A 72,089-nucleotide genomic window follows, 5' to 3' on the forward strand; every position below is an offset into this window, starting at 1 on the left:
TGGCAGCAGCGGTGACAGGCTCCGGACTCACTCCTTAATCGACTCAATTTGCTTTCCTAGCACGCACGGTTCGAGGATTTGCTATAGTATCAAAACTGTGCATCACGCTGGTCGCTTCCCCGTCAACGCCTTCATCTTTCCGGCCCCCCGTCATGCACCGATGACGGGAATTGTTTCACGGTTGAGGAGCTCAAAAGTCCCGCAGTGCACCAAGCATGCGCATCGCGTAAAAATCGCTTGCACAAGTGAAACCTCCGGCGCCACAATTTGGCAGCAGCGGTGACAGGCTCCGGAATCACTCCTTAATCGACTCAATTTGCTTTCCTAGGACGCACGGTTCGAGGATTTTGCTGTAGCATCAAAACTGTGCATCACGCTAGTCGCTTCCCCGTCAACGCCTTCATCTTTCCCGCCACCCGTCATGCACCGATGACGGGAATAGTTTCATGGTTGAGGAGCTCAAATGTCCCGATGTGCACCAAGCATGCGCATCGCGTGAGAATCGCTTGCAGAAGTGAAACCTCCGATGCCACAGTTTGGCAGCAGCGGTGACAGGCTCCGGAGGCACTCGTTAATCGTCCCAATTTGCTTTCCTAGGAGGCACTGGTGGATGATTTGCTGAAGTATAAAAAAGTGTGCATCACACTGGTCGCATCCCCGTTAACGCCTTCTTCTTTCCCGTCCCCTGTCATCCCCGATGACGGGAATAGCTTTACGGCTGAGTAGCTGAAATGTCCTGCAGTGCAGTAAGCATGCGCATCGCGTGAGAATCGCTTGCAGAAGCGAAACCTCCGGCGCCACAATTTGGCAGCAGCGGTGACAGGCTCCGGACTCACTCCTTAATCGACTCAATTTGCTTTCCTAGGACGCACGGTTCGAGGATTTTGCTGTAGTATCAAAACTGTGCATCACGCCGGTCGCTTCCCCGTCAACGCCTTCATCTTTCCCGCCCCCCGTCATGCACCGATGACGGGAATAGTTTCACGGTTGAGGAGCTCAAAAGTCCCGATGTGCGCCAAGCATGCGCATCGCGTAAAAATCGCTTGCAGAAGTGAAACCTCCGGCGCCACAGTTTGGCAGCAGCGGTGACAGGCTTCGGACGCACTCTTTAAACGTCCCAATTTGCTTTCCTAGGACGCACTGGTGGAGGATTTGCTGTAGTATCAAAATTGTGCATCACGCCGGTCGCTTCCCCGCCAACGACTTCATCTTTTCCGCCCCACATCCTGCCCGATGACGGGAATAGTTTCACGGCTGAGGAGCTGAAACGTCCTGTAGTGCACCAAGCATGCGCATCGCGTAAAAATCGCTTGTAGAAGTGAAACCTCCGGCGCCACAATATGGCAGCAGCGGTGACAGTCTCCGGACTCACTCCTTAATCGACCCAATTTGCTTTCCTTGGACGCACTGGTCGATGATTTCCTAAGTATAAAAAATGTGCATCACACTGGTCGCATGCCCGTTAACACCGTCTTTTTTCCCGCCCCCTGTCATGCCCCGATGACGGGAATAGCTTTACGGCTGAGCAGCTGAAATGTCCTGCAGTGCACTAAGCATGCGCATCGCGTGAGAATCGCTTGCAGAAGTGAAACCTCCGGCGCCACAATTTGGCAGCAGCGGTGACAGGCTCCGGACTCACTCCTTAATCGACTCAATTTGCTTTCCTAGCACGCACGGTTCGAGGATTTGCTATAGTATCAAAACTGTGCATCACGCTGCTCGCTTCCCCGTCAACGCCTTCATCTTTCCGGCCCCCCGTCATGCACCGATGACGGGAATTGTTTCACGGTTGAGGAGCTCAAAAGTCCCGCAGTGCACCAAGCATGCGCATCGCGTAAAAATCGCTTGCACAAGTGAAACCTCCGGCGCCACAATTTGGCAGCAGCGGTGACAGGCTCCGGAATCACTCCTTAATCGACTCAATTTGCTTTCCTAGGACGCACGGTTCGAGGATTTTGCTGTAGTATCAAAACTGTGCATCACGCTGGTCGCTTCCCCGTCAACGCCTTCATCTTTCCCGCCACCCGTCATGCACCGATGACGGGAATAGTTTCATGGTTGAGGAGCTCAAATGTCCCGATGTGCACCAAGCATGCGCATCGCGTGAGAATCGCTTGCAGAAGTGAAACCTCCGATGCCACAGTTTGGCAGCAGCGGTGACAGGCTCCGGAGGCACTCGTTAATCGTCCCAATTTGCTTTCCTAGGAGGCACTGGTGGATGATTTGCTGAAGTATAAAAAATTGTGCATCACACTGGTCGCATCCCCGTTAACGCCTTCTTCTTTCCCGTCCCCTGTCATCCCCGATGACGGGAATAGCTTTACGGCTGAGTAGCTGAAATGTCCTGCAGTGCAGTAAGCATGCGCATCGCGTGAGAATCGCTTGCAGAAGCGAAACCTCCGGCGCCACAATTTGGCAGCAGCGGTGACAGGCTCCGGTCTCACTCCATAATCGACTCAATTTGCTTTCCTAGGACGCACGGTTCGAGGATTTTGCTGTAGTATCAAAACTGTGCATCACGCCGGTCGCTTCCCCGTCAACGCCTTCATCTTTCCCGCCCCCCGTCATGCACCGATGACGGGAATAGTTTCACGGTTGAGGAGCTCAAAAGTCCCGATGTGCACCAAGCATGCGCATCGCGTAAAAATCGCTTGCAGAAGTGAAACCTCCGGCGCCACAGTTTGGCAGCAGCGGTGACAGGCTTCGGACGCACTCGTTAATCGTCCCAATTTGCTTTCCTAGGACGCACTTGTCGATGATTTGCTGAAGTATAAAAAATTGTGCATCACACTGGTCGCATCCCCGTTAACGCCTTCTTCTTTCCCGCCCCCTGTCATGTCCCGATGACGGGAATAGCTTTACGGCTTAGCAGCCGAACAGTCCTGCAGCGCACTAGGCATGCGCATCGCGTGAGAATCGCTTACAGAAGTGAAACCTCCGGCGCCACAGTTTGGCAGCAGCGGTGACAGGTTTCGGACGCACTCGTTAATCGTCCCAATTTGCTTTCCTAGGACGCACTGGTCGATGATTTGCTGAAGTATAAAAAATTGTGCATCACACTGGTCGCATCCCCGTTAACGCCTTCTTCTTTCCCGCCCCCTGTCATGCCCCGATGACGGGAATAGCTTTACGGCTGAGCAGCTGAAAAGTCCTGCAGCGCACTAAGCATGCGCATCGCGTGAGAATCGCTTGCAGAAGTGAAACCTCCGGGGCCACAATTTGGCAGCAGCGGTGACAGGCTCCGGAATCACTCCTTAATCGACTCAATTTGCTTTCCTAGGACGCACGGTTCGAGGATTTGCTGTAGTATCAAAACTGTGCATCACGCTGGTCGCTTCCCCGTCAACGCCTTCATCTTTCCCGCCCCCCGTCATGCACCGGTGACGGGAATAGTTTCACGGATGAGGAGCTGAAATGTCCCGCAGTGCACCAAGCATGCGCGTCGCGTAAAAATCGCTTGCGGAAGTGAAACCTCCGGCGCCACAGTTTGGCAGCAGCGGTGACAGGTGCCGGACGCACTCTTTAATCGTCCCAATTTGCTTTCCTAGGACGTACTGGTGGAGGATTTGCTGTAGTATCAAAATTGTGCATCACGCTGGTCGCTTCCCCGCCAACGCCGTCATCTTTCCCGCCCCCGTCATGCCCCGATGACGGGAATAGTTTCACGGATGACGAGCTCAAAAGTGCTGCAGTGCACCAAGCATGCGCATCGCGTAAAAATCGCTTGCAGAAATGAAACCTCCGGTGCCACAGTTTGGCAGCAGCGGTGACAGTCTCCGGACTCACTTCTTAATCGACCCACTTCGCTTTCCTTGGACGCACTGGTCGATGATTTGCAGAAGTATAAAAAAATGTGCATCACACTGGTCGCATCCCCGTTAACACCTTCTTCTTTCCCGCCCCCTGTCATGCCCCGATGACGGGAATAGCTTTACGGCTGAGCAGCTGAAATGTCCTGCAGTGCACTAAGCATGCGCATCGCGTGAGAATCGCTTGCAGAAGTGAAACCTCCGGCGCCACAATTTGGCAGCAGCGGTGACAGGCTCCGGACTCACTCCTTAATCGACTCAATTTGCTTTCCTAGGACGCACGGTTCGAGGATTTTGCTGTAGTATCAAAACTGTGCATCACACTGGTCGTTTCCCCCCAAAGCCTTCATCCTTCCCGCCCCACATCTTCCCCGATGACGGGAATAGTTTCACGGCCGAGGAGCTGAAACGTCCTGCAGTGCACCAAGCATGCGCATCGCGTGAGAATCGCTTGCAGAAGGGAAACCTCCGGCGCCACAGTTTGGCAGCAGCGGTGACAGGCTCCGGACGCACTCGTTAATCGTCCTAATTTGCTTTCCTAGGACGCACTGGTCGATGATTTGCTGAAGTATCAAAAATTGTGCATCACACTGGTCGCATCTTCGTTCACGCCTTCATCTTTCCCGCTACCCGTCATGCCCCGAGGACGGGAATACTTTTATGGCTGAGGAGCTGAAAAGTCCTGTAGTGCACCAAGCATGCGCATCGCGTGAGAATCGCTTGCAGAAGTGAAACCTCCGGCGCCACAATATGGCAGCAGCGGTGACAGGCTCCGGACTCACTCCTTAATCGACTCAATTTGCTTTCCTAGGACGCACGGTTCGAGGATTTGCTGTAGTATCAAAACTGTGCATCACGCTGGTCGCTTCCCCGTCAACGCCTTCATCTTTCCCGCCCCCCGTCATGCACCGGTGACGGGAATAGTTTCACGGATGAGGAGCTCAAAAGTCCCGCAGTGCACCAAGCATGCGCATCGCGTAAAAATCGCTTGCAGAAGTGAAACCTCCGGCGCCACAGTTTGGCAGCAGCGGTGACAGGCTCCGGACTCACTCCTTAATCGACCCAACTTGCTTTCCTAGGACACACTGGTCGAGGATTTCCTGTAGTATCAAAACTGTGCATCAAGCTGGTCGCTTCCCCGCCAACGCCGTCATCTTTCCCGCCCCCGTCATGCCCCGATGACGGGAATAGTTTCACGGATGACGAGCTCAAAAGTGCTGCAGTGCACCATGCATGCGCATTGCGTAAATATCGCTTGCAGGAGTGAAACCTCCGGCGCCACAATTTGGCAGCAGCGGTGACAGGCTCCGGAATCACTCCTTAATAGACTCAATTTGCTTTCCTAGGACGCACGGTTCGAGGATTTGCTGTAGTATCAAAACTGTGCATCACTCCGGTCGCTTCCCCGCCAACGACTTCTTCTTTCCCGCCCCCTGTCATGCCCCGATGACGGGAATAGCTTTACGGCTGAGCAGCTGAAAAGTCCTGCAGTGCACTAAGCATGCGCATCGCTTGAGAATCGCTTGCAGAAGTGAAACCTCCGGCGCCACAATTTGGCACCAGCAGTGACAGGATCCGGACGCTCTTTAATTGACCCAATTTCCTTTCCTAGAACACACTGGTCGAGGATTTGCTGTACTATCAAAAATTGTGCATCACACTGGTCGCTTCCGCGTTAACGCCTTCATCTTTTCCGCCCCCCGTCATCCCCCAAGGACGAGAATAGTTTCATGGCTGAAGAGCTGAAATGTCCTGCAGTGCACCAAGCATGCGCATCGCGTGAGAATCGCTTGCAGAAGTGAAACCTCCGGTGCCACAGTTTTGCAGCAGCGGTGACAGTCTCCGGACTCACTCCTTAATCGACCCAATTTGCTTTCCTAGTACGCACTGGTCAAGGATTTGCTGTAGTATCAAAACTGTGCATCAAGCTGGTCGCTTCCCCGCCAACGCCGTCATCTTTCCCGCCCCCGTCATGCCCCGATGACGGGAATAGTTTCACGGATGACGAGCTCAAAAGTGCTGCAGTGCACCATGCATGCGCATCGCGTAAAAATCGCTTGCAGAAGGGAAACCTCCGGTGCCACAGTTTGGCAGCAGCGGTGACAGTCTCCGGACTCGCTCCTTAATCGACACAATTTGCTTTCCTAGGACGCACTGGTCGATGATTTGCTGAAGTATAAAAAATTGTGCATCACACTGGTCGCATCCCCGTTAACACCTTCTTCTTTCCCGCCCCCTGTCATGTCCAAAGAGGGGAATAGCTTTACGGCTGAGCAGCTGAAATGTCCTGCAGTGCACTAAGCATGCGCATCGCGTGAGAATCGCTTGCAGAAGTGAAACCTCCGGCGCCACAATTTGGGAGCAGCGGTGACAGGCTCCGGACTCACTCCTTAATCGACTCAATTTGCTTTCCTAGGACGCACGGTTCGAGGATTTTGCTGTAGTATCAAAACTGTGCATCACGCTGGTCGCTTCCCCGTCAACGCCTTCATCTTTCCCGCCCCCCGTCATGCACCGATGACGGGAATAGTTTCACGGTTGAGGAGCTCAAAAGTCCCGATGTGCACCAAGCATGCGCATCGCGTAAAAATCGCTTGCAGAAGTGAAACCTCCGGCGCCACAATTTGGCAGCAGCGGTGACAGGCTTCGGACGCGCTCGTTAATCGTCCCAATTTCCTTTCCTAGGACGCACTGGTCGATGATTTGCTGAAGTATAAAAAATTGTGCATCACACTGGTCGCATCCCCGTTAACGCCTTCTTCTTTCCCGCCCCCTGTCATGCCCCGATGACGGGAATAGCTTTACGGCTGAGCAGCTGAAAAGTCCTGCAGCGCACTAAGCATGCGCATCGCGTGAGAATCGCTTGCAGAAGTGAAACCACCGGCGCCACAATTTGGCAGCAGCGGTGACAGGCTCCGGAATCACTCCTCAATCGACTCAATTTGCTTTCCTAGGACGCACGGTTCGAGGATTTGCTGTAGTATCAAAACTGTGCATCACGCTGGTCGCTTCCCCGTCAACGCCTTCATCTTTCCCGCCCCCCGTCATGCACCGATGACGGGAATAGTTTCACGGATGAGGAGCTCAAAAGTCCCGCAGTGCACCAAGCATGCGCATCGCGTAAAAATCGCTTGCAGAAGTGAAACCTCCGGCGCCACAGTTTGGCAGCAGCGGTGACAGGTGCCGGACTCACTCCTTAATCGACTCAATTTGCTTTCCTAGGACGCACGGGTCGAGGATTTGATGCAGTATCAAAACTGTGCATCATGCTGGTCGCTTCCCCCCCAACGCCTTCATGTTTGCCGTCCCATGTCATGCCCCGATGTCGGGAATAGTTTTACGGCTTAGGAGCTGAAAAGTCCTGCACTGCACCAAGCATGCGCATCGCGTGAGAATCGCTTGCAGAAGTGAAACCTCCGGCGCCACAGTTTGCCAGCAGCGGTGACAAGCTCCGGACGCACTCTTTAATCGACCCAATTTGCTTCCCTAGGACGCACTTGACTAGGACTTCCTGTAGTATGAAACCTGTGCATCACGCAGGTTGCTCCCCCCCCCCAACGCCTTCGTCTTTCCCGCCCCCGCCATGTCTCGATGACGGGAATAGTTTCACGGCTGAGGAGCTGAAATGTCCTGAAGTGCACCAAGCATGCGCATGGCGTGAGAATCGCTCGCAGAAGTGAAACCTCCGGCGCCACATTTTAGCAGCAGCGGTGACAGGCTCCGGACGCACTCTTTAATCATCCCAATTTGCTTTCCTAGGACGTACTGGTGGAGGATTTGCTGTAGTATCAAAACTGTGCATCACGCCGGTCGTTTCCCCGCCAACGACTTCTTCTTTCCCGCCCCCTGTCATGCCCCGATGACGGGAATAGCTTTACGGCTGAGCAGCTGAAAAGTCCTGCAGTGCACTAAGCATGCGCATCGCTTGAGAATCGCTTGCAGAAGTGAAACCTCCGGCGCCACAATTTGGCACCAGCAGTGACAGGATCCGGACACTCTTTAATTGACCCAATTTCCTTTCCTAGAACGAACTGGTCGAGGATTTGCTGTAGTATCAAAAATTGTGCATCACACTGGTCGCTTCCGCGTTAACGCCTTCATCTTTTCCGCCCGCCGTCATCCCCCAAGGACGAGAATAGTTTCACGGCTGAAGGGCTGAAATGTCCTGCAGTGCACCAAGCATGCGCATCGCGTGAGAATCGCTTGCAGAAGTGAAACCTCCGGTGCCACAGTTTTGCAGCAGCAGTGACAGGCTCCGGACTCACTCCTTAATCGACTCAATTTGCTTTCCTAGGACGCACGGTTCGAGGATTTTGCTGTAGTATCAAAACTGTGCATGACGCTGGTCGCTTCCCCGTCAACGCCTTCATCTTTCCCGCCACCCGTCATGCACCGATGACGGGAATAGTTTCATGGTTGAGGAGCTCAAATGTCCCGATGTGCACCAAGCATGCGCATCGCGTGAGAATCGCTTGCAGAAGTGAAACCTCCGATGCCACAGTTTGGCAGCAGCGGTGACAGGCTCCGGAGGCACTCGTTAATCGTCCCAATTTGCTTTCCTAGGAGGCCCTGGTGGATGATTTGCTGAAGTATAAAAAATTGTGCATCACACTGGTCGCATCCCCGTTAACGCCTTCTTCTTTCCCGTCCCCTGTCATCCCCGACGACGGGAATAGCTTTACGGCTGAGTAGCTGAAATGTCCTGCAGTGCAGTAAGCATGCTCATCGCGTGAGAATCGCTTGCAGAAGCGAAACCTCCGGCGCCACAATTTGGCAGCAGCGGTGACAGGCTCCGGACTCACTCCTTAATCGACTCAATTTGCTTTCCTAGGACGCACGGTTCGAGGATTTTGCTGTAGTATCAAAACTGTGCATCACGCCGGTCGCTTCCCCGTCAACGCCTTCATCTTTCCCGCCCCCCGTCATGCACCGATGACGGGAATAGTTTCACGGTTGAGGAGCTCAAAAGTCCCGATGTGCACCAAGCATGCGCATCGCGTAAAAATCGCTTGCAGAAGTGAAACCTCCGGCGCCACAGTTTGGCAGCAGCGGTGACAGGCTTCGGACGCACTCGTTAATCGTCCCAATTTGCTTTCCTAGGACGCACTTGTCGATGATTTGCTGAAGTATAAAAAATTGTGCATCACACTGGTCGCATCCCCGTTAACGCCTTCTTCTTTCCCGCCCCCTGTCATGCCCCGATGACGGGAATAGCTTTACGGCTTAGCAGCCGAACAGTACTGCAGCGCACTAGGCATGCGCATCGCGTGAGAATCGCTTACAGAAGTGAAACCTCCGGCGCCACAGTTTGGCAGCAGCGGTGACAGGCTTCGGACGCACTCGTTAATCGTCCCAATTTGCTTTCCTAGGACGCACTGGTCGATGATTTGCTGAAGTATAAAAAATTGTGCATCACACTGGTCGCATCCCCGTTAACGCCTTCTTCTTTCCCGCCCCCTGTCATGCCCCGATGACGGGAATAGCTTTACGGCTGAGCAGCTGAAAAGTCCTGCAGCGCACTAAGCATGCGCATCGCGTGAGAATCGCTTGCAGAAGTGAAACCTCCGGGGCCACAATTTGGCAGCAACGGTGACAGGCTCCGGACTCACTCCTTAATCGACTCAATTTGCTTTCCTAGGACGCACGGTTCGAGGATTTGCTATAGTATCAAAACTGTGCATCACGCTGGTCGCTTCCCCGTCAACGCCTTCATCTTTCCGGCCCCCCGTCATGCACCGATGACGGGAATAGTTTCACGGTTGAGGAGCTCAAAAGTCCCGCAGTGCATCAAGCATGCGCATCGTGTAAAAATCGCTTGCAGAAGTGAAACCTGCGGCGCCACAGTTTGGCAGCAGCGGTGACAGGCTCCGGACTCACTTCTTAATCGACTCAATTTGCTTTCCTAGGACGCACGGTTCGAGGATCTTGCTGTAGTATCAAAACTGTGCATCACGCTGGTCGCTTCCCCGTCAACGCCTTCATCTTTCCCGCCCCCTGTCATGCACCGATGACGGGAATAGTTTCACGGTTGAGGAGCTCAAAAGTCCCGATGTGCACCAAGCATGCGCATCGCGTAAAAATCGCTTGCAGAAGTGAAACCTCCGGCGCCACAGTTTGGCAGCAGCGGTGTCAGGCTTCGGACGCACTCGTTAATCGTCCCAATTTTCTTTCCTAGGACGCACTGGTCGATGATTTGCTGAAGTATAAAAAATTGTGCATCACACTGGTCGCATCCCCGTTAACGGCTTCTTCTTTCCCGCCCCCTGTCATGCCCCGATGACGGGAATAGCTTTACGGCTAAGCAGCTGAAAAGTCCTGCAGCGCACTAAGCATGCGCATCGCGTGAGAATCGCTTGCAGAAGTGAAACCTCCGGCGCCACAATTTGGCAGCGGCGGTGACAGGCTCCGCACTCACTCCTTAATCGACTCAATTTCCTTTCCTAGGATGCATGGTTCGAGGATTTGCTGGAGTATCAAAACTGTGCATCACGCTGGTCGCTTCCCCGTCAACGCCTTCATCTTTCCCGCCCCCCGTCAGGCACGGATGACGGGAATAGTTTCACGGGTGAGGAGCTCAAAAGTCCCGCAGTGGACCAAGCATGTGCATCGCGTAAAAATCGCTTGCAGAAGTGAAACCTCCGGCGCCACAGTTTGGCAGCAGCGGTGACAGGCGCAGGGCGCACTGTTTAATCGTCCCAATTTGCTTTCCTAGGACGCATTGGTGGAGGATTTGCTGTAGTATCAAAGCTGTGCATCACGCCGATCGCTTCCCCGCCAACGACTTCATCTTTCCCGCCCCACATCTTCCCCAATGACGGGAATAGTTTCACGGCTGAGGAGCTGAAACGTCCTGTAGTGCACCAAGCATGCGCATCGCGTAAAAATCGCTTGTAGAAGTGAAACCTCCGGCGCCACAATATGGCAGCAGCGGTGACAGGCTCCGGACTCACTCCTTAATCGACACAATTTGCTTTCCTAGGACGCACAGTTCGAGGATTTGCTGTAGTATCAAAACTGTGCATCACGCTGGTCGCTTCCCCGTCAACGCCTTCATCTTTCCCGCCCCCCGTCATGCACCGGTGACGGGAATAGTTTCACGGATGAGGAGCTCAAAAGTCCCGCAGTGCACCAAGCATGCGCATCGCGTAAAAATCGCTTGCAGAAGTGAAACCTCCGGCGCCACAGTTTGGCAGCAGCGGTGACAGGCTCCGGACTCACTCCTTAATCGACCCAACTTGCTTTCCTAGGACACACTGGTCGAGGATTTCCTGTAGTATCAAACTGTGCATCAAGCTGGTCGCTTCCCCGCCAACGCCGTCATCTTTCCCGCCCCCGTCATGCCCCGATGACGGGAATAGTTTCACGGATGACGAGCTCAAAAGTGCTGCAGTGCACCAAGCATGCGCATTGCGTAAATATCGCTTGCAGAAGTGAAACCTCCGGCGCCACAATTTGGCAGCAGCGGTGACAGGCTCCGGAATCACTCCTTAATCGACTCAATTTGCTTTCCTAGGACGCACGGTTCGAGGATTTGCTGTAGTATCAAAACTGTGCATCACGCTGGTCGCTTCCCCGTCAACGCCTTCATCTTTCCCGCCCCCCGTCATGCACCGGTGACGGGAATAGTTTCACGGATGAGGAGCTCAAAAGTCCCGCAGTGCACCAAGCATGCGCATCGCGTAAAAATCGCTTGCAGAAGTGAAACCTCCGGCGCCACAGTTTGGCAGCAGCGGTGACAGTCTCCGGACTCACTTCTTAATCGACCCAATTTGCTTTCCTTGGACGCACTGGTCGATGATTTGCTGTAGTATCAAAACTGTGCATCACGCCGGTCGCTTCCCCGTCAACGACTTCTTCTTTCCCGCCCCCTGTCATGCCCCGATGACGGGAATAGCTTTACGGCTGAGCAGCTGAAAAGTCCTGCAGTGCACTAAGCATGCGCATCGCTTGAGAATCGCTTGCAGAAGTGAAACCTCCGGCGCCACAATTTGGCACCAGCAGTGACAGGATCCGGACACTCTTTAATTGACCCAATTTCCTTTCCTAGAACGCACTGGTCGAGGATTTGCTGTAGTATCAAAAATTGTGCATCACACTGGTCGCTTCCGCGTTAACGCCTTCATCTTTTCCGCCCGCCGTCATCCCCCAAGGACGAGAATAGTTTCACGGCTGAAGAGCTGAAATGTCCTGCAGTGCACCAAGCATGCGCATCGCGTGAGAATCGCTTGCAGAAGTGAAACCTCCGGTGCCACAGTTTTGCAGCAGCGTGACAGCCTCCGGACTCACTCCTTAATCGACCCAATTTGCTTTCCTAGGACGCACTGGTCAAGGATTTGCTGTAGTATCAAAACTGTGCATCACGCTGGTCGCTTCCCCGCCAACGCCGTCATCTTTCCCGCCCCCGTCATGCCCCGATGACGGGAATAGTTTCACGGATGACGAGCTCAAAAGTGCTGCAGTGCACCAAGCATGCGCATCGCGTAAAAATCGCTTGCAGAAGTGAAACCTCCGGTGCCACAGTTTGGCAGCAGCGGTGACAGTCTCCGGACTCACTTCTTAATCGACCCAATTTGCTTTCCTTGGACGCACTGGTCAATGATTTGCTGAAGTATACAAAAATGTGCATCACACTGGTCGCATCCCCGTTAACACCTTCTTCTTTCCCGCCCCCTGTCATGCCCCGATGACGGGAATAGCTTTACGGCTGAGCAGCTGAAATGTCCTGCAGTGCACTAAGCATGCGCATGGCGTGAGATTTGCTTGCAGAAGTGAAACCTCCGGCGCCACAATTTGGCAGCAGCGGTGACAGGCTCCGGACTCACTCCTTAATCGACTCAATTTGCTTTCCTAGCACGCACGGTTCGAGGATTTGCTATAGTATCAAAACTGTGCATCACGCTGGTCGCTTCCCCGTCAACGCCTTCATCTTTCCGGCCCCCCGTCATGCACCGATGACGGGAATAGTTTCACGGTTGAGGAGCTCAAAAGTCCCGCAGTGCACCAAGCATGCGCATCGCGTAAAAATCGCTTGCACAAGTGAAACCTCCGGCGCCACAGTTTGGCAGCAGCGGTGACAGGCTCCGGACTCACTTCTTAATCGACTCAATTTGCTTTCCTAGGACGCACGGTTCGAGGACATTGCTGTAGTATCAAAACTGTGCATCACGCTGGTCGCTTCCCCGTCAACGCCTTCATCTTTCCCGCCCCCCGTCATGCACCGATGACGGGAATAGTTTCACGGTTGAGGAGCTCAAAGGTCCTGCAGCGCACTAATCATGCGCATCGCGTGAGAATCGCTTGCAGAAGTGAAACCTCCGGCGCCACAATTTGGCAGCAGCGGTGACAGGCTCCGGAATCACTCCTTAATCGACTCAATTTGCTTTCCTAGGACGCACGGTTCGAGGATTTTGCTGTAGTATCAAAACTGTGCATCACGCTGGTCGCTTCCCCGTCAACGCCTTCATCTTTCCCGCCACCCGTCATGCACCGATGACGGGAATAGTTTCATGGTTGAGGAGCTCAAATGTCCCGATGTGCACCAAGCATGCGCATCGCGTGAGAATCGCTTGCAGAAGTGAAACCTCCGATGCCACAGTTTGGCAGCAGCGGTGACAGGCTCCGGAGGCACTCTTTATTTGACCCAATTTGCTTTCCTACGACGCACTGGTCGAGGACTTGCTGTAGTATCAAAACTGTGCGTCACGCTGGTCGCTTCAGCGCCAACGCCTTCATCTTTTCCGCCCCCCGTCATGCCGCGATGACGGCAATAGTTTCACGGCTGAGGAGCTGAAAAGTCCTGCAGTGCTCCGAGCATGCGCATCCCGTGAGAATCGCTTGCAGAAGTGAATCCTCCTTCGCCAGAGTTTGGCAGCAGTGTTGACAGGATCCGGAGACACTCTTTATTTGACCCAATTTGCTTTCCTACGACGCACTGGTCGAGGACTTGCTGTAGTATCAAAACTGTGCGTCACGCTGGTCGCTTCAGCGCCAACGCCTTCATCTTTTCCGCCCCCCGTCATGCCGCGATGACGGCAATAGTTTCACGGCTGAGGAGCTGGAAAGTCCTGCAGTGCACCAAGCATGCGCAGTGTGTGAGAATCGCTCTCAGAAGTGACACCTCCCGAGCCACAGTTTGGCAGCAGCGGTGACAGGCTCCGGACTCACTCCTTAATACTCTATTTGCTTTCCTACGAGGCAGTGGTCGAGGATTTGCTGTAGTATCAAAACTGTGCGTCACGCTGGTCGCTTCCCCGCCAACGCCTTCATCTTTTCCGCCCCCTGTCATGCCCCGATGACGGCAATAGTTTCACGGCTGAGGAGCTGAAAAGTCCTGCAGTGCTCCGAGCATGCGCATCGTGTGAGAATCGCTTGCAGAAGTGTAACCTCCGGCGCCACAGTTTGGCAGCAGTGGTGACACGATCCGGACACACTCTTTATTTGACCCAATTTGCTTTCATAGTACGCACTGGTCGAGGATTTGCTGTAGTATCGAAAATTGTGCATCACACTGGTCGCTTCCGCGTTAACGCCTTCATCTTTCACGCCCCCTGTCATGCCCCGATGACGGCAATAGTTTCGCGGCTGAGGAGCTGAAAAGTCCTGCAGTGCACCAAGCATGCGCAGTGCTTGAAAATCGCTTGCAGAAGTGAAACCTCCGGCGCCACACTTTGGCAGCAGTGGTGACAGGATCCGGACACACTCTTTATTTGACCCAATTTGCTTTCCTAGGACGCACGGTTCGAGGATTTGCTGTAGTATCAAAACTGTGCATCACGCCGGTCGCTTCCCCGCCAACGCCGTCATCTTTCCCACCCCGTCATGCCCCGATGACGGGAATAGTTTCACGGATGACGAGCTCAAAAATGCTGCAGTGCACCAAGCATGCGCATTGCGTAAATATCGCTTGCAGAAGTGAAACCTCCGGCGCCACAATTTGGCAGGAGCGGTGACAGGCTCCGGAATCACTCCTTAATCGACTCAATTTGCTTTCCTAGGACGCACGGTTCGAGGATTTGCTGTAGTATCAAAACTGTGCATCACGCTGGTCGCTTCCCCGTCAACGCCTTCATCTTTCCCGCCCCCCGTCATGCACCGATGACGGGAATAGTTTCACGGATGAGGAGCTCAAAAGTCTCGCAGTGCACCAAGCATGCGCATCGCGCAAAAATCGCTTGCAGAAGTGAAACCTCCGGCGCCACAGTTTGGCAGCAGCGGTGACAGGTGCCGGACGCACTCTTTAATCATCCCAATTTGCTTTCCTAGGACGTACTGGTGGAGGATTTGCTGTAGTATCAAAACTGTGCATCACGCCGGTCGCTTCCCCGCCAACGACTTCTTCTTTCCCGCCCCCTGTCATGCCCCGATGACGGGAATAGCTTTACGGCTGAGCAGCTGAAAAGTCCTGCAGTGCACTAAGCATGCGCATCGCTTGAGAATCGCTTGCAGAAGTGAAACCTCCGGCGCCACAATTTGGCACCAGCAGTGACAGGATCCGGACACTCTTCAATTGACCCAATTTCCTTTCCTAGAACGCACTGGTCGAGGATTTGCTGTAGTATCAAAAATTGTGCATCACACTGGTCGCTTCCGCGTTAACGCCTTCATCTTTTCCGCCCGCCGTCATCCCCCAAGGACGAGAATAGTTTCACGGCTGAAGAGCTGAAATGTCCTGCAGTGCACCAAGCATGCGCATCGCGTGAGAATCGCTTGCAGAAGTGAAACCTCCGGTGCCACAGTTTTGCAGCAGCGTGACAGCCTCCGGACTCACTCCTTAATCGACCCAATTTGCTTTCCTAGGACGCACTGGTCAAGGATTTGCTGTAGTATCAAAACTGTGCATCACGCTGGTCGCTTCCCCGCCAACGCCGTCATCTTTCCCGCCCCCGTCATGCCCCGATGACGGGAATAGTTTCACGGATGACGAGCTCAAAAGTGCTGCAGTGCACCAAGCATGCGCATCGCGTAAAAATCGCTTGCAGAAGTGAAAGCTCCGGTGCCACAGTTTGGCAGCAGCGGTGACAGTCTCCGGACTCACTTCTTAATCGACCCAATTTGCTTTCCTTGGACGCACTGGTCGATGATTTGCTGAAGTATAAAAAAATGTGCATCACACTGGTCGCATCCCCGTTAACACCTTCTTCTTTCCCGCCCCCTGTCATGCCCCGATGACGGGAATAGCTTTACGGCTGATAGCTGAAATGTCCTGCAGTGCACTAAGCATGCGCATCGCGTGAGAATCGCTTGCAGAAGTGAAACCTCCGGCGCCACAATTTGGCAGCAGCGGTGACAGGCTCCGGACTCACTCCTTAATCGACTCAATTTGCTTTCCTAGCACGCACGGTTCGAGGATTTGCTATAGTATCAAAACTGTGCATCACGCTGGTCGCTTCCCCGTCAACGCCTTCATCTTTCCGGCCCCGCGTCATGCACCGATGACGGGAATAGTTTCACGGTTGAGGAGCTCAAAAGTCCCGCAGTGCACCAAGCATGCGCATCGCGTAAAAATCGCTTGCACAAGTGAAACCTCCGGCGCCACAGTTTGGCAGCAGCGGTGACAGGCTCCGGACTCACTTCTTAATCGACTCAATTTGCTTTCCTAGGACGCACGGTTCGAGGACATTGCTGTAGTATCAAAACTGTGCATCACGCTGGTCGCTTCCCCGTCAACGCCTTCATCTTTCCCGCCCCCCGTCATGCACCGATGACGGGAATAGTTTCACGGTTGAGGAGCTCAAAGGTCCTGCAGCGCACTAATCATGCGCATCGCGTGAGAATCGCTTGCAGAAGTGAAACCTCCGGTGCCACAATTTGGCAGCAGCGGTGACAGGCTCCGGAATCACTCCTTAATCGACTCAACTTGCTTTCCTAGGACGCACGGTTCGAGGAGTTTGCTGTAGTATCAAAACTGTGCATCACGCTGGTCGCTTCCCCGTCAACGCCTTCATCTTTCCCGCCACCCGTCATGCACCGATGACGGGAATAGTTTCATGGTTGAGGAGCTCAAATGTCCCGATGTGCACCAAGCATGCGCATCGCGTGAGAATCGCTTGCAGAAGTGAAACCTCCGATGCCACAGTTTGGCAGCAGCGGTGACAGGCTCCGGAGGCACTCTTTATTTGACCCAATTTGCTTTCCTACGACGCACTGGTCGAGGACTTGCTGTAGTATCAAAACTGTGCGTCACGCTGGTCGCTTCAGCGGCAACGCCTTCATCTTTTCCGCCCCCCGTCATGCCGCGATGACGGCAATAGTTTCACGGCTGAGGAGCTGAAAAGTCCTGCAGTGCTCCGAGCATGCGCATCCCGTGAGAATCGCTTGCAGAAGTGAATCCTCCTTCGCCACAGTTTGGCAGCAGTGGTGACAGGATCCGGACACACTCTTAATTTGACCCAATTTGCTTTCCTAGTACGCACTGGTCGAGGATTTGCTGTAGTATCAAAATTGTGCATCACACTGGTCGCTTCCGCGTTAACGCCTTCATCTTTCTCGCCGCCCGTCATGCCCCGATGACGGCAATAGTTTCACGGCTGAGGAGCTGAAAAGTCCTGCAGTGCTCCGAGCATGAGCATCGCGTGAGAATCGCTTGCAGAAGTGAATCCTCCGTCGCCAGAGTTTGGCAGCAGTGTTGAAAGGATCCGGAGACACTCTTTATTTGACCCAATTTGCTTTCCTACGACGCACTGGTCGAGGATTTGCTGTAGTATCAAAACTGTGCGTCACGCTGGTCGCTTCCCCGCCAACGCCTTCATCTTTTCCGCCCCCTGTCATGCCCCGATGACGGCAATAGTTTCACGGCTGAGGAGCTGAAAAGTCCTGCAGTGCTCCGAGCATGCGAATCGTGTGAGAATCGCTTGCAGAAGTGTAACCTCCGGCGCCACAGTTTGGCAGCAGTGGTGACACGATCCGGACACACTCTTTATTTGACCCAATTTGCTTTCATAGTACGCACTGGTCGAGGATTTGCTGTAGTATCGAAAATTGTGCATCACACTGGTCGCTTCCGCGTTAACGCCTTCATCTTTCACGCCCCCTGTCATGCCCCGATGACGGCAATAGTTTCGCGGCTGAGGAGCTGAAAAGTCCTGCAGTGCACCAAGCATGCGCAGTGCGTGAAAATCGCTTGCAGAAGTGAAACCTCCGGCGCCACACTTTGGCAGCAGTGGTGACAGGATCCGGACACACTCTTTATTTGACCCAATTTGCTTTCCTAGGACGCACGGTTCGAGGATTTGCTGTAGTATCAAAACTGTGCATCACGCTGGCCGCTTCCCCGTCAACGCCTTCATCGTTCCCGCCCCCCGTCATGCACCGATGACGGGAGTAGTTTCACGGATGAGGAGCTCAAAAGTCCCGCAGTGGACCAAGCATGTGCATCGCGTAAAAATCGCTTGCAGAAGTGAAACCTCCGGCGCCACAGTTTGGCAGCAGCGGTGACAGGCGCCGGACGCACTGTTTAATCGTCCCAATTTGCTTTCCTAGGACGCACTGGTGGAGGATTTGCTGTAGTATCAAAACTGTGCATCACGCCGGTCGCTTCCCCGCCAACGCCGTCATCTTTCCCACCCCGTCATGCCCCGATGACGGGAATAGTTTCACGGATGACGAGCTCAAAAGTCTCGCAGTGCACCAAGCATGCGCATCGCGCAAAAATCGCTTGCAGAAGTGAAACCTCCGGCGCCACAGTTTGGCAGCAGCGGTGACAGGTGCCGGACGCACTCTTTAATCATCCCAATTTGCTTTCCTAGGACGTACTGGTGGAGGATTTGCTGTAGTATCAAAACTGTGCATCACGCCGGTCGCTTCCCCGCCAACGACTTCTTCTTTCCCGCCCCCTGTCATGCCCCGATGACGGGAATAGCTTTACGGCTGAGCAGCTGAAAAGTCCTGCAGTGCACTAAGCATGCGCATCGCTTGAGAATCGCTTGCAGAAGTGAAACCTCCGGCGCCACAATTTGGCACCAGCAGTGACAGGATCCGGACACTCTTCAATTGACCCAATTTCCTTTCCTAGAACGCACTGGTCGAGGATTTGCTGTAGTATCAAAAATTGTGCATCACACTGGTCGCTTCCGCGTTAACGCCTTCATCTTTTCCGCCCGCCGTCATCCCCCAAGGACGAGAATAGTTTCACGGCTGAAGAGCTGAAATGTCCTGCAGTGCACCAAGCATGCGCATCGCGTGAGAATCGCTTGCAGAAGTGAAACCTCCGATGCCACAGTTTGGCAGCAGCGGTGACAGGCTCCGGAGGCACTCTTTATTTGACCCAATTTGCTTTCCTACGACGCACTGGTCGAGGACTTGCTGTAGTATCAAAACTGTGCGTCACGCTGGTCGCTTCAGCGCCAACGCCTTCATCTTTTCCGCCCCCCGTCATGCCGCGATGACGGCAATAGTTTCACGGCTGAGGAGCTGAAAAGTCCTGCAGTGCTCCGAGCATGCGCATCCCGTGAGAATCGCTTGCAGAAGTGAATCCTCCTTCGCCAGAGTTTGGCAGCAGTGTTGACAGGATCCGGAGACACTCTTTATTTGACCCAATTTGCTTTCCTACGAGGCACTGGTCGAGGATTTGCTGTAGTATCAAAACTGCGCGTCACGCTGGTCGCTTCCCCGCCAACGCCTTCATCTTTTCCGCCCCCTGTCATGCCCCGATGACGGCAATAGTTTCACGGCTGAGGAGCTGAAAAGTCCTGCAGTGCTCCGAGCATGCGCATCGTGTGAGAATCGCTTGCAGAAGTGTAACCTCCGGCGCCACAGTTTGGCACCAGCAGTGACAGGATCCGGACACTCTTCAATTGACCCAATTTCCTTTCCTAGAACGCACTGGTCGAGGATTTGCTGTAGTATCAAAAATTGTGCATCACACTGGTCGCTTCCGCGTTAACGCCTTCATCTTTTCCGCCCGCCGTCATCCCCCAAGGACGAGAATAGTTTCACGGCTGAAGAGCTGAAATGTCCTGCAGTGCACCAAGCATGCGCATCGCGTGAGAATCGCTTGCAGAAGTGAAACCTCCGATGCCACAGTTTGGCAGCAGCGGTGACAGGCTCCGGAGGCACTCTTTATTTGACCCAATTTGCTTTCCTACGACGCACTGGTCGAGGACTTGCTGTAGTATCAAAACTGTGCGTCACGCTGGTCGCTTCAGCGCCAACGCCTTCATCTTTTCCGCCCCCCGTCATGCCGCGATGACGGCAATAGTTTCACGGCTGAGGAGCTGAAAAGTCCTGCAGTGCTCCGAGCATGCGCATCCCGTGAGAATCGCTTGCAGAAGTGAATCCTCCTTCGCCAGAGTTTGGCAGCAGTGTTGACAGGATCCGGAGACACTCTTTATTTGACCCAATTTGCTTTCCTACGACGCACTGGTCGAGGACTTGCTGTAGTATCAAAACTGTGCGTCACGCTGGTCGCTTCAGCGCCAACGCCTTCATCTTTTCCGCCCCCCGTCATGCCGCGATGACGGCAATAGTTTCACGGCTGAGGAGCTGGAAAGTCCTGCAGTGCACCAAGCATGCGCAGTGTGTGAGAATCGCTCTCAGAAGTGACACCTCCCGAGCCACAGTTTGGCAGCAGTGGTGACAGGATCCGGACACACTCTTTATTTGACCCAATTTGCTTTCCTAGGACGCACGGTTCGAGGATTTGCTGTAGTATCAAAACTGTGCATCACGCTGGCCGCTTCCCCGTCAACGCCTTCATCTTTCCCGCCCCCCGTCATGCACCGATGACGGGAATAGTTTCACGGATGAGGAGCTCAAAAGTCCCGCAGTGGACCAAGCATGTGCATCGCGTAAAAATCGCTTGCAGAAGTGAAACCTCCGGCGCCACAATTTGGCAGCAGCGGTGACAGGCTCCGGAATCACTCCTTAATCGACTCAATTTGCTTTCCTAGGACGCACGGTTCGAGGATTTGCTGTAGTATCAAAACTGTGCATCACGCTGGTCGCTTCCCCGTCAACGCCTTCATCTTTCCCGCCCCCCGTCATCCCCCAAGGACGAGAATAGTTTCACGGCTGAAGAGCTGAAATGTCCTGCAGTGCACCAAGCATGCGCATCGCGTGAGAATCGCTTGCAGAAGTGAAACCTCCGATGCCACAGTTTGGCAGCAGCGGTGACAGGCTCCGGAGGCACTCTTTATTTGACCCAATTTGCTTTCCTACGAGGCAGTGGTCGAGGATTTGCTGTAGTATCAAAACTGCGCGTCACGCTGGTCGCTTCCCCGCCAACGCCTTCATCTTTTCCGCCCCCTGTCATGCCCCGATCACGGCAATAGTTTCACGGCTGAGGAGCTGAAAAGTCCTGCAGTGCTCCGAGCATGCGCATCGTGTGAGAATCGCTTGCAGAAGTGTAACCTCCGGCGCCACAGTTTGGCAGCAGTGGTGACACGATCCGGACACACTCTTTATTTGACCCAATTTGCTTTCATAGTACGCACTGGTCGAGGATTTGCTGTAGTATCGAAAATTGTGCATCACACTGGTCGCTTCCGCGTTAACGCCTTCATCTTTCACGCCCCCTGTCATGCCCCGATGACGGCAATAGTTTCGCGGCTGAGGAGCTGAAAAGTCCTGCAGTGCACCAAGCATGCGCAGTGCGTGAAAATCGCTTGCAGAAGTGAAACCTCCGGCGCCACACTTTGGCAGCAGTGGTGACAGGATCCGGACACACTCTTTATTTGACCCAATTTGCTTTCCTAGGACGCACGGTTCGAGGATTTGCTGTAGTATCAAAACTGTGCATCACGCTGGCCGCTTCCCCGTCAACGCCTTCATCTTTCCCGCCCCCCGTCATGCACCGATGACGGGAATAGTTTCACGGATGAGGAGCTCAAAAGTCCCGCAGTGGACCAAGCATGTGCATCGCGTAAAAATCGCTTGCAGAAGTGAAACCTCCGGCGCCACAGTTTGGCAGCAGCGGTGACAGGCGCCGGACGCACTGTTTAATCGTCCCAATTTGCTTTCCTAGGACGCACTGGTGGAGGATTTGCTGTAGTATCAAAACTGTGCATCACGCCGGTCGCTTCCCCGCCAACGCCGTCATCTTTCCCACCCCGTCATGCCCCGATGACGGGAATAGTTTCACGGATGACGAGCTCAAAAATGCTGCAGTGCACCAAGCATGCGCATTGCGTAAATATCGCTTGCAGAAGTGAAACCTCCGGCGCCACAATTTGGCAGCAGCGGTGACAGGCTCCGGAATCACTCCTTAATCGACTCAATTTGCTTTCCTAGGACGCACGGTTCGAGGATTTGCTGTAGTATCAAAACTGTGCATCACGCTGGTCGCTTCCCCGTCAACGCCTTCATCTTTCCCGCCCCCCGTCATGCACCGATGACGGGAATAGTTTCACGGATGAGGAGCTCAAAAGTCTCGCAGTGCACCAAGCATGCGCATCGCGCAAAAATCGCTTGCAGAAGTGAAACCTCCGGCGCCACAGTTTGGCAGCAGCGGTGACAGGTGCCGGACGCACTCTTTAATCATCCCAATTTGCTTTCCTAGGACGTACTGGTGGAGGATTTGCTGTAGTATCAAAACTGTGCATCACGCCGGTCGCTTCCCCGCCAACGACTTCTTCTTTCCCGCCCCCTGTCATGCCCCGATGACGGGAATAGCTTTACGGCTGAGCAGCTGAAAAGTCCTGCAGTGCACTAAGCATGCGCATCGCTTGAGAATCGCTTGCAGAAGTGAAACCTCCGGCGCCACAATTTGGCACCAGCAGTGACAGGATCCGGACACTCTTCAATTGACCCAATTACCTTTCCTAGAACGCACTGGTCGAGGATTTGCTGTAGTATCAAAAATTGTGCATCACACTGGTCGCTTCCGCGTTAACGCCTTCATCTTTTCCGCCCGCCGTCATCCCCCAAGGACGAGAATAGTTTCACGGCTGAAGAGCTGAAATGTCCTGCAGTGCACCAAGCATGCGCATCGCGTGAGAATCGCTTGCAGAAGTGAAACCTCCGGTGCCACAGTTTTGCAGCAGCGTGACAGCCTCCGGACTCACTCCTTAATCGACCCAATTTGCTTTCCTAGGACGCACTGGTCAAGGATTTGCTGTAGTATCAAAACTGTGCATCACGCTGGTCGCTTCCCCGCCAACGCCGTCATCTTTCCCGCCCCCGTCATGCCCCGATGACGGGAAGAGTTTCACGGATGACGAGCTCAAAAGTGCTGCAGTGCACCAAGCATGCGCATCGCGTAAAAATCGCTTGCAGAAGTGAAACCTCCGGTGCCACAGTTTGGCAGCAGCGGTGACAGTCTCCGGACTCACTTCTTAATCGACCCAATTTGCTTTCCTTGGACGCACTGGTCGATGATTTGCTGAAGTATAAAAAAATGTGCATCACACTGGTCGCATCCCCGTTAACACCTTCTTCTTTCCCGCCCCCTGTCATGCCCCGATGACGGGAATAGCTTTACGGCTGATAGCTGAAATGTCCTGCAGTGCACTAAGCATGCGCATCGCGTGAGAATCGCTTGCAGAAGTGAAACCTCCGGCGCCACAGTTTGGCAGCAGCGGTGACAGGCTCCGGACTCACTTCTTAATCGACTCAATTTGCTTTCCTAGGACGCACGGTTCGAGGACATTGCTGTAGTATCAAAACTGTGCATCACGCTGGTCGCTTCCCCGTCAACGCCTTCATCTTTCCCGCCCCCCGTCATGCACCGATGACGGGAATAGTTTCACGGTTGAGGAGCTCAAAGGTCCTGCAGCGCACTAATCATGCGCATCGCGTGAGAATCGCTTGCAGAAGTGAAACCTCCGGTGCCACAATTTGGCAGCAGCGGTGACAGGCTCCGGAATCACTCCTTAATCGACTCAACTTGCTTTCCTAGGACGCACGGTTCGAGGATTTTGCTGTAGTATCAAAACTGTGCATCACGCTGGTCGCTTCCCCGTCAACGCCTTCATCTTTCCCGCCACCCGTCATGCACCGATGACGGGAATAGTTTCATGGTTGAGGAGCTCAAATGTCCCGATGTGCACCAAGCATGCGCATCGCGTGAGAATCGCTTCCAGAAGTGAAACCTCCGATGCCACAGTTTGGCAGCAGCGGTGACAGGCTCCGGAGGCACTCTTTATTTGACCCAATTTGCTTTCCTACGACGCACTGGTCGAGGACTTGCTGTAGTATCAAAACTGTGCGTCACGCTGGTCGCTTCAGCGGCAACGCCTTCATCTTTTCCGCCCCCCGTCATGCCGCGATGACGGCAATAGTTTCACGGCTGAGGAGCTGAAAAGTCCTGCAGTGCTCCGAGCATGCGCATCCCGTGAGAATCGCTTGCAGAAGTGAATCCTCCTTCGCCACAGTTTGGCAGCAGTGGTGACAGGATCCGGACACACTCTTAATTTGACCCAATTTGCTTTCCTAGTACGCACTGGTCGAGGATTTGCTGTAGTATCAAAATTGTGCATCACACTGGTCGCTTCCGCGTTAACGCCTTCATCTTTCTCGCCGCCCGTCATGCCCCGATGACGGCAATAGTTTCACGGCTGAGGAGCTGAAAAGTCCTGCAGTGCTCCGAGCATGCGCATCGCGTGAGAATCGCTTGCAGAAGTGAATCCTCCGTCGCCAGAGTTTGGCAGCAGTGTTGACAGGATCCGGAGACACTCTTTATTTGACCCAATTTGCTTTCCTACGACGCACTGGTCGAGGATTTGCTGTAGTATCAAAACTGTGCGTCACGCTGGTCGCTTCCCCGCCAACGCCTTCATCTTTTCCGCCCCCTGTCATGCCCCGATGACGGCAATAGTTTCACGGCTGAGGAGCTGAAAAGTCCTGCAGTGCTCCGAGCATGCGAATCGTGTGAGAATCGCTTGCAGAAGTGTAACCTCCGGCGCCACAGTTTGGCAGCAGTGGTGACACGATCCGGACACACTCTTTATTTGACCCAATTTGCTTTCATAGTACGCACTGGTCGAGGATTTGCTGTAGTATCGAAAATTGTGCATCACACTGGTCGCTTCCGCGTTAACGCCTTCATCTTTCACGCCCCCTGTCATGCCCCGATGACGGCAATAGTTTCGCGGCTGAGGAGCTGAAAAGTCCTGCAGTGCACCAAGCATGCGCAGTGCGTGAAAATCGCTTGCAGAAGTGAAACCTCCGGCGCCACACTTTGGCAGCAGTGGTGACAGGATCCGGACACACTCTTTATTTGACCCAATTTGCTTTCCTAGGACGCACGGTTCGAGGATTTGCTGTAGTATCAAAACTGTGCATCACGCTGGCCGCTTCCCCGTCAACGCCTTCATCGTTCCCGCCCCCCGTCATGCACCGATGACGGGAGTAGTTTCACGGATGAGGAGCTCAAAAGTCCCGCAGTGGACCAAGCATGTGCATCGCGTAAAAATCGCTTGCAGAAGTGAAACCTCCGGCGCCACAGTTTGGCAGCAGCGGTGACAGGCGCCGGACGCACTGTTTAATCGTCCCAATTTGCTTTCCTAGGACGCACTGGTGGAGGATTTGCTGTAGTATCAAAACTGTGCATCACGCCGGTCGCTTCCCCGCCAACGCCGTCATCTTTCCCACCCCGTCATGCCCCGATGACGGGAATAGTTTCACGGATGACGAGCTCAAAAGTCTCGCAGTGCACCAAGCATGCGCATCGCGCAAAAATCGCTTGCAGAAGTGAAACCTCCGGCGCCACAGTTTGGCAGCAGCGGTGACAGGTGCCGGACGCACTCTTTAATCATCCCAATTTGCTTTCCTAGGACGTACTGGTGGAGGATTTGCTGTAGTATCAAAACTGTGCATCACGCCGGTCGCTTCCCCGCCAACGACTTCTTCTTTCCCGCCCCCTGTCATGCCCCGATGACGGGAATAGCTTTACGGCTGAGCAGCTGAAAAGTCCTGCAGTGCACTAAGCATGCGCATCGCTTGAGAATCGCTTGCAGAAGTGAAACCTCCGGCGCCACAATTTGGCACCAGCAGTGACAGGATCCGGACACTCTTCAATTGACCCAATTTCCTTTCCTAGAACGCACTGGTCGAGGATTTGCTGTAGTATCAAAAATTGTGCATCACACTGGTCGCTTCCGCGTTAACGCCTTCATCTTTTCCGCCCGCCGTCATCCCACAAGGACGAGAATAGTTTCACGGCTGAAGAGCTGAAATGTCCTGCAGTGCACCAAGCATGCGCATCGCGTGAGAATCGCTTGCAGAAGTGAAACCTCCGATGCCACAGTTTGGCAGCAGCGGTGACAGGCTCCGGAGGCACTCTTTATTTGACCCAATTTGCTTTCCTACGACGCACTGGTCGAGGACTTGCTGTAGTATCAAAACTGTGCGTCACGCTGGTCGCTTCAGCGCCAACGCCTTCATCTTTTCCGCCCCCCGTCATGCCGCGATGACGGCAATAGTTTCACGGCTGAGGAGCTGAAAAGTCCTGCAGTGCTCCGAGCATGCGCATCCCGTGAGAATCGCTTGCAGAAGTGAATCCTCCTTCGCCAGAGTTTGGCAGCAGTGTTGACAGGATCCGGAGACACTCTTTATTTGACCCAATTTGCTTTCCTACGACGCACTGGTCGAGGACTTGCTGTAGTATCAAAACTGTGCGTCACGCTGGTCGCTTCAGCGCCAACGCCTTCATCTTTTCCGCCCCCCGTCATGCCGCGATGACGGCAATAGTTTCACGGCTGAGGAGCTGGAAAGTCCTGCAGTGCACCAAGCATGCGCAGTGTGTGAGAATCGCTCTCAGAAGTGACACCTCCCGAGCCACAGTTTGGCAGCAGCGGTGACAGGCTCCGGACTCACTCCTTAATACTCTATTTGCTTTCCTACGAGGCAGTGGTCGAGGATTTGCTGTAGTATCAAAACTGCGCGTCACGCTGGTCGCTTCCCCGCCAACGCCTTCATCTTTTCCGCCCCCTGTCATGCCCCGATGACGGCAATAGTTTCACGGCTGAGGAGCTGAAAAGTCCTGCAGTGCTCCGAGCATGCGCATCGTGTGAGAATCGCTTGCAGAAGTGTAACCTCCGGCGCCACAGTTTGGCAGCAGTGGTGACACGATCCGGACACACTCTTTATTTGACCCAATTTGCTTTCATAGTACGCACTGGTCGAGGATTTGCTGTAGTATCGAAAATTGTGCATCACACTGGTCGCTTCCGCGTTAACGCCTTCATCTTTCACGCCCCCTGTCATGCCCCGATGACGGCAATAGTTTCGCGGCTGAGGAGCTGAAAAGTCCTGCAGTGCACCAAGCATGCGCAGTGCGTGAAAATCGCTTGCAGAAGTGAAACCTCCGGCGCCACACTTTGGCAGCAGTGGTGACAGGATCCGGACACACTCTTTATTTGACCCAATTTGCTTTCCTAGGACGCACGGTTCGAGGATTTGCTGTAGTATCAAAACTGTGCATCACGCTGGTCGCTTCCCCGTCAACGCCTTCATCTTTCCCGCCCCCCGTCATGCACCGATGACGGGAATAGTTTCACGGATGAGGAGCTCAAAAGTCTCGCAGTGCACCAAGCATGCGCATCGCGCAAAAATCGCTTGCAGAAGTGAAACCTCCGGCGCCACAGTTTGGCAGCAGCGGTGACAGGTGCCGGACGCACTCTTTAATCATCCCAATTTGCTTTCCTAGGACGTACTGGTGGAGGATTTGCTGTAGTATCAAAACTGTGCATCACGCCGGTCGCTTCCCCGCCAACGACTTCTTCTTTCCCGCCCCCTGTCATGCCCCGATGACGGGAATAGCTTTACGGCTGAGCAGCTGAAAAGTCCTGCAGTGCACTAAGCATGCGCATCGCTTGAGAATCGCTTGCAGAAGTGAAACCTCCGGCGCCACAATTTGGCACCAGCAGTGACAGGATCCGGACACTCTTCAATTGACCCAATTACCTTTCCTAGAACGCACTGGTCGAGGATTTGCTGTAGTATCAAAAATTGTGCATCACACTGGTCGCTTCCGCGTTAACGCCTTCATCTTTTCCGCCCGCCGTCATCCCCCAAGGACGAGAATAGTTTCACGGCTGCAGAGCTGAAATGTCCTGCAGTGCACCAAGCATGCGCATCGCGTGAGAATCGCTTGCAGAAGTGAAACCTCCGGTGCCACAGTTTTGCAGCAGCGTGACAGCCTCCGGACTCACTCCTTAATCGACCCAATTTGCTTTCCTAGGACGCACTGGTCAAGGATTTGCTGTAGTATCAAAACTGTGCATCACGCTGGTCGCTTCCCCGCCAACGCCGTCATCTTTCCCGCCCCCGTCATGCCCCGATGACGGGAATAGTTTCACGGATGACGAGCTCAAAAGTGCTGCAGTGCACCAAGCATGCGCATCGCGTAAAAATCGCTTGCAGAAGTGAAACCTCCGGTGCCACAGTTTGGCAGCAGCGGTGACAGTCTCCGGACTCACTTCTTAATCGACCCAATTTGCTTTCCTTGGACGCACTGGTCGATGATTTGCTGAAGTATAAAAAAATGTGCATCACACTGGTCGCATCCCCGTTAACACCTTCTTCTTTCCCGCCCCCTGTCATGCCCCGATGACGGGAATAGCTTTACGGCTGATAGCTGAAATGTCCTGCAGTGCACTAAGCATCCGCATCGCGTGAGAATCGCTTGCAGAAGTGAAACCTCCGGCGCCACAGTTTGGCAGCAGCGGTGACAGGCTCCGGACTCACTTCTTAATCGACTCAATTTGCTTTCCTAGGACGCACGGTTCGAGGACATTGCTGTAGTATCAAAACTGTGCATCACGCTGGTCGCTTCCCCGTCAACGCCTTCATCTTTCCCGCCCCCCGTCATGCACCGATGACGGGAATAGTTTCACGGTTGAGGAGCTCAAAGGTCCTGCAGCGCACTAATCATGCGCATCGCGTGAGAATCGCTTGCAGAAGTGAAACCTCCGGTGCCACAATTTGGCAGCAGCGGTGACAGGCTCCGGAATCACTCCTTAATCGACTCAACTTGCTTTCCTAGGACGCACGGTTCGAGGATTTTGCTGTAGTATCAAAACTGTGCATCACGCTGGTCGCTTCCCCGTCAACGCCTTCATCTTTCCCGCCACCCGTCATGCACCGATGACGGGAATAGTTTCATGGTTGAGGAGCTCAAATGTCCCGATGTGCACCAAGCATGCGCATCGCGTGAGAATCGCTTCCAGAAGTGAAACCTCCGATGCCACAGTTTGGCAGCAGCGGTGACAGGCTCCGGAGGCACTCTTTATTTGACCCAATTTGCTTTCCTACGACGCACTGGTCGAGGACTTGCTGTAGTATCAAAACTGTGCGTCACGCTGGTCGCTTCAGCGGCAACGCCTTCATCTTTTCCGCCCCCCGTCATGCCGCGATGACGGCAATAGTTTCACGGCTGAGGAGCTGAAAAGTCCTGCAGTGCTCCGAGCATGCGCATCCCGTGAGAATCGCTTGCAGAAGTGAATCCTCCTTCGCCACAGTTTGGCAGCAGTGGTGACAGGATCCGGACACACTCTTAATTTGACCCAATTTGCTTTCCTAGTACGCACTGGTCGAGGATTTGCTGTAGTATCAAAATTGTGCATCACACTGGTCGCTTCCGCGTTAACGCCTTCATCTTTCTCGCCGCCCGTCATGCCCCGATGACGGCAATAGTTTCACGGCTGAGGAGCTGAAAAGTCCTGCAGTGCTCCGAGCATGCGCATCGCGTGAGAATCGCTTGCAGAAGTGAATCCTCCGTCGCCAGAGTTTGGCAGCAGTGTTGACAGGATCCGGAGACACTCTTTATTTGACCCAATTTGCTTTCCTACGACGCACTGGTCGAGGACTTGCTGTAGTATCAAAACTGTGCGCCACGCTGGTCGCTTCAGCGCCAACGCCTTCATCTTTTCCGCCCCCCGTCATGCCACGATGACGGCAATAGTTTCACGGCTGAGGAGCTGGAAAGTCCTGCAGTGCACCAAGCATGCGCAGTGTGTGAGAATCGCTCTCAGAAGTGACACCTCCCGAGCCACAGTTTGGCAGCAGCGGTGACAGGATCCGGACTCACTCCTTAATACTCTATTTGCTTTCCTACGAGGCAGTGGTCGAGGATTTGCTGTAGTATCAAAACTGTGCGTCACGCTGGTCGCTTCCCCGCCAACGCCTTCATCTTTTCCGCCCCCTGTCATGCCCCGATGACGGCAATAGTTTCACGGCTGAGGAGCTGAAAAGTCCTGCAGTGCTCCGAGCATGCGAATCGTGTGAGAATCGCTTGCAGAAGTGTAACCTCCGGCGCCACAGTTTGGCAGCAGTGGTGACACGATCCGGACACACTCTTTATTTGACCCAATTTGCTTTCATAGTACGCACTGGTCGAGGATTTGCTGTAGTATCGAAAATTGTGCATCACACTGGTCGCTTCCGCGTTAACGCCTTCATCTTTCACGCCCCCTGTCATGCCCCGATGACGGCAATAGTTTCGCGGCTGAGGAGCTGAAAAGTCCTGCAGTGCACCAAGCATGCGCAGTGCGTGAAAATCGCTTGCAGAAGTGAAACCTCCGGCGCCACACTTTGGCAGCAGTGGTGACAGGATCCGGACACACTCTTTATTTGACCCAATTTGCTTTCCTAGGACGCACGGTTCGAGGATTTGCTGTAGTATCAAAACTGTGCATCACGCTGGCCGCTTCCCCGTCAACGCCTTCATCGTTCCCGCCCCCCGTCATGCACCGATGACGGGAGTAGTTTCACGGATGAGGAGCTCAAAAGTCCCGCAGTGGACCAAGCATGTGCATCGCGTAAAAATCGCTTGCAGAAGTGAAACCTCCGGCGCCACAGTTTGGCAGCAGCGGTGACAGGCGCCGGACGCACTGTTTAATCGTCCCAATTTGCTTTCCTAGGACGCACTGGTGGAGGATTTGCTGTAGTATCAAAACTGTGCATCACGCCGGTCGCTTCCCCGCCAACGACTTCTTCTTTCCCGCCCCCTGTCATGCCCCGATGACGGGAATAGCTTTACGGCTGAGCAGCTGAAAAGTCCTGCAGTGCACTAAGCATGCGCATCGCTTGAGAATCGCTTGCAGAAGTGAAACCTCCGGCGCCACAATTTGGCACCAGCAGTGACAGGATCCGGACACTCTTCAATTGACCCAATTTCCTTTCCTAGAACGCACTGGTCGAGGATTTGCTGTAGTATCAAAAATTGTGCATCACACTGGTCGCTTCCGCGTTAACGCCTTCATCTTTTCCGCCCGCCGTCATCCCCCAAGGACGAGAATAGTTTCACGGCTGAAGAGCTGAAATGTCCTGCAGTGCACCAAGCATGCGCATCGCGTGAGAATCGCTTGCAGAAGTGAAACCTCCGGTGCCACAGTTTTGCAGCAGCGTGACAGCCTCCGGACACACTCCTTAATCGACCCAATTTGCTTTCCTAGGACGCACTGGTCAAGGATTTGCTGTAGTATCAAAACTGTGCATCACGCTGGTCGCTTCCCCGCCAACGCCGTCATCTTTCCCGCCCCCGTCATGCCCCGATGACGGGAATAGTTTCACGGATGACGAGCTCAAAAGTGCTGCAGTGCACCAAGCATGCGCATCGCGTAAAAATCGCTTGCAGAAGTGAAACCTCCGGTGCCACAGTTTGGCAGCAGCGGTGACAGTCTCCGGACTCACTTCTTAATCGACCCAATTTGCTTTCCTTGGACGCACTGGTCGATGATTTGCTGAAGTATAAAAAAATGTGCATCACACTGGTCGCATCCCCGTTAACACCTTCTTCTTTCCCGCCCCCTGTCATGCCCCGATGACGGGAATAGCTTTACGGCTGAGCAGCTGAAATGTCCTGCAGTGCACTAAGCATGCGCATCGCGTGAGAATCGCTTGCAGAAGTGAAACCTCCGGCGCCACAATTTGGCAGCAGCGGTGACAGGCTCCGGACTCACTCCTTAATCGACTCAATTTGCTTTCCTAGCACGCACGGTTCGAGGATTTGCTATAGTATCAAAACTGTGCATCACGCTGGTCGCTTCCCCGTCAACGCCTTCATCTTTCCGGCCCCGCGTCATGCACCGATGACGGGAATAGTTTCACGGTTGAGGAGCTCAAAAGTCCCGCAGTGCACCAAGCATGCGCATCGCGTAAAAATCGCTTGCACAAGTGAAACCTCCGGCGCCACAGTTTGGCAGCAGCGGTGACAGGCTCCGGACTCACTTCTTAATCGACTCAATTTGCTTTCCTAGGACGCACGGTTCGAGGACATTGCTGTAGTATCAAAACTGTGCATCACGCTGGTCGCTTCCCCGTCAACGCCTTCATCTTTCCCGCCCCCCGTCATGCACCGATGACGGGAATAGTTTCACGGTTGAGGAGCTCAAAGGTCCTGCAGCGCACTAATCATGCGCATCGCGTGAGAATCGCTTGCAGAAGTGAAACCTCCGGCGCCACAATTTGGCAGCAGCGGTGACAGGCTCCGGAATCACTCCTTAATCGACTCAACTTGCTTTCCTAGGACGCACGGTTCGAGGATTTTGCTGTAGTATCAAAACTGTGCATCACGCTGGTCGCTTCCCCGTCAACGCCTTCATCTTTCCCGCCACCCGTCATGCACCGATGACGGGAATAGTTTCATCGTTGAGGAGCTCAAATGTCCCGATGTGCACCAAGCATGCGCATCGCGTGAGAATCGCTTGCAGAAATGAAACCTCCGATGCCACAGTTTGGCAGCAGCGGTGACAGGCTCCGGAGGCACTCTTTATTTGACCCAATTTGCTTTCCTACGACGCACTGGTCGAGGACTTGCTGTAGTATCAAAACTGTGCGTCACGCTGGTCGCTTCCCCGTCAACGCCTTCATCTTTCCCGCCCCCCGTCATGCACCGATGACGGGAATAGTTTCACGGATGAGGAGCTCAAAAGTCCCGCAGTGGACCAAGCATGTGCATCGCGTAAAAATTGCCTGCAGAAGTGAAACCTCCGGCGCCACAGTTTGGCAGCAGCGGTGACAGGCGCCGGACGCACTCTTTAAACGTCCCAATTTGCTTTCCTAGGACGCACTGGTGGAGGATTTGCTGTAGTATCAAAATTGTGCATCACGCCGGTCGCTTCCCCGCCAACGACTTCATCTTTCCCGCCCCACATCCTGCCCGATGACGGGAATAGTTTCACGGCTGAGGAGCTGAAACGTCCTGTAGTGCACCAAGCATGCGCATCGCGTAAAAATCGCTTGTAGAAGTGAAAATTCCGGCGCCGCAGTTCGGCAGCAGCGGGGACAGGCTCCGGGCTCACTCCTTAATCGACCCAATTTGCTTACCTAGGACGCACTGGCCGACGGTTTGCTGTAGTATCAAAACTTTGCCTCACGCTGGTCGCTTCTCCGCCAACGCCTTCATGTTTTCCGCCCTCCGTCATGCCCCAATGACGGGAATAGTTTCACGGCTGAGGAGCTGAAATGCGCTGCAGTGCTCCAAGCATGCGCATCGCGTGAGAATCGCTTGCAGAAGTGAAACCTCTGGTGCCACAGTTTGGCAGCAGCGGTGATAGGCTCCGGACGCACTCTGTATTTGACCCAATTTGCTTTCCTAGAACGCACTGGTCGAGGATTTGCTGTAGTATCAAAACTGTGAATCACGCTGGTGGCTTCCCCGCACACGCCTTCATCTTTCCCGCCCCCCCCCCCCGTCATGCCCCAATGACGGGAATAGTTTCACGGCTGAGGAGCTGAGAAGTCCTGCAGTGCTCCAAGCATACGCATCGCGTGAGAATCGCTTGCAGAACTGAAACCTCCCGCGCCACAGTTTGCAGCAGCGGTGACAGGCTCCGGACTCCCTCCTTAATCGACTCAATTTGCTTTCCTACGACGCACAGGTCGAGTATTTGCTGTAGTATCAACACTGTGCGTCACGCTGGTCGCTTCAGCGCCAACGCCTTCATCTTTTCCGCCCCCCGTCATCCCCCAAGGACGGGAATAGTTTCAAGGCTGAAGAGCTGAGACGCCTTCATCTTTCCCGCCCCATGTCATGCCCCGATGACGGGAACACTTTTATGGCTGAGGAGCTCAAAAGTCCTGCTCTGCACCAGCATGCGCATCACCTGACAATCGCTTGCAGAAGTGAAACCTCCGGCGCCACAGTTGGCACCAGCAGTGACAGGCTCCAGACGCACTCTTTATTCGTCCCAATTTGCTTTCCTAGGACACACTGGTGGCAGATTTGCTGTAGTATCAAAACTGTGCATCACGCTGGTCGATTTCCCGCCAACGCCTTCATCTTTTCCGCCCCCCGTCATCCCCCAAGGACGGGAATAGTTTCAAGGCTGAAGAGCTGAGAAGTCGTACAGTGCACCAAGCATGCGCATCGCGTGAGAATCGCTTCCAGAAGTGAAACCTCCGGCGCCACAGTTTGGCAGCAGCGGTGACAGGCTCCGGGCGCACTCTTTAAATCGTTCAAATGTGCTTTCCTAGGACGCACTTGTCGATGATTTGCTGTAGTATGAAAAACTGTGCATCACACTGGTCGGTTCCCCGTTAACGCCTTCATCTTTGCCGCCCCTTGTCATGCCCCGAGGACGGGAATACTTTCACGGCAGAGGAGCTGAAAAGTCCTGCATTGCACCATGCATGCGCATCGCGTGACAATCGCTTCCAGAAATGAAAATTCCGGCGCACAGTTCGGCAGCAGCGTTGACAGGCTCCGGACTCACTCCTTAATCGACCCAACTTGCTTTCCTGGGAGGCACAGGTCGAGGATTTGCTGTAGTATCAAAGATTGTGCATCACACTGGTCGCTTCCCCGTTAACGTCTTCATCTTTCCCGCCCCATGTCATGCCCCGAGGACGGGAATGCTTTTACGGCGAGGAGCTGAAAACTGCTGCAGTGCACCATGCATGCGCATCGCGTGACAATCGCTTCCGGAAATGAAAATTCCGGCGCCACAGTTCGGCAGCAGCGGTGACAGGCTCCGCGCTCACTCCTAATCGTCCCAATCTTTTCCGCCCCCTGTCATGCCCCGATGACGGCAATAGTTTCGCGGCTGAGGAGCTGAAAAGTCTTGCAGTGCACTAAGCATGCGCATCGCGGGAGAATCGCTTGCAGAAGTGAAACCTCCGGCGCCACAGTTTAGCAGCAGCGGTGACAGGCTCCGGACGCACTCTTTAATCGTCCGAATTTGCTTTCCTAGGAGGCGCTGGTCGAGGAATTGCTGTAGTATCAAAAGTGTGCAATACGCTGGTCGCTTCGCCGTTAACGCCTTCATCTTTCCCACCCCCTGACATGCCCCTATGCCGGGAATAGTTTTACGGATGAATAGCTGAAATGTCCTGCAGTGCACCAAGCATGCGCAGTGTGTGAGAATCGCTTGCAGAAGTGACGTCCGGCGCCACAGTTTGGCAGCAGCGGTGACAGGATCCGGACACACTCTTTAATTGACGCAATTTCCTTCCCTAGGACTCCCTGGCCGAGGCTTTGCTGTAGTATCAAAACTGTGCATCACAATGGTCGCTTCCCCATGAACACCTTCATCTGTGCCGCCCCCTTATGGCCCGATGACGGGAACACTTTTATGGCTGAGGAGCTGAAAAGCCCTGGTGTGCACCAAGCTTGCGCATCGCGTGAGAATCGCTTGCAGATGTGAAACCTCCGGCGTCACAGTTTGGCAGCAGCGGTGACAGGCTCCGGACGCACCCTTTATTCGTTCCAATTTGCTTTCTTGGGACGCACTGGTGGAGGATTTGCTGTAGTATCAAAACTGTGTGTCACGCTGGTCGCTTCCCCGCCAACGCCTTCATCTTTCCCTCAGCCCGTCATGCCCCGATGACTGGAATAGTTTTACGGCTGAGGAGCTGAAAAGCCCTGCAGTGCACCAAGCGTGGGCAGTGCGTGAGAATCGCTTGCAGAATTGGGACCTCCGGCGCCACCATTTGGCAGCAGCGGTGACAGGCGCCGGACGCACTCTTTAATCGTCCCAATTTGCTTTCCTGGGACGCACTGGTGGAGGATTTGCTGTGGTATCAATACCGTGCGTCACGCTGCGCGCTTCCTAGCCAACGCCTTCATCTTTCCCGCCCTCCCTTCATGCCCCGGTGACGCGAATAGTTTTACGGTTGAGGAGCTGAAAAGTCCTGCATTGCATCAAGCATGCGCATCGGCTGGGAATCACGAGGATAAGTCTACCCGCCGGCGCAACAGTTTGGCAGCAGCTTCCCCTATAACGCCTCCATCCTTCCCGCCCTCCTTCATGCCCCGACGACGGGAATACCTTTAAGGCTGAGGAGCTGAGGAATATCTGCTGTTCCATCAACCGTCCGCATCGCCTGGGAATCGCGAGGAGTCAACCATTCGGCGCTGCAGTATGGCAGCAGCTGTGACAGGCAGCGGACGCACTCTTAAGCGTCCAAATTTACCTTCCCAGTTTGGTGGACTTTCATTAGGCTACCAAATCCCACTTCATTTTCGCGTCACTTCTGCTGCCACAATTGTCCTTTTTGAAGGCTTTGTTGTGATTCCCGGCCCCGAGTCAAACATTTTCTTCACCTGTAAGAAATCTATAGACACCACTAGCCAAGTATTAACGCGCAAAAATCGCGCGCAAGTATAAGGCGCAAAAACGCGCATATCGAGGCTGCTCTGGTATAAAGGATCATTCTGCGAAAACAAGAAAAGTCAGTTCCGCCACAACGGCGAAGCAATGGATGCGGAGCAACAAATTGGGAAGTAATGCGAAGCATCGAAAGCAGCTCGAAAGTTCAAGCGTGTCACTCAAGCGCAAAGGACGCGCGAAAAGAACACTCACAGGATGACGATCAACTATCACGTGGCACAGCTGGACATTCAAAGCGCGCTGCTCAAACAAAATCAAGGACGCATGAAACGAACGCACATGTATACACAGGACAAGCGTGAGCTAGCACCTCTCACAGCTCTTACTTCTATGTTTTTAAACAGTGCGCTCCTGTCGCAAACGCGGCCGCTGTGGCGAGCGAAGTGACCTTCGTACGCTCTGTAACTTCAGCGCGGAGGTCGTAGTGAAAGCACAAGACACACAAACCATCCCGCTCACGGGATAAGTGCGCGCAGGCGACCACGCCATGTAGGGCATTGTGCACATGGTGTGGCAGGAGGCAAGCGTGCGTCGCAGCAAGCGGGGTGGCGACCTTTAAAGCGGGCCTTTTGCGCCCTTCGCGCCATCTGGCTGGTGACCAATAAATGACGCTTAACAAATGCTTTATATAAATAGCTCGCCGTTAGCATGCTGAAAGGCGTACGACTCGTGGCCGAGCCGTCTAATGCCGCGCGCTGCGGAGCGAGAGGTGGCCCGTTTGATACCGCGCTTCGGAAAAATTTTTTTCTGGATTATTTTCTCTTGGCGATTATGTTGTTAAACGGTTTATTGGACGGGACTCGGCGACAATTCGCTATGGCGACAGTCCAGGCCAAAGCACGGGCTCCGCGAGCGAGCGGCGTTTACAAGAGGACGACCCACTAGGAGCCGCTGGAGAACGCAACCGTTTAACAGTACCAATTGCTTCGCCACAATTACCCCGGGTACGAAAAGGGAGCCGTCCGGCGACCTAACAGCTCGTCACTATGAGTGGGTCATAGTAGGCCTTGAGGCGCTCCACGTTGACTATGTCGCGCCCTCGACGGCGCATGTCCGAAGCTGGTTCGATGGGTTCGATCAAGTAGTTGACCGGGGATGTGCGCTCGACGACCCGGTATGGGCCTTCGTATTTCGGCAGCAGTTTTGAAGAGAGGCCACTTGCAGTGGTAGGGACCGAGAGCCATACGAGCGCTCCAGGGAGGAACGTGGGCTCAGAAGTGGTGGTGCCACCGCGAATGCTCTTCTGCAGCTCTTGTTCCTGCGTCGTAAATGTCTTGGCAAGCTCGCGACACTCTTCAGCAAGCCTGGCTGTGTCAGAAATAGGCGCACACTCAGATGGATCCGGCTTCTTTGGAAGTATCGTGTCGATGGTATGCGACGGGTGCCTTCCGTACAGTAAGAAAAAGGGTGAAAAACCAGTAGTGCTCTGAGGGGCGGTATTATAGGCGTAGGTGACGAAGGGCAGAATGGCATCCCAATTGGTGTGATCAGCGGCGACGTACATTGACAGCATGTCGCCGAGCGTGCGGTTAAAGCGTTCAGTTAGGCCATTCGTCTGCGGGTGGTAAGCAGTAGTTTTGCGGTGAACAGCATGGCACTCTTTCAGAATGGCTTCCACGACTTCCGATAAGAAGACACGGCCTCGATCGCTGAGCTCTTGGGGTGGACCGTGACGCAATATGAATCTGTGTAGTAGGAAGGAGGCAACATCGCGCGCTGTAGCCGCTGGGAGGGCGGCGGTTTCGGCGTATCGCTTTAGATGGTCAACAGCGACGATGGCCCAGCGGTTACCAGCCGAAGTCAGAGGAAGGGGTCCATACAAATCGATGCCCACGCGCCCAAACGGACGGTTAGGGCAAGGTAATGGTTGTAGTCCTGCTGGCGACACGTGCGTTGCAGGTTTTCAACGTTGGCAATCGAGGCAGGAGCGAACGAACTTCTGCACGTAGCGGTACATCCCGCGCCAGAAGTATCGTTGTCGTATGCGGTGGTAAGTTTTGGATACCCCAGAGTGCGCGCATTGCGGGTCAGAGTGGAAGGCTTCGCATATTTGAGAACGCGGACTGCGGGGTATTACTAGTAGCCACTGGCGGCCGTCGGCGTTGTAATTGCGTCGGTGCAGGAGGTCGTCACGAACGGCGAAATGGTGGGCTTGACGACGCAACGCGCGAGTGGATGGTGTTGCCGACGGATGAGTGAGCAGGTCGATCAGCGAGGTGATCCATTTATCCTTGCGCTGTTCGGTAGCGATGGCGTGAACGTTGATTGAAGCAACAGCCATGTGAGATACTGAGCAGGGGGCATTGTCGTCAGGCAAGGGAGAGCGCGAGAGGGCGTCGGCGTCAGCATGCTGGCGTCCGTTGCGGTACAGCACGCGGATGTCGTAGTCCTGCAGGCGAAGTGCCCAGCGGGCGAGACGGCCTGAGGGATCCTTCAATGACGACAGCCAGCATAGTGCATGATGGTCGGTGACGTCATCAAATGGGCGACCATACAAATAAGGTCGAAACTTTGTAAGGGCCCATATGATCGCCAGGCACTCTTTTCCCGTGACTGAGTAATTGGTCTCGGCTCTGGTAAGCGTACGGCTTGCGTATGCCACGACATATTCGGGGAACCCTGGTTTGCGCTGCGCAAGGACAGCGCCGAGGCCTACACCGCTGGCGTCCGTGTGTACCTCCGTTGGGGCCGTAGGATCGTAGTGGCGTAGGATGGGAGGAGACGTCAACAAACGACGGAGCTTTGCGAACGCGTCGTCACACTCGGACGACCACGAATTTAGGGGTCCGTTACTTCCAAGGAGCTTCGTCAGCGGCGATATGATGGTGGCAAAGTTTCGTATGAAGCGTCGAAAGTACGAACACAGTCCTACGAAACTGCGCAGTTCTTTTACGGTCGTAGGTTTGGGAAATTCGGCCACGGCCCGAAGCTTGGCCGGATCAGGAAGGATTCCGTCCTTGGAGACGACGTAGCCGAGGATTGTCTGCTGCCGTGCTGCAAATCGGCACTTCTTCAGATTCAGTTGGAGGCCGGCGTTGCGCAAACACGTCAAAACATGCTGCAGACGTTGGAGATGCGTGGAGAAGTCCGGAGCGAAAACCACGACGTCGTCGAGGTAACACAAGCACGTGTGCCATTTCAAGTTGCGCAGAACGGTGTCCATCATGCGCTCGAAGGTCGCGGGCGCATTACACAGACCAAACGGCATGACGTTGAACTCGTACAAGCCGTCGGGCGTGACAAAGGCTGTCTTCGGTCGAGCGTGAACCGCCATGGGTACTTGCCAGTACCCCGAGCGCAAATCAAGAGACGAAAAGAATTCGGCTCCTTGCAGGCTGTCAATCGCGTCGTCGATTCGCGGCAGCGGATAAACATCCTTGCGAGTGATCTTGTTCAGCCGTCGGTAGTCCACACAGAACCGCACGGAACCGTCCTTCTTCGCAACGAGAACATAGGGAGAGGCCCATGGGCTGTCCGAGGGTCGAATAACGTCGCGTCGAAGCATATCGTCCACTTGCTCGTTAATGACCCGGCGTTCTGCGGGAGACACGCGATATGGACGTTGCCGCAGTGGTGGTTGGGCGCCGGTGTCGATGCGATGCGTAACAGCGGAAGTGCGGCCGAGAGAAGTTCGCCCGACATCGAAAGAAGAACGAAATTCTTCCAGCAGGCACAGAAGTTGGGAACGCTGGACCGATGTGAGGTCGTCAGCAATGGAGGACTTAAACACATCAGCAGGTGACGAATCGGACGCGGAAACAGCACTGAGCGTACCGGAACTGGGACAGTGCGTGTCATCGGGTGCGTCCATAACTTGTGCGTCTTCGAGGGGTTCCACTCTGCCAAGACATTCCCCTCGCACCAACGTAACAATGTATGGAGATGAATTGTTAACAAAAATAGCGGTGCTGCCCTGAGTGACTTGGACGGTCGCGAAAGGTACCAGCAAGCCTCTCCTTGTGCAAACGTGGTCAGATGGCGAAATGAGCGCAATGGTGTCGGAGAGACCGGCGCAGTCGACTGACACAGCCGTCGACGAGTTTGGAGGCACTTTGGTATCGTCTTTGAAGAGGATCTTGCTCGATACCGATGAAGTGTCTGCCGGCGTCAGATCTGAGAACGGGGAGAGTTCAATTTCGGCTTATGCGCAATGAATTACGGCGTCGTGGCGGGAGAGAAAATCCCATCCCAGGATGACGTCGTGAGAGCATGCAGCAGTTATAATGAACTCGACGTCGTACAAAACGTCCTGAATGACGACGCGAGCTGTGCATATTGCTGTAGGATGAATACTCTGGGAGCTCGCTGTACGGAGAGACATCCCAGAAAGTGGCGTCCTCACTTTTCGCAGTAATCGGCTCAATTTTCGGTCCATAACGGATACGGTTACGCCCACACAGTTACGCCGAAGCCGCCCCTAGACATCAGTCCTTCGAAGCGGCTGTGCCGGCTACCTACGCCGACGTCATGCAGAGGCCACGACTGCAGCCAACGATGCAGTCATATCAGTCGCCACCCCGTCAATCACGTTCTGCGCCATGGGCGGGCCCTGCTCCAGCAAACCGATGGCGCACACCTGACAACCGCCCCATATGCTTCGCATGCGGTTACGCCGGCCACGTGGCGCGTTACTGCAATCGCGTCCAACCGCCTCAAGTCGTGTCGCCCGCCACCAGCCAGTCAAACCGCACATTTTACGCCCCACCTACGCCTCTGTCGCCGACGTCACGCCAAGCTCCATCTACTCGGCGCTCTCCGTCTCCACGACGTCGCTCACTGTCGCCGATGCGCCCACGTCCGGTGGCTCGCGACCAGGAAAACTAGTCGTCGCAGTCCAGGAGGCAAGGGCTGCGACGCTATCGAACTGCGAAAGCCCTCAGCGAAGCCCATCGAACGTGATAGACGTGTTTGTCGACGGTGTTCCCGCATCTGCCCTTGTCGACACTAGGAGCCGCTGGAGAACACAACCGTTTAACAGTACCAATTGCTTCGCCACAATATATATATATATATATACATATATATATATATATATATATATATATATATATACATATATATATATATGCATACATATATATACATATATACATATGTATATATATGTGCATACATATATATATATATATATATATATATATGTATGCAGGGAATAACTTCTGCGACGCCGGTAAATATTATGAACAAAAAAAGACGACACACGTCGAAAAACAGAATGGTTTCTTTACGTTTCGCGCGTGGGACCGGCCTTTGTCAGAATAACAGAGGCACAGAGGTGACAGTGGGGCTACAGCATATAAGCGCATAAGTTTCGATTACAATGATCACGTGAGCGCAAACATCATAAAAGCAAGTGCAACAATCAGACCTGAAATATATATATTGCGGCCCCGTATCACATCTTACTTATAAGCAATGAATTCACAAGTCGCGACACGTGCACAAGCATTACAGGTGGTATAAGCAATAGGATCCACAGCAGTCACTGACGCAAGACACTAAGTTTCCCCGCACACTCATTCAAACCGCCTGCGATTGTACTGAACCTAAAGATGAAAAATGATTCGCGAACTTCCCTGTCATGATGCGTTCAGAAGCCGACTCCGGAATCGTGGCTCTGATGTCAAATGACTGGCCCATTTCGTTAAGATGCTTTGATATTGAAAGGTGAGGAAGCGAAGAGATATGAGCCTTGCGGTTGTTAAACCGATATCGGAACGGTGTTTCGGTTTCGCCGACGTATTGCATTTTGCAGACTGAGCATTCCAGGAGATAAACTGCATTACGCCTGTTGAAGTTATAGCCACCATTTATTTTTATGCTGAAGTTTGGTGCGACGCTATATGTGATACGTGAAGTGTTCATACGGTGGCCGACTTTGCAACGAGGTTTGTTGCAAGGACGGCAGCCAGTAGGTTTATTGCGTGCGCTTTTTGACCACGTGAGTAGGTCACGCAGACGTTGGGCTCTTCCGTAGATCACACGCGATGGTTCCAAAAACATTGATTTCACTCGTTTGCTTTGTAGAAGTATGTTATGGTGCTTTCTTAAAACGGCATTTACGTACTGCACAGGCGCGGAAAAAGTTAGAACAAGGTTAGTGTAGGAGAAAAGCGGCTGGTGTATTTTGGTGCTTAAAAGTGCTTTTAGGTCCTTGTTACTTGCTCTTCTGATGGAGTCATCCGTAATCTTGGAAGAGTATTTCTGTTTTGATAAAGCACTCCGAAGCTGCGCACAATTGGAATTAAAATCAGTTTGTTGGGCTGAAGTAAGGTGGCAAATTGGGCTAGTTGGAACGTACTCGCCATGTTCAGCGCAAAACAGGAACACGAAAACACAAGGAAGTGCACGACACAAGCGCTTGTGTCGTGCACTTCCTTGTGTTTTCGTGTTCCTGTTTTGCGCTGAACATGGCGAACAGTTTGTTGGGAGCATATTCTTTAATGCGAAGGGCCTGGCTGTATGGTATGCTGGTTTTTAGAGTGCTTGACATGGTTGCTATTGGAATGAAGGTACTGTTCAGTATCAGTTGGCTTCCTGTAAGCTTTAGTGGCAAGTTGGCTGTCACACATGGTGACTGTTACGCCAAGAAAATTAATAGCTTGTCCTGAGTAGGTATGAGGGAATGAAATGGACGGATGAGCGTTGTTGAAATCGTGAATGAACAATAAGAGATGGGGTTCACCGTGCTGCCAAATCATGAATATATCGTCAATGTACCTTTTGTAGTAACGTGAACGGCTTGACAGAAATTCGTTTTCAAATATGTCCATGAAATATTGGCATAATTGTGTCCTATGGGTGTGCCCATCGAGGTGCCATTAACTTGAGGGTAATAAATGCTGTCAAATTCCAAGTTGTTTGATTCCAAGACGAATTGCAAAAGGGTCGTCACAGTCGAGCTGTCAATTATTTTGTCACAGACAGACTCGTATGAGTGAAGTGCTGCCCGTAGTCTATTTGCATGAGGAATGTTCGTATATAGGGACGCTACGTCCAGGGTAACCAGGAGTGAATCATGGGGACAGAAAGGTCGACGATGTCGGACAAGTGGTTACGTCTTTGATGTACGATAGAAAAGAAGACGGAATACGGTTAATTACTGTATCTACAAATTGGCAGATCAGTTACGTAACTGTACTGATGCCGGAAAAGATGGGTGGACCAAGGTTTCCTGACCTAGGTATTTTTGGCGGGAGGTAAAAGCGACCCGCTACTGGACTTAGTGGAACGAGGGAGTGCAGAGCCGACATGGGAATTTTTTGCTTCTCAATGAGTCGAGTTAGCGTACTTATAAGGACAGATTTGAACTCCTCAGTGGGGTATTCGTCGAGCCGCCTGTAAGAAGTGCTGTCGGAAAGCTGTCTGGAAGCTTTGCTGTCGCAATCGTGTTTCTTTAGTAGTACCACGGCTCCACATTTATCAGCTGGCTTAATTATGATGCAGTCACGACTTTTTAGTTACTCCATTGATGCTGTTTCGTTTATCGAAAGGTTTCTTTTAAATGGAGCCTCTTTGGGGCAAATATCTAGCACATCGCGTTGAATAGCAGCGATATAGAGGTCTAGGCACTTATCTCGTTGGGTAGGTGGGTTCCAATGTTTGTAAGATGGCAAAATAGAGATGGGGACATTAGCAGGGCTTTTGTCTAGAAAATATTCTCTCCGTCTTAAGTTCCTGACAAAAGTGTCTATATCTTTCATCAGCTTGAATTCACTAAAACCTCCTGGCGCTGGGCAAAAATTGAGTCCTCATGACAATAGCGAGATTTCATCAACGGCAAGTTCATGCGAAGACAGGTGGACTACGTTAATTGATGATAGGGGGTGACCTCGAGGTCTGTAGTTATTAGACTGCGAAGAAATTTCAGCGGTATGCATTATAGGGGGAGCATAAGTAGTAATAACTTTGTCCCTCAAAGCTTCTTTTTTTAGCTGCATGCATTTCATCTGATTTTTTTCGCTGGTATTCTGCCAGCAGCGCGCATTCCTAGATGGCGAGTTTATGATGGGAAAGTAATTAGCTTTCTTGGTTACAAATGGCTTTGAGCAATGTTTCGTAATGGCGAATGACAACGCGGACCAAATCAAAAGATGCTCTCGAGAGCACCTTGTTCCACGCGACAACCTCAGAACGAGACATGCTAGCTGTGGCGGGTTTTATGACAATGCGGAGGCCTCTAGGCACAGTGCTAGCTTCTAAATATGTTTTTAACGTAGAGATATGCAATTCACACCGAATCCGCTTTTCTATCACTTTGCGAGTTTTCAACAATATTGTAGATACAGAGTAGTGGGAAGAATTTTTACCAGAACGTGCAGTTGGTAGTCACCGTGCCTTGCTTGTTAAGAGGTTCGTCGGTGCAACGAGTTCGCAGGAATTAGCGGGAGGCTTGAGCAGTAGGGGCACCAGAAATCGAAACACTGACAATTTTGCGCGTAGTAGGCATCGGCTGTTGTAGACACGGCGGGTTCGAAAGGGAATTGTCCGTCGCCGACTGTACTACCGCAGGAACCATGTGGTTGGGCTGGCTAGAAAGTAGCTGGTTGTTCGATGCTCGAGGCGATTGACTGCTGCGCGTGCAGGGTGATTTCGACAACACTAGAACCGGCTGAACTTGATAGTCCGAGGTTGACTTTGTAGAAGACTGTGAAGGTGAACGATTGACGCTCGGTAGTTGGCAAGTCGACGAGCCGCTCTCCGAGGGGCAATTAGATCGACAGGATTCAAGGACTGGTCCGCTGGGTACAGATTCATCCTTACTGCCTTCGCCAGTTCACGCATGCGCAGAGAGACCGCTTGTCGGGCCACCCCTAGTTGTATGCAAGCTCGATGAGTATTTGTTTGCCTGAATATAGTTCGTAGGGCTCCCGGTACCCAAAAGACGGTTTACAGAAGAACAGTTCAATGGAGGCCAGCTGGTCAGGTCAAGTGTCGAAGAGACGTGGCCGGCGGAGGTTTCATTTGTTGTCACAGAGTTTTCCTTAGCTGGAGCGCGGAAGCAGTGGGTGCGAAGTACGCCAAGACGAGGCAGAGCCGCTGAACTTCGTCACGAAAGTTGACGCAGGTGACTAGCTAGAATTGCCATTCCCTCTAAACTGAGGTGTAGGCCATTAGCAGCCAAGGAAGGCGCGTGTGGGAGGCTGCTCGTAGAAGCCGTGGTCGAGGAAATAAACGAGCCATGAGTGACGGCAGTAGTTTTGTAGGAGCATGTTGAACTGCTCAGCCTTTAGGTTAGGCCTCTCAACGAAGGACGGATTGTTGCAGAAACGACATCGGTTAGTAGATCTCCGCAACACAAAGCTCGCATATATGCTCTTGAGTTCGGGATGTACTTTTGGGACGGCTTCTAACAGTGTGCGAAGGCTGTGGAAGGCGGCGTGAGCGGTGCGGGACGCCAGGTCGTTGGTACCAGTATGAATGACAAGAGTTGATGCGGTGGAAGGAAAGAAGTCCAGTAGATTGGCCATATGCTTGACATTGATGAGGGCGCCGGACTGTGACACAAACTCTGGCGTGCCCGCCACTTTTGGGTCAAAATGCTGGAAGACGTACTTGGTGTGGGAGTCGGCCAGAACTTCTGTGGAAACAGCGGTGTTCGGGTACTTCCATGTGATCCTTTTCGACGTGGTCGTTCCGGTGTCTACTGTAGGCATAATTGCAGGGAATAACTTCTTGGACGCCGGTAAATATTTTGAACAAAAAAGAAGACACACGTCGAAAAACAGAACGGTGTCTTTACGTTTCGGCCGTGGGACCGGACTTTGTCAGAATAACAGAAGTGACAATGGCGCTACAGCACTTAAGTGCATACGTTTCGATTACATTGATCACGTGAGCGGAAACATCGTAAAAGCAAGTGCAACAATCAGACATGAAATATATATATATATATATTGGGGCCGCGTATCACATCCAACTTATAAGCAATGAATTCACAAGTCGCGACATGTGCGCAAGCATTACAGGTGGTATAAGCAATAGAATCCACAGCAGTCACTGATGCAAGACACTAAGTTTCCCCGCACTCTCGTTCAAACCACCTGGGATTGTACTCAACCTAAAGATTGGCTTTCTCGTTTACGAATGGCTTTGAGCAATGTTTCGTAATGGCGAATGACAATGCGGACCAAATCAAAAGAAGCTCTCGAAAGCACCTCGTTCCACCCGACAACCTCAGAACCAGACATGTTAGCTCTGGCGAGTTTATTGACAATGCGGAGGCCTCTAGGTACAATGCTAGCTTCTAAAGGTTTTTAACGTAGAGATATGCAATTCGCATCGAATCCGCTTTTCTATCACTTTGCGAATTTTCAAGTGTGTTGTAGATACAAAGTAGTCAGAAGAATTTTTACCAGAACGTGCAGGTGGTAGTTACTGTGCCTTGCTTCTTAGAGGGCAGTCGGTGCGATGAGTTCGCAGGAAGTACCGGGAGCCTTGAGCAGTAGGGGCACCAGAAGTCGAAACACTGACAGTTCTGCACGTAGTACGCATAGGCTGTTGCAGACACGGCGGGTTCGAAAGGAAATTGTCCATCGTCGACTGTAATACCGCAGGAAATGTGTCGTTGGGCTGGCTAGAGGGTAGCTGGTTCTTCGATGCTGCGACACGCGTAATGTAGTTTATGCTACGACACGCGTAATAACTGCGACACGCGTAATGTAGTTTATCTCCTGGAATGCTCAGTCTGCAAAATGCAATATGTAGGCAAGACCGAAACATCCTACCGATATCGGTTTAACAACCACAAGGCTCATATCTCTTCACTTCATCACCTTCCAATATGAAAGCGAGAAAAATCAGATGAAATACATGCAGATAAAAGAAAGAAGCTTTTGAGGGACAAAGTTATTACGCCTCATGCTCCCCCTATAATACCGCTGAAATTTCTTCGCAGTCTAATACCTCCAGACCTCGAGGTGACCCCCTATCAACAAGTAACGTATTCAGCCTCTCTTCGTATAAACTCTCCGTTGATGAAATCTCGCTATGGTCACGAGGACTCAATTTTTGCTCAGCAATAGGAGGTTTTAGTGAATTCAAACTGATGAAGAATATAGGCACTTGGGCCAGAAAATTAAGACTGAGAGAATGCTTCCTTGATAGAAGGCCTGCTATTGCCCCTACTTCTATTTTGCCATTTTACAAACATTGGACCCCACCTACCCAACGACATATGTGCATAGACGTCTATATCGCTGCCGTTCAACGTGATGTGCTGGATATTTACCGTTTAAAAGAAATCTTTCCATAAACGAAACAGCAGTAATGCAGCAACTAAAAGGTCGTGATGACATCATAATTAAGCCAGCTGATAAATGTGGAGCCGTGGTACTACCAAACAAACACGATTGTGACAGCGAAGCTTCGAGACAGTTTTCCGATAACACTTTTTACAGGCGGCTTGACGAAGACCCTACTAAGCCGTTCAACTCTCTCCTTATAAGCACGCTAATTCGCCTCATTGAAAAGCAAAAAATTCCCAATGCGTCTCTGCACTCCCTCGTTCCACTAAGTCCAGTAGCGGGTCGCTTTTACCTCCTGACAAAAATACATGTCAGGAAACCCAGGTCGACCCCATTGTTTCCCACATTGGTACAGCTACGGAACTGATCTGCCACTTTGTAGATACAGTAAATAACCGTATTCCGTATTCTTTTCTATCGTACGTCAAAGACACTAACCACTTCTTGTCCGACATCATCCACCTTTCTGTCCCCCCTGATTCACTACTGGTTACCCTGGACGTAGCGTCCCTATATACGAACATTCCTCATGCAAATGGACTACGGGCAGTACTTCACTCATACGCGTCTGTCAGTGATAAAATAATTGACAGCTCGACTGTGACGACCCTTTTAAAATTCGTCTTGGAATCAAACAACTTGGAATTTCACGTCATTCATTACCCTCAAGTTATTGGCACCTGGATGGGCACCCCCATAGGACACAATTATGCCAATAATTTCATGGGCATACTTGAAAACGTACGCCCTTCTTTACTGGGATTCTGTCGCTTTCTTTATGAAGGACTATAGTGGCTGTGGATGCGCTGTAGATTTCTTCCATTATGTTTATACAGGCTTCGTCGATGCCCTGATTCCGCAGTGCCTGCATCACTGCTGATGGGCGTACGGCAGGGAGACACGGTCTCTCTAATGCTATTCACCGAGGTTTTCAGGGCCCTAGATTGGGAAGAATTAGGGATGAGAGTTAATGGAGAGTATCTGAGTAACCTGCGATTCGCTGATGATATTGCGTTGATGAGTAACGCGGGAGACGAATTACAGCTCATGATTACTGAACTGGATACGGAAAGTGGAAGAGTAGGTCTGAAAATTAATATGCATAAAACTAAAGTAATGTGGAACAATCTTGGCAGAGAACAGCGCTTTGCGATAGGTGGCGAGACACTGGAAGTTGTAAAGGAGTACTAGAACTTTAGCGCAAAACGAGCACAGCGGACAAAGAAACGACGAAGACAAGCGTCCGGTAGGAAGGCATCCAATAGCTGCAAAATTAGGCACCGAAACAAATTTGTCGAATGTGTGAAGGGTGTAGTGTATCACATCCCTTTGTCTTGTGGTCAAACTTACGTCGGACAGACAGGCAGATGCCTGAATGTGAGATTGCTCGAGCACAATCAGAAAGTGAAAAAAGGCAGTGATGGTTTCTTGGCGGCTCATTGCGCAGAATGTAAATGCGTGCCTTTATTTGACAGTACATCAGTGTTGGCATCTCACCCTAAGGATAGCATCAGGCTCATCATTGAGGCGGCAGCGATTGCTAATGGAAGCTGCATCAGCAAGCCATCCATCGCACTAACAAAAAAGGAACTAGGTTACTTAAATTCACCCGCAAGTGTAGGTCCTGCGTAGTTTTGCTGCTTTTTATTTATATAAGTGTCCCCTTTTGCGTTGACTGATATCTGTGTTATTAAATGTGACAGGTATATAAGTGCGTGTTGCTTTAATAAACGATTAGCGCTTGTCTTCGTCGTTTCTTTGTCTGCTGTGTTCGTTTTGCGCTAAAATTTTAGCATTATGGAACACCAACTAGCCCGCTCCCACACCTTGCTTCAGTAAAGGAGTACGTCTACCTAGGACAGGTAGTAACCGCGGAGCCGAACCATGAGCGTGAAATAACTAGAAGAATAAGGATGGGATGGGGCTCATTCGGCAAGCATTATCAAATCATGAATAGTAGTCTACCACTATCTCTCAAGAGCAAGGTATATAACAGCTGCATCTTACCGGCACTTACCAACGGAGCAGAAACCTGGAGACTTACAAAGAGGGTTCAACTTAAATTGACGACGACGCAGCGAGCGATGGAAAGGAAAATGATAGCTGTAACCTTAAGAGACAGGAAGAGGGCAGAGTGGGTCAGGGAACAAACAGGGGTTAAGGTTATCATAGTTAAAATCAAGAAGATGAAATTGATATGGTCCGGGCCCGTAGCACGTCGGCAGGATAACCGGTGGTCATTAAGCGCAATTGACTGGATTCCAAGAGATGGCAAACGCGTGAGGGGGAGACAGAAAATTAGGTGGGTAGATGAGATTAAGAAGTTTGTAGGTATAACGTGGCAGCAGAAAGCACAGGACCGGGTTGATTGGCGGAACATGGGAGAGGCCTCTGCCCTGCAGTGGGCGTAGACAGGCTGATCATGATGATGATGATGATGACCTGAAAACAAATTTCTGAGAAGCCTTTCACTTAAACCATTATACTACAAAAGGTACATTGACGATTTATTCATGATTTGGCAGCACGGTGAACCCCATCACTTATTGTTCATTCACGATTTCAACAACGCTCATCCGTCCATTTCATTCCCTCATACCTACTCAGGACAAGCTATTGACTTTCTTGGCGTAACAGTGACAATGAGTGACGGCGAACTTGCCACTAAAGGTTACAGGAAGCCAACTGATACTCAACAGTACCTTCATTTCAATAGAAACCTTGTCAAGCACTCTAAAACCAGCATACCCTCTAACCAGACCCTTCGTTTTAAAAGAATATGCTCCCAACAAACTGATTTTAATTGCAATTGTGCGCAACTTCAGAGTGCTTTATAAAATCATGAATACCCTTCCAGGATTATTGATGGCGCCATCAAAAGGGCAAGTAACCAGGACGGCCAAAGCATTGTTAAGCACCAAAAATTAACTAGCCGATTTTCTCCTACACTAACCTTGTTATAACTTTTTCCGAGCCTGCGGAGTACGTAAATGCCGTTTTAAGAAAGCACCATAGCATACTTCTACAAAGCCAACGACTGAAATCAATTTTCCGAGAACCACCGCGTGTGACGTATAGAAGAGCCCAAAACCTGCGTGACCTACTCACGTCGTCAAAAAGGGCACGCAATAAACCTACTGGCTGCCGTCCTTGCAACAAACCTCGTTGCAACGTCGGCCACCGTATGAACACTTCACTTATCGCATATAGCGCCGCACCTACCTTCAGCATGAAAATAAATGGTGGCTATAACTGCGACAGGCGTAATGCAGTTTATCTCCTGGAATGCTCAGTCTGCAAAATGCAATATGTAGGCGAAACCGAAACACCCTTCCGATATAGCTTTAACAACCACAAGGCTCATATCTCTTCACTTCCTCACCTTCCAATATCAAAGCATGCTAACGCAATGGGTCATTCATTTGACAACATTAGAGCCACGATTATGGAGTCTGGCTTCCGAACGCATCATGACAGGGAAGTTCCCGAATCATTTTTCATGGGCCGACTTCTGGCCTTGTTGGTACGACATATCTGAAGTGTTTAGCGTAGAATTATGAAGACGGAGAAGAAGCGCCTGTGTACGTGTTCTCCCTTCTTGTCCCGTCTTCATAATTCTGCGCTAAACACTTCCGTATTTTTTCATCTTTAGGTTCAATACAATCACAGGTGGTTTGAATGAGAGTGCGGGCAAACTTAGTGTCTTGCATCAGCGACTGCTGTGGATCTTATTGCTTGTACCACCTGTAATCCTTGTGCACGTGTCGGGACTTGTGAATTCATTGCTTATAAGTACGACGTGATACGGAGCCCCAATGTATATTTTCATGTCTGATTGCTGCACTTGCTTTTATCATGTTTGTGCTCACGTGATCATTGTAATCAAGAATGCCAACATCATCTTGATCCATAAGAAAGGGGACGTCAAGGACCTGAAAAATTACAGGCCCATAAGCTTACTGTCCGTTGTCCACAAGCTATTTACAAAAGTAATTGCTAACAGAATTAATACGACATTAGAGTTCAATCAACCAAGGGACCAGACAGGATTTCGTACAGGACTCTCAACAATAGGCCATATTCATACTATCAATCAGGCGACAGAGAAATGCCCGGAATACAACCAACCCTTATACATAGCCTTCATAGATTACGAGAAGGCATTTGATTTGGTGGAGAGATCAGCAGTCATGCAGGCATTGCGGAATCAAGGCATCGACGAAGCCTATATAAACATAATGGAAGAAATCTACAGCGGATCCACAGCCACTATAGTCCTCCATAAAGAAAGCGACAGAATCCCAATAAAGAAGGGCGTACGGCAGGGAGACACGATCTCTCCAATGTTATTCACCGCGTGTTTACAGGAGGTTTTCAGGGCCCTAGATTGGGAAGAGTTAGGGATAAGAGTTAATGGAGAGTATCTCAGTAACCTACGATTCGCTGATGGCATTGCACTGATGAGTAACGCGGGAAACGAATTACAGCTCATGATTACTGAACTGGATACGGAAAGTAGAAGAGTAGGTCTGAAAATTAATATGCATAAAACTAAAGTAATGTGGAACAATCTTGGCAGAGAACAGCGCTTTGCAATAAGTGGCGAGACACTGGAAGTTGTAAGGGAGTACGTCTACTTAAGACAGGTAGTAACCGCGGAGCCGAACCATGAGAGTGAAATAACTAGAAGAATAAGGATGGGTTGCGGCTCATTCGGCAAGCATTATCAAATCATGAATGGTAATCTACCACTATCCCTCAAGAGGAAGGTATATAACAGCTGCATCTTACCGGTATTTGAGCAGAAACCTGGAGACTTACAAAGAGGGTTCAACTTTAATTGAGGACGACGCAGCGAGCGATGGAAAGGAAAATGATAGCTGTAACCTTAACAGACAGGAAGAGAGCAAAGTGGGTCAGGGAACAAACGGGGGTTAAGGACATCATAGTTGAAATCAAGAAGAAAAAATGGATATGTGCCGGGCACGTAGCACGTCGGCAGGATAACCGGTGGTCATTAAGGGTAACTGACTGGATTCCAAGAGATGGCAAACGCGTGAGGGGCAGACAGAAAATTAGGTGGGTAGACGAAATTAAGAAGTTTGCAGGTATTACGTGGCAGCAGAAAGCACAGGACCGTGTTGATTGGCGGAACATGAAAGAGGCCTTTGCCCTGCAGTGGGCGTAGACAGGCTGATGATGATGATCATTGTAATCGAAACGGATGCGCTTATATGCTGCAGCACCACTTTCACTTCTGTTATATAAATGTGGCCACCGCATTTGCAGAACTGAGCAAAAACCTGGACTGTCTATTGCCGCTACGGCAGGGAGTACAGGTTATGCCATTTTGACAAGATAATGAAGCATCTTGACAACCATGATGAACAAATTGCTGACCTGCGCAAAGGAGTGGAAAGATTCGAACGTGACCGCAACGAGGATGACTTGAAGCAACTGAACGGCGACCTCAACGAACTGGAAGTGCCAAGCAGGAAAACAAATTTTGAACTTCACGCTCTCCCTTATGCGAGCACGAAAACCTTCTGAGCAAGGTCTATGAGCTGGGTATGTTAATTCAAGTACTGAAAATCAGTGATTACCGGCGAAAGGCGGCAGAGTGCCAGCAGTAATTGTTCGTTTTGAACAAAAACATCAGAGGGATGAATGGCTCAGGAGAAGTACACACTGAAGGAACATCGGTAGGATGTGTGCAGTTGTGATAACCTTACCCGCAGATCCCGATAAGTGCTCGCGCTTACGAAGGATAAGCGCGCAACTATATTTACCGGTTCGTCTGACATGTGAGTGGGAAAGTGCTCATCGGAAAACAGGAAAGGGACCAAGCGAACGTAACTTTCAATGCTTGTGGACTGCAGAAATTTGTCTCGGGTTCATATGTGGAATGTATAAAGTGTGTTTGCTTTCAATATGGCTTCCTTTACCTACACGTTACCACGTGATGTTGTGATGAGTGAGTGCGCGAACAATGCGAACGTCGTGTATTCAGTGCTGTGTCTGGGTGTTGGTGGCGCAAGGGTTCCAAACATGGTGGGTGACGCTATAGAAGCACCGCGCAACGGACACGTGCGACACATCAAAGAGGAAGACGTCGGCGGGGCACGGCACGTGTGGCCGCCGCCAAAAGGAAGATGGCACGGCAGACGGGTGAGAAAAGGAAGAGGAGGAGATAGAAGGCAGTCAGTCGGACTCGGACAGCTCGAACGAGACGCTGGTGTCAGGGTCTGTGCCGTCGGGATTCGGACTCGAGCACAAAGGGCCCGAAAGCGCCTGCCTCCAGACGTCCTAGGAGACGGGCATTCCTGGGAATTGGTCGTTCCCATCGTCCGTGCAGCGGATCCGGGCAGTTGAGCCACCGTGGAGCGCAGAAATCACCGCCCCGGCTGCCGAGAGGACTCCTGCTGCCAGTGGCTAGCCACGGCACGAGCCCGAGTGCCTGCCGCCGGGTTCCACGCTCGGTACGTGGGCAGGAAGGTGGCCAGCCGCTTTGCCAAGGCCAACCCCTTCTGTAACCACCGCGCCGACTCGACCCATCGTCCGCTCCACGAGCGCCGTCACCGTCAACGCGTCAGCGACGACTCCGCCACCCGAACCACCGCCAGCGACTCAAAACCGGTGACTTTGTTTCTCTTGAACGTTCCTTGGAACTGAGATACATTTTATAGCACCGGTCACCATGGTGTTAGCCTAGGCGTAGCATGACTTTATTTGGTGCCGTTACCTGTTTTTTTCCTTTTCTCTTCTTTCCCGTGTGTGCGATAAAGTTATTTTTTTGTGTGTGTGAGTTCGAAAATGGCTCCTTCCTTTTCCGTTCAGAGGCCTTGCCTCAATTAAAAGAGTCTGACAACACTAAACCTGCATAACAAATTGGCGTCCGCTACGACAGGACGGAACAGGACGAAGCCATTTTTTTTATTTCTCTGAGTAGACAATCACCGCTTTGAGTACGGCAGAATTTATAGCATTGGGCGAGCGCTTAGGGTTGCTGGGCGCGGAACTGAAAAAGTGGGTAGATGAGCAGTCTGAAAGGGCTCAGGAAGAGGCTAACAAAGCGCGTTAGGGATGGGTCGCAGAGCGTGATGCAACAAAGCAGAGATTAGAGCTTGAACAGAGAGCCCTGGAGCTACGCCTTAAGATAGTTGAAGCTGGAGGTTCCACCGAGGCAACCACTCGAGTCCGTGAACCAGAGGGAACACGTCCACCGATCGTGAACCCTCATAGTTTGATTCCCGTGTTCAACGAGAACCGGGATGATTTGGACGCTTACTTAAAGCGATTTGAGGTGGTTGCTAATGGTCGAGATTGGCCTAAAGAGCAATGGGCCACTGCCCTTAGTTTGTGCCTGGATGGTGAGGCATTAAAGTTGTTTGGCCGTTTGACGCCTGAAGACTCGCTGAACTATGAGTCTGTGAAAAAGGCTTTGCTCCAGCGTTTTCGTGGTACCGCTGATGGATATCGAGAGAAATTCCGTCGCAGTAGGGCCCTCGACAATGAGACTGCTAAGCAGTACGCAACTAGGCTGTTCAGTTTTTTTGATCGATGGGTAGAGATGGCCGACCACGGCAAAACATTTGAAGCAGTGCGAGATTTGATAGTCGCAGAACAGCTTCTCAACAACTGCCATAGCAGTCTTTCTTTGTTTCTTCGCGAAAGAAACTGCAAATACGGTTGAACAAATAGCAGAAGCGGCTGACGATTTTATGGACGCCCAGCGGCAAAACAACCTGCTTGTTTTTCGGGAAAAAGAAGAATGCCGACAGAAAAACCTTGGCGAACTTGGCAAGTCCCCAGCCAAATGTTTCGTGTGTGGCAAAGCAGGACACCAAGCGTCAGACTGTCGCACGAAAGTCAGCCAACCCTATTGTGGCTTCTGCCGGAAAGCGGGTCACGACACTCAGTCCTGCAGACGGAAAGGTGGAGGAGGAAAGGAAGCTACAGCTTGTCTTTCGTCACCAGTCGCTGTTTCAGGACAGGAGAGCTCGAGGGGCTCCAGTCAAGGTACAAGGCGAGCGTACGGACATCCACCCAATGGAATCTACAACCTGCCTGTCTTGCCAGGGGAGGTGTTCGGACAGACGGTTTCAGTGCTACGGGACGCGGGCAGCAACAGTCTGGTAGTACGCAGTTCTTTGGTCCCCGATTGAGCTTTGATCGGCACCAAAGCAAAGCTGCTGGTCGCAGATGAGAGCACGATTGAAGCTCCGGAAGCGGAGGTCACCATCTTTTCACCCTATTTCAGTGGACAAGCTGTGGTAAAATGTTTGGAAAACCCCCTGTACGACGTCATAGTCGGCAATGTCCCTGGGGCACGGGACCACACGGACCCCGATCCTAAGTGGAAGAACCTCACGAAAGTCACGGAAGGCGACCATGGATTCCCGAGGCAGGAGCGCCAGCACACGTCGATAAGCGGGAAAAATCCGGCGGTTGTTGGTGCGAAAGTCGTGAAGGAGCACCACAAGAGTGATCTGGCACTACTGAACGTGTCAAGGCAGGTGTTCCAAAGGGAGCAAGAACAAGATTCGAGTCTGGAAGTTTGTAGGAAGAAGATTGGCCGGACCATTGTTGGCGCTGGGTCCACCGCGCAGTCGTTTTACACCGACAACGGAATCTTGTACCGCTCTTACCAGTTCTGTCCAGGGAAGACGGTTGCGCAAGCGGTGGTTCCCAGAAGTCTTCGGGCCCAAGTATTGGTACTAGCCCACGAAAATCCATTCTCTGGTCATCAGGGAATAAAGAAGACCACTGACAGAATACTCAGTGCATTTACTGGCCCGGAGTGCAAGCGGACATTCAAAGATTCGTCCGGTCATGCCACTCTTGCCAACGGACCATACCGAAGAGAAAACTCGGCAAAGCTCCGCTTGGGCGCATGTCACTTATTGATACACCATTTGAACGAGTGGCCGTGGACCTAATTGGTCCGTTGTCACCGATCTCGAGCAAAGGGAACCGATATATTCTGACGCTGATCGATTCTGCCACTAGGTATCCTGATGCCATACCACTACCTGCGATTGATTCGGCAACGGTGGCCGAAGGGCTGCTGGAAATGTTTTCCAGAATCGGTTTCCCGCGAGAGATTCCTTGTGACAACGCATCCTGTTTCACATCCAAGTTGATGAAGGATGTGAATGAAATGCTAGCCATCAAACACCTCAGCTGCACACCATATCACCCAATGTGCAACGGGATGGTAGAACGTTTTAATGGCACGTTGAAGGGAATGCTACGCAAGTTGTGTGAAGAGCAACCAAAGATGTGGGATCGATATCTCGCTCCTCGTTTGTTTGCTTACCGCGAGGTGCCGCAGACAAGTCTCGGGTTTTCACCTTTCGAGCTCATATACGGGCGACAAGCGAGAGGTCCGCTAAGTGTACTGAGGGAGCTGTGGACTAAAGACGAAATAAGCGAGGAAATGAAAACCACGTACCGATATGTCATATCTGCGGGAGCGGCTAGAAGAAACGATACGCCTCGCGCATCAAAACTTGAGCAAGGGCCAAGCCTCACAAAAGAATTATTATGATCGGAGGAGTTATCGCCGTCAACTGAAGGTGGCAGATCGAGCGTTGGTATTGCTCCCAACCAAGCAGAATAAGCTGCTGATGCACTGGAAAGGGCCTTTCCTCGTCTCGGGCAAGAAAAATGACTTTGACTATTAGTTGGATGTTGGCGACAGCAAAAAACTGTTCCACATCAATATGCTGAAACGATACGAGGAGAGAGAACCGACAGCCGCTTTTCAAGCGTCGACATTCGTTGTGCTTGAGGAAGAGGAGACTGACAACCCGATTGAATGTCTGCAGCCAAGAAAAGGACTCGGAATTGAAGCCGTCCGAAAGTCGGAAGACTTGACCGACCTACAGATGGAACAAGTAGAGAGCGTGCTGAAGAAGCACAAGAATGTCTTCTCCGAGACTCCGGGAAGAACAAACTTGGTGGAATGCCAACTTGAACTAACGACTCGGGACCCCATAAACACACCGCAGTATCCCTTACCTTTGGCCATGCAAGAGATCGTGGAAAAAGAGGTGAAAGATATGCTGGAGCTTGGAGTGATAGAACGATCACAATCTCCTTATAATTCACCTCTCATCCTGGCAAAGAAACCTGATAGGACCTATCGGGCGTGCATCGATTTCCGACGTATAAACAGCGTGCTGATACCTGATGCCGAGCCTATCCCGAGAACAGACGTGATGTTTGCAGACGTCGGAACTAAAAAGTACTTTTCAAAGTTGGATTTGACGAAGGGATATTGGCAGGTGCCCCTTGAAAAACAATCCCGAGGAAGAACCGCTTTTTCGACCAAATCAGGCCACTATCACTTTCTCTACATGCCATTTGGGATAAAGACGGCATCGGCTATTTTTACACGGCTGATGAGGGCTGTGCTGTTTGGGATCCCAAATGTCGTCCATTATATAGATGATGTACTCATCGCCACCCACACGTGGGATGAACATCTGAAGACGCTCGAACAACTGTTCAGCAGAATACGGGATGCTGGCTCGACAGTGAAACCCCAAAAATGTGAAGTGGGAGCACGCGAGATCACTTTCTTGGGCCTTGTCTTAGGAGGTGGTGAGGTTCGTCCACTGGAGAGCATGGCTGGAAAGATCTTGGAAGCGACAAAACCTGAAACCAAGAAGCAAGTGCGCTCATTTTTAGGACTGGCCGGCTACTACAGAGACATGATCCCTCACTACGCTGAAAAAGTCCTCCCTTTGGTGGAAATGACCCGAAAGCGAGAGAGCAACCGTGTGACGTGGACACCCGAAAGAGAGGCGGCATTTGAAGCTATTAAAACGGAACTAGCATCTCGACCTATTGTCAAGGCGCCCGACCTTGAAAAAGAGTACGTGATTTGATCCGATGCGTCACACAGAGGAATAGGAGCCGTTCTCATGCAAGAGCACGACGGCATCTTGCGTCCGGTCTCATATGCTGGTTCCGCGTGAAACTCGTTACTCGGCCATTGAACGAGAATGTCTGGCATTGGTCTGGGCTGTTGAGAAATTTCACATTTACGTTTATGTGACCACGTTTGTCATTCAAACTGACCACCAACCTCTCTCATATCTCTCAGGCTAAACACCTTAATAGCAGGGTCCTTCGATGGAGTCTTGTTCTACAGGAGTATTCCTTCAGAGTAGAACATATAAAAGGATCACAAAATGTCGGTGCAGACTTTTTGAGCAGAATATAGGACTGAATACTTAATCGGCGAGTGTTCATCGTGCAAGTGCGATTATGAAGCGACCATGCATGTATGTAGAGACAGCTTAACTAGTTAGGCTTCACTCAGCGCGCTATAAGTTTTTTTATATAAAAAAACTTATCGAGGGGGGGGGACTTCCTTGTGATGAATGAGTGCGCGAACAATGCGAACGTCGTGTATTCAGTGCTGTGTCTGGGTGTTGGTGGCGCAAGGGTTCCAAACGTGGTGGGTGACGCTATAGAAGCACCGCGCAACGGACACGTGCGACACATCAAAGAGGAAGACGTCGGCGGGGCACGGCACGTGTCGCCGCCGCCAATAGGAAGATGGCACGGCAGACGGGTGAGAAAAAGAAGAGGAGGAGATAGAAGGCAGTCAGTCGGACTCGGACAGCTCGAACGAGACGCTGGTGTCAGGGTCTGTGCCGTCGGGTTTCGGACTCGAGCACAAAGGGCCCGACAGCGTCTGCCTCCAGACGTCCTCGGAGACGGGCAATCCTGGGAATTGGTCGTTCCCATCGTCCGAGCAGCGGATGCGGGCAGCTGAGCCACCGTGGAGCGCAGAAATTACCGTCCCGGCTGCCGAGAGGACTCCTGCTGCCAGTGGCTATCCACGGCACGAGCCCGGGTGCCTGCCGCCAGGTTCCACGCTCGGTACGTGGGCAGGAAGGTGGCCAGCCGCTTTGCCAAGGCCAACCCCTTCTGTAACCTCCGTGCCGACTCGACCCATCGTCCGCTCCAAGAGCGCCGTCGCCGTCAACGCGTCAGCGACGACTCCGCCACCCGAACCACCGCCAGCGACTCAACACCGGTGACTTTGTTTCTCTTGAACGTTCCTTGGAACTGAGATACATTTCATAGCACCGGTCACCATGGTGTTAGCACTGGTAGGTCTCTTCGTATACCTCCCATAGGGACGCGTAATTCAAACGTTCTGCGACGCTTGCGCCGAGAGCGCCAAGAAAGCCGTTGAGTTACGGCACTGGTAGGTCTCTTCGTATACCTCCCATAGGGACGCGTAATTCAAACGTTCTGCGACGCTTGCGCCGAGAGCGCCAAGAAAGCCGTTGAGTTACGGCCCTGGCAAGTGGAAGCGCTGTAATGGCGGCGATGACGCAGCGGTTACGTAACGATTGCGTTTTTACGTCGTCGGGGCAACAGTAACAACAGCCGCTCGCTTCTTCTCGCCACCCCCCTTCCCCCTCTTCCTCCCTCGCACTCCTCGCGGCGTTTCTTTTTTTTTTTCGGGCGCGCTTGCTTTTTCTCCTCTCCCATGTCTGGTGCCGTTTTTTTTTTGCCTTCTTTCTTGGCGGCTCCTTTTTCTTCTTTCATGCCACGCGCCGTTTTTTTTTTCGTGTGCGTGGCGCGTTTTTTTTTTTTTTCGCGTGCGCGCGTGCTGTGCTTGGTCGCGCATTTATGTTGTTCTGTCCGCTCGTGGTGCGCAGTGCGTTTGAATGCACGCAGCCTGCATGATCCAGAGCATAAGGGATGACTTCCACCCACAACATATCTGTGACTTCGTTTTATTGCTCCGTTTCCAAAACTCAAGATTTGCACATAATGGGCACGATACAAGTTCCGGAGAAGAAAATTAAGAATGCACAGTGTCCTCCATGATTAAACAGCACAAAAGTTCATTGTAAAGTTCAGAATTGGAAATTAAAAATCGAACACACTGAAAATGCAGGCCCTTTAACGTATACACATATAAGTAACACGATGTGTTTAGTACAATACTGACCAAAGTGCACAAGAGCTGCTGATGTGACAGAGTCATGAAATTTAAAGAAATGTAGCCGAAATGTCAGTGCATGGCAAAAACAATAAAGATGCGCAAAATACCTAAATATGGAATAATATTGCAATGAACTACTTATTAACCACTGTACTAATACGAAACACAAAACAACTAGATATATATAAGCAGTACATCGCACTAAAAAGGGAAATACACATTATTTGGCACTTGACCACTACTTGACAGTTAGATGGCGGCAACGGCATGAAGGCGATGGTCCGTTTATGCAGCAGCACATATAACATTCGAAGAAACGCGTATTACCCAATGGCCAGGTGAAATAAGTCTACTACACAGCTTTTCTTTCACCGCGAATACAATGCATAGCTGTAAGATACGTCACTGAAGTGAGAATGTCATGCCCTGTACACTGAGCACTTCATTGAGATAAACCAAACAATAACATTCTGCATATTGGACCACTTGCAATACTCAAGGCTCACCAGAAAAAAACAACTCACATGTCTACACATGAAGGTTCTTCGAACGGTTTTTCTATAGGTAATTACAGAGGTATACATAAACACAAAGAGTACTTTTTCAGCTGTAAGTACATATAATGAACATAACATTCACGCACCGAAAGAAAGCACTGAGGGCAGAGTAGAAAGCTGGTGCACTTGAGGTTGCGGATCGAGACTTCGCAGAGAGCAGATTCTATAGTTATTAACCCTTCCTTGGGCAAACGCGTCACTTGTGGCCTTCTCCATAATTCAGAATACGTTTACGTCCTGCAGAAAAGCAGTTGCAAATCGAATTCAAACGACAAAAATTACGCAGTCACATCACGCAAACGTAGTTTCGTCGTCTCGGTATAGTGCAAGTTAAGATACACAGACTCAGAAACGCGTATTTAAACGAAGGCGAGTGATAAACAGGCCAAAAAAATGCAAAAAGCACTTCCAAGGAAGCAGTCATGTCAGAGACGCAGAAGTTAAACTATGAGTCTATAGTGCTTTATTTTCGTTACTTCTTGGTACAACGATGCAAAATCGTGCTCTTCACGATTCAGTCACGTTTAAAAACAACTGTTGTCCAACTGCAATGAAGGTATATATGTGTGGCTGCGAACGCAAACCGCATACTCACCTATAGTTTTTTCGATCAGAGAAGAATCTTGCGGAATTCGGTCTTGAAGTATCCGTGCACCGCTGCATGATGTACGAATGGCGTGGTGCCGTTAACCATCACGGCGGCAAGATATCAATCCACGGAAACACCGCAAAAACTGCACACGCCGGCCAACGGTCGCTTCATGTAACGGAACATCACGAAACTTCACATCAAGGCCGGCGACTACGACGGGCTCCGATGTGGCGGCGGCGGAGCACGGCTGACCATAACGACCGCTCCAATAAGTCTCAAAAAGCGAACAGTGATCCGCCAACCTCAACGAGAGACTTGCAGGTGTCCCCCAAGCATAGCCTGCCTGCACGGACAGCCTGGTGCCCGCGCTCAACGCTCGCTTCATGCTACAACGGAACTTTCGAGAAATTCAAAACTAGCGTTGCGGCGCGCGCGCGGCCTCGGCGGCCGGCGCGGGGCGCACGGCTTTGCCGGCACGGCGGCGGGCTGCCATTGGCTGCTTTCATTTTGACTCGCCATCGACTCGAGCGCCAATTTCGCCTTCAGTTATCGCACTTCTGGTTGGAAGCTCAGTTAGGCTCAGATTCAAGATGGTGGTGATGACGTAACGATGACGTAATTCTTTGGGACGCTTGAGCGGCAGTGTTTCCGACCGTTGGTGTTAGCCTAGGCGTAGCATGACTTTATTTGGGGCCGTTACCTGTTTTTAAAGACGATAGTCTTTCTTGGGGAACTTAAACGCAGAAATTTTAGTCTGTCTTTCTGTCTGTCCTTCTGTCTATCTTTCTGTTTGTCGGCACGTCCCTCGATTCAGCCACTCGGCCAAAGTTGAACCACTTGCCCAAGGGCCAGCCATCGTGAACGGCTGAATAGGTTCATACTTGTGTACATTGTTGATCAAAAAGCAAACATTACGCATATCTGAGGCGCAACATCACTAGGTAAGTATTAGGCGGTGTGTTCCTTTAACAGAAAATATATAGATACGCAATTTTAAAGACCTTGATGGTATGCGTTTAACGTTGAGACAGTAACGCGTTTATTAAAAGATTGCCACAGCTTAAGTGATCAGCGGTGCAAGCCGAGCAAGCGCGAGCGCCAACAACAACCGTCTTCGTCTTCTTCTTTCGCAGGCGTTCTTGTCTGCGCCCTACCATGTTACAATCACTCCCCCGCGGAAAAGGAGCCATCCTGGCGACCTAAGGAACAGGTACAACTGGTGGGGTCATAATGCGGCTTCAGTCGATCGACGAGAACGGTCTCGCGGCCGCGACGACGGCGGTCCGTAGATGATTGAACAGGCTCAATCATATAGTTAACTGGGGGATGCTTGACGTAGGACGCGGTAGGGGCCTTCGTACTTAGGCAGTAGCTTTGTGGAAAGGCCAGGAGCGGAGGAGGGAACGCGAAGCCACACCAACGTTCCAGGCGAATACGACTGAGGAGGCAGGTTTTTCGCCCTACTCGCCCTACAATGTTACAACCCTAGTTTCTTAAGGTGCGCTGAAAATGCGACTGCGCTGAACTTGTCTTCCTCCGTGCCCTCTGCACAAGCTCATGTTGTGTTTTCGGTTTCGGTTCAGTATTGCATTGTACGAATGACAGGGGGCGCCGCTCTGCATTCCTGTTTACCCAGGCGACGTGGAAGTAAGAGAGTTTGTGGAGAGTACTCGTTGAGTGCGGACGTTTCTTCTCCTTCGGCGCATCGCGCCAAACAGCGTGTTCGGGCCTGGCCGGTGTCCCCACCGGTCGCGTTGGTCAGCGCCGGTCTTCGCCTGCCGCTGCGCCGGGACTACCAGCCCGCAACACAGCACTCGTGTTTCCCGACGTATTGCCAGATGGCATCCATATCTCACGCAGCGCCTCTTCTATCGTCTTTAGACGACATTTGCAGCGAAGCACGCAGATACGCGGCCAATTTTTTTTCCTTTTCTCTTCTTTCCCGTGTGTGCGATAGAGTTAGTTTTTTGTGTGTGTTTGGAAATGGCTTCTTTCCTTTTCCGGTCAGAGGCCTTGCCTCAATAAAACAAGCTCAAAGCACTAAACCTGCATAACAGATGTGCATGCAGTTGTACCACTCGAATGGATCTGTAGACGTCCGGGCGTTCGTTGCGCGATGATATTGCGTATTCACAAGTAAAGAGAAACGAATACACGTCTACAATAAAGCACCTCACGGGCTCGGGCCTTCCGGAAAACCCGGGCCCGGCCCTGCCCACGGGCCGGGCCGGGTAAAGTAGTTTCAAGGCGGGACCGGGCCTGAAGCTGCGGGCTTAGGGCCGGGCCCGGGTTTGAGGTGGCAGGCTCAGGTCGGGCCGGGCTTGTTCCACATACGTTGTGCATACATATTTCTTCCACATACTGAATCTCGAAAGAAAACTTTCTTTTATGTGGGGCAAACTATTTGGAGAAGTCTTATGACAGACAAGTACTGAAGTTCTTTTGCTTCTTGCATATGAGGCACTTAATTTATCTCACACGGGCGAGCTGAAAGTAAGTGGACCAGGCGCTTATAGAGTTAATATCTCACTGTTCTGTGCTTTATTAATTGCATTCGCTTTTATTTTGTATCCGAAATGTTAATTTTTAACCGCAGCCATAAATGTAATGCCGTAGATTTATATAATAAAGCTATATCTAATAACTTGTCATCGGAAGCCCGATCACAGCGCTCCAAAGCAAGGCAACGTTCATGAAAGTTCCCGAAGTCCACTCAAACGAAAAGTCCGCACGGAGTCTCGTTACATAGAATCACTATAAAGACACGTTCTTGTTTACTGGCTACGTCACGGTTCCCCAGTGGTCATGTGCCGCGACATGGACATGCAAGTCTGAGTACAGGCTAGTTGGTATTCCATTCAAATTGTGATTACAGCGCAAGAGATGGTCACGGGACAAAGAGAGACCAACGAAGACGAGCGCTGTAAATAACATTTCGAATGCACATGCAGCCACCTTGTGTGCCCAATCGGGAGGGGACATCGCTAACGTCTGAGCTTTCGTCGAGTTCCGCTATAATGGTGCGAGAGCTACGCGATGCTTCCGCAACGGCGTTGGAATGTGCAGTAATAGCACAGGTCCAATAAACAATGTGTGGGCAAACCATATTACTTGACGATATTGGCTTGAAAAAAGACAGTAGCGAGTTCCGTGCCGGGTGATGTCGCCTTACCTCGAACCATATGTATACCATTGAGCAAGTGTTGAAAAAGCTTATTAGCGCCTTTGTTACCAAACTGGAAGGAACCCCGAAAATAGATTGAAATCTTCTTCGTCCACCTCCTGGCCAGTCTTACCCGCGTAGTGCAATAGCTAACTTCTACCGTACCACATCGTTATCGAGGCATACACCATAAAACAGCAAGAAAAAAAAAGAAAAGAGCACGGTACAAACCGTGCATTATATAACACTGCTGAAACCTGCAAGGAGAAGCCATCAGCGAGGATATTTATAGATCATATTGAAGAGCGGCACGACGTTCGGAAACAAGTGAAAATGAAGCGATGAACTGGAGAACTATGTTCATTCTGCAGAAGTCCGCAGGTGCATCCGAAATTTGCTCCAGTGGTGGAAGTCTGAGAACTACGACTGCCGACGCATTCACAATTCGCAAGGCAGGTTTCGTGCTCCCCTGCGGCTAGCGCAAGCAGTTCAATAAACTGTAGCGTGGCACGATATCTTCTCCTACAGAGCATGGCGCGCTTACAGCCGGAATCTCTTGATAATTTGAGTTTTCGCATAATAATATGTCAAGAAATGACCTGCAAACTACGCCAGAAAAGACTTATTTCGTTTCATTTTCATTTAGCCTCAAGGCCAATGCATTGCAGGGGGTAGTGAGTTAAAAATTGGAATTAAAGCAAACAAGAAACGCAGGAAACAATAAATAAATGTTATTCGGCCCATATGGACTGTATATACTAGCAGTGGGTGTGATATACGGAAATAATGCTATAACAACAGTTTCTTTCGTTCTTTTCGGCTGTTTAAACGTATTTTGAAAAGTACACGGGGTGCATGGAGTTCGTTATACAGGGTGTTCAAGGTTAAGCTTTCTGGTTTTTTTTTAAATTCAGCACTGGGAGGTGTGTGGAAAATCACCTTAGCAGATAAGTATTCTATCCGGGGGGACACAAACTGAGACAATAATTATCGTTATCAGCCGCCCCAATTAACTAATATAAAATCATTAACTTTTTAATGAGTGCAACAAGCGGGCATGTTTGTATTGAAAAGTTGGAGGCAGTCGCGTTTCCCCACAATTTCACTTGGAAGAATTCTTCTAGCATGTCTCTGTCCCGAGATATCCCGCTGCAAAGTTTAATTGCGCTTTGCATGATTACGCATGCAATACATGAGCACTGGCGCCAAGCGCCTCCCCGATGTGCGGCGTTTAATATGACAACTGGTCGAAGGCATAGGTAAACATGATAACTGTACCCTTTCGCTACCGGCTGGCGATAGCAAGCAATGTATGTTCGCCACGTCAGGGAATTGCGCCGATCCTCACCGTCTTGCGTGCGTAATCACGCAAAACTGCAATTAAACTTTGCAGTAGGATATCTCGGGGCACAGACATGCTAGAAGAATTCTCCCAAGTGCAACTGTGTAGAAAAGCGACTGCCTCCAATTTTCGATACAAACATGCTCTCTTGCTGCACTGATGAGAAAGTCAATTATTTTATCTTAGTAATTATCGCTGTCAGCCGCCCATTTAACTGTCTCACTTTGTGTCCCCCTGGATGCATAACGTATCTGCAAAGGTGTTTTGCACGTTGTTCCAAGAGCTGAATTTTAACAAAACCACGAAGCTTAACTTTGAATACCCGGTAGTTTTAGCGCATAGCTGTTTCGCTTGACGTTTGCCATGTGTAGTATAAAGAAAATTATCATCATCATGAAACGGCACGCACTCTCTTCGTCCTCTTCTTCTGCTTCGCTCGCAGGACACGTGCGCCAATTTGTCCGGCGTGGGACGGAAGAACTCTGATGGGCGAGAGAACTAGTGTAGAGGGAGAGAGATAAAGCGAGAAAGAAACAGACAGAGATTCTTGGCGAGGCGGGATTCGAACCCGCATACTCACGATCCGATGGAGAGCGTCCTAACCACTCGGCTATCGAGGCACGCTAGCAGAGCATAGCATAGCTTTTATAGTATAGTATAGTATAGTATAGCATAGCATAGTATAGTATAGTTAGCAAGGGATGGAAAAGAGAAGTGAGGCAGCGAAGGAGTGAAAGGAGGACGGAAGAACGAGTACAAAGAGAGAAAGAGAGAGCAAAGGAAAGAAACGGAAGGACGAGAGAAAAAGATACGAGGCGAGAGAATGACTACAAAGAAAGATAGCGGGAGGGGGAACTAGGCATGGAGAGAAGAGATAGAAACAGACAAAAAAAGAGAAAAAAAGAGACAGAGAAAGCATAGCCATGTATAGTATATGCTAGAGCAAGGGGTGGTAAAGATAGAGATTAGAGGGTAAAAGCTTAGCCGTGCAAGGACCATCTAGGTGCCCAGCACCTCTGCTGCGACCCAGCCTTGCGCGACTTAGTGCAAGCTGCGCTAATGTATATCTAGGTTAGCGTATTTACAACAAAGGCAACACATTTGTCTTTTTTAATTCCTGTATTTCTCTTGCCGTGGCAACATGCTACTATACTGAAGACAACGGCTACATATACCAAATGATACACGATTGTGTTTGATGGTGGGGCTGCTTTGAATTTCAATAGAGAGCGCAATAAAAACCAAGTGAGGAATGCGTTCTGTTCTTTCTCTCCTCTGTTTTTATTGCGCTCCCTACTGAAACGGAACTCGTGCTGCAAATCGCTTTTCTTGCTAAAATATCTGCTACCATACGCTCTTCATGATTTCCATTGTATTTGTAGAAAAAACATGCGCATCATACAACTGCCGAACAACACTTTCTCGTACGCAGTATGTCCGGTCAACTGTTACCACAGTGAGGCCCTTTTCTACAAGTAATTACCGTAGATGAAAGCATAATAGTTAGCATAGCATGTGCCAACAAAACGTACGTATTTTCCACTTTAAACGCCTTGCTGTCAATTACATGTTCGGGCAACACCACCTAGATTATTGGCTCGGGCTGGGCCGGGCCGGGTAGGTGAAATTTTTTTCTCGGGTTCGGCCCGTCTCGGGTGTCGCTTATGAGTCACCAGGCCGGGTTCGGGCGGGTAAACATGAACGACTGCCAGGCTCGGGCCGGGCCCGGGCCGAGAATCGCGGCCCGTGCAGTGCTCTAGTCTACAATAAGAACTATATTTAAGCCAAAGCGCTGCGAGGCGAACGAGGGAGCAGCGATGAGGTGACTGCCGTAACTTCGGCGCGGCCGCTGTGTTTAGAAGACACGTGCTTGGCGCGTAAACGGAGACGATCAGCCAAGCTCTGGGATGCGCTGGCTGTAACTCGACGACACAGGACGCACTCGGCGCGCGCACAGTAAACACTACACGATGCGAACGTGGACTCCGACTTCCGAGCACGCTCGCTCGGCGCTGTTGCTATATAAGCCCCCCGCTAGTAAAGGAGCCAGCTGAAAGGAGGGAGCCCGAACGATACAGAGCAACGCTCCCTGGTTGCAGCCAACGTTACTAGAACAAACTCAGTTTAAAAGCTCCGCCGGAGAGGCGGTCCGCGTGGCGGTCGTGAGAACTAGCGGCGCTGCAGTCACGTCTAGCTCCCGCGGCTGGCGCTTGTTGTGATCTGCGCCGCCGATGTACGAGCGCACGTGGGTTACAGCGTCGTCCGCGCTTTGTTAGCTCGTCATTATTGCGACTGTTCTTGACCAGGCTTAGCGTATTGTACGAAGACACGTGCATGATGTACGAAGCGTAACGAGGGCGAACAGATTCACAGTGCGGTATGCCGACTTGCTTTGCGCCGGGCTGCAAGAGCGGCTACCGCAACGACGACTCCGCTTCATGACACTTCTTCGGACCTCCAAAAGGTCCTACGCCATTCAAGCTTCGCAACGCAAAGATATAAAGCTTACTGCAAAATGCAAGGTCTGTGACGTTCATTTTGTGAGTGACGACATTCTAAAGCACTATCGTCGTGTCGTTGCGGGACAAGAAGTTTTGATCCCACGTGGAAAGTGGGAACTCGCGCCCGGTGCCGTGCCGCGCTTGTTCCCAGCACTTCCACACCGGATTTCAAAGCCAAAATGTTCGGGGTTTAGGCGCAAATCCTCCCCCCCCCCAAAAAAAAAAAAAAAGAACGCACGGCATCCCGCGAAAGCCCAGTGCCCAGTTTGGAGGAGCCGCCAGAAATGGAACAGCAAAACGAAAGGCAGGCGATTACCTATGTACGCTACCGAGACTGATAGTTGCATCACACTGACATTCTATCAGTTGTCAGCTGTCGCTATGCCTTCAAAGCAGTAGATTTTCGAGAGATTTTACGACGAGGTATCGAACAAGATGTGCGGAATATTTACACTCGCCGGCTCGGGAACGGGCTGCTCAGCGCAAAAATTTGACATGGTACACAAAAAAAAGACGAGGACCAGCGCTGGTCCTCGTCTTTTCTATGAGTGCCGTGTCAAATTTTTTTGCGCTGAGCAGTTTAATAATGGAGTACCAACTAGCCCAATCCCCACTTTGCTTCGGGAACGGAGACTTACTTGTGCAAAAGATAGTTGTAGTTGACGAGCAGTTTAACTGCGTAGTGAACGGCTACAGCACGAAACGCAAACCGCTGTCGTACAGTGTAAGAAGTGCTGCGGGCATGGAACATCTGCTCGGTGAAGTTGAAAAACTGAAGTTGAATACTGACGACTCTTCTAGCGACAGAGTATGCGCGAATAACTGCTCGGTGCTCACAGCACGGCCGATCTGTTCGAATTGTTTAAGGCACCGTAGAATGATGCGACGCAGAAAGATGAGACACCGAAATAAAACTATCCGCTGAAAAAATTGCTCAGAGACGACATCTATTCGACGTAATCGCACACTGAGATTTCATTTACCGAGTTCTCGTAAAATTTTCCGATTTTGGGTCAGTATCCCTTTAACCGTCGCGAAAACGTGTCTTGCAAACATTGCAAAGCATTGGTGATTGCAGAAGGGTTTCTTGAAGGGCCAGTTGGTACATGATGCTGAGGGGAACAGCGCAAAAACGGGACGGAGAAACGTGTCGTGTGTTCAATCTTTCTTCCCGTTTTTTGCGCTGTTCCCCTCAGCATTGGTGATGTTTTCGAGAAAGTTTTTTTCAATAAATTGTAGAAACATGGGTACGGTTCTTTAGACGTTTCTGTATCTCGAGTAAGTACGCTTCTTTGTACACTATAAAGGCTTTCACAAACGTGTTGGGTTGTTCTTGGTCTAGATAAGACGGCAGCGGCTAAAATTGTGGTGGTAGTTATAAAAATTACACTGAAAACCCTCATTCGCTTAGAAACTGCTAGGCTTGGAAGTTAAGCGCAATGTAGACAGCTCAAATATAGTCGCAGGGTCGTCGTGACGTCGACGAAGGCAGCAGTCGGCAGGTCCGAGATGAAAACTATTATTTGGCCGAACTTGTGGCCGGGAAACTGAAAGTCAAACTACAGCAATACACTGATAGCGGAGAACACAGCGTCGACAGTCGATCAACTGACAAGCGGTCAAGCGCGTCGGCTTTCATACAGGCGCTATCGAACTTTCCAGCGATATCGCTGGTCAAGTTGCCGCGCAGTTGCTCGCGGCAACTGCGCGGCGGACCGCAGCGTGGCAGCAGACGCGCCGATAGTGGCGCAAGACGGAACTGCAGCGCCGCTAGTTCTCGCGACCGCCGTTCGGACCACCCTCCTCCGCTGGCGGAGATACGGAGCTTTGAAACTGAGTTTGTTCTAGTAACGTTGGTTGCAGCGGTGGTAGGGGGTGAAGAGTGCGATGAAGTGGTGGAAACGGAGGCGGAAGGTGTGGCGCTACTGGAATACCACGGGGCAGTGGGTCCTCGACGATGGCTGCTTTAAGGCGGTCGATAGACACGGTATCATGACGACCGTTCAAATCAAGCGTGTAGAGCTTCTCATGGCGCTTGATGACGCGTAAGGTCCATCGTAAGGGCGCTGCAAAGGCTTTCGGATTCCGTCGCGGCGCACAAACAGTGTGTCACCGTTTCCAAGTCAGAAGAGATGTAGGTAGAAGACGGTGTTTTACGCGACGGTGTGGGGCAGAAAGACTGCGCATAGCGGAGCGCAGCTGCACCACATACTCGGTTGGATCAGGGCAAGGAGAGGTAGTTGAAGCATCGAAAATCTATCCAGGAAGGCGGAGCGGTGAACCATAGGTCAGGTGGGCAGGTGTACACTTGATATCTTGCTTTAACGTCGTCCTAAGACTAAGCGAACCAAGTGGCAGTGAAACTATCCAGTTGGCCGTGTCGGGTTGCGCCTTCAAGGATGTTTCAGGGCCCGGTGAAAACGGTCGATATTGCCGTTAGCGATGGGGTGGTATGGTGTTGTGCGAATCCGCGAACTTCCCAGCAAAACCGTGAGCTTCTTGAAAAAAGCAGACTCGAATTGTCGAGCGCGATCGGTGATGATTGTAGAGGGAACGCCAAAGCGTGAAACCCAACCGGATACGAAAACTTTAGAGATTGTTTCGCTTCGTATGTCGGGAATGGGAAACGGCTCTGGCCACCGAGTAAACGGTCAATGCATGTCAGCAGGTAGGTGTTTCCATCCGAAGGAGGCCATGGTACAAGGATGTCCAGATGAAATTTATCGAAACGCTCCGAAGACGGTATGAGGAGCGCACGGGGAGCATGATGATAACCCTTGGACTGCTGGCACTCCAAACAACTACGGGTCCAAGCACGAACGTCTTTGTTAATTGACAGCCAGACAAAACGCTGGGTGATAAGGTGTTGAGTAGCACGGATGCCAGGATGAGAGAGGGTATGCAAGGAGTCAAAAACATGGCTGATCCCTCCGTCATAGGAATCGGTATAACACGAAAGTGAAACGTGTCTTCACAGAAGTAGTGCTTATTGTGTAGTGATATGTGAGGGCTTGTACAATGTCTATTCGTGTTTGGCAGCTACAGCACCGTTTTGACATGGATGCACTCATGTCAACGGCATGTCTCTATCGCGACGACTAACGCCCATGATAATGATGAAACCGTTGTGGTAGCTGACGTTGTGAACATATATTTGGATACAGCAAATCGTGAATGCCGCGTAAGGATGATATCAACAAGCTCATAATCAACACGGGTACCCGGTATGCACTTCTTCAAAGCGTCGTCAATTAAGGAGAGAAACGGCACGGTGTGCGCTTTCTAGCAATGGGTGACCGACGCCTGCGTTCATGCATATATTACCACACACTACGCTTCAGCTACACGGGAGGCAGAGGTTCGTAGCCTGAGCAGCAAACGCTGCGTCCCGCTGCGTTCTGTCTCGCAGGCGCT

The sequence above is a fragment of the Rhipicephalus sanguineus genome, chromosome 1 (genome assembly GCF_013339695.2).
Source record: "Rhipicephalus sanguineus isolate Rsan-2018 chromosome 1, BIME_Rsan_1.4, whole genome shotgun sequence".
NCBI classification, from domain to species: domain Eukaryota; kingdom Metazoa; phylum Arthropoda; class Arachnida; order Ixodida; family Ixodidae; genus Rhipicephalus; species Rhipicephalus sanguineus.